The following is a 72,089-nucleotide window of genomic DNA, read 5'->3' as shown; positions in this document are numbered from 1 at the left end:
AGGTTCCAATACTTCACACACCTTGACCACAACTTTGTGTGTACCGAACCACCTTAACTTATGCATATTTTCATTTAAGGTGTGGACAATCAAGCTCCTCTTGCAACTACGCAAGAGGATATTTTCATTTAAGGTGTGGACAATCAAGCTCCTCTTGCAACTATGCAAGTCTCGTAGACCTTTTAGATATTTTTAAAAAAAAAACTAGCATCTCATCCAAATTTGAATCCATTTTAAGGTGTGGACAATCAAGCTCCTCTTGCACTGTGCAACTCTCGCAAACCTTTTAGAGATTTTTAAAAAAAAACTAGCAATCTCATTCAAATTTGAATCCATGTATCTAGCATTTGGACTCTCTTTAACAGCATCAGACACACATTAGTGTGTTCTATGGGCAGCACAATGTTCTATGGGCAGCACAATGAATGGAAGTCATAAATGGACTCCTCTTTCTCATCAAAGTAGCCAAGCCATTAATTGAACCTGTAATTATTGAGACACCATCTGAACTAAAGCTAACTTTAACTTAGAACGATCAAGGCCATATTCATCCAAGAATGCATCAAGAGTACATTTTGCAATCCTTTTGTTGAGCGATTCACAAACGTCAAGTAACCCCAAGAAAGAGGTATGTGAATCGCAATCAAACATATAATTTACATAGACTATCAAATGTTTCACAACTGAAATTTCAATAGATTCATCTACCAATATACAAAAGAAAGGAGACTGCTTCACATTCTAAATCCAATAGATGCTATTTGAGTAGTGCCCATAATGTAAGTAAGTTTGTAGACTTTGTGTGTATTTTTTCAAATAAATATCTCAAATGTCTTCTAAAAATTTGGTTATACCATGCATGCATAAAGAATGCACATTTGGTATGCATGTTAATGAAGTGTGGTACATCAACACCTCTCCAATAGTACGCATAGCCAACGGTAACAATTCTCACATAGTTGATGGAAAGTCTACTACCTCAACCCAAATAGGGCATGCCTAGCACAACATATCTCTATACGCTTCCATAGAGCGCCATGGTACAATATGCACCAACTGTCCATCTAGAAATAACGGGACTTTGTGCATAACCAAATCTCGAACTTCTTTGGATGAGAATAAGACCTCACAGAATCCTTTGGGACCGTCAAAGATCTTCTACACAAAATTACCACACCTAATAAATCATGTAACCAATCTGTAATCCTATTGAAGAATGGAATTCGTCTAGTAAAATCGCATCTCTCTCTCTCTCTCTCTCTCTCTCTCACACACACACACACACACATCACACACAAACATAACACACACGTATGTGTCCACACGTGCACCCTCTCTCTCTCACACACACACACTCATGCTACTCTAGATATAGATGCTTGCACTCATACATTTTATGTGTGTGTGTGTGTGTGTGTGTGTGTGTGTGTGTGTGTGTGTGTGTGTTACACACACGTGGACATGTAAGTGTGTATACGTGTGCATGTGTGTGTCAATTGTGTGTACGCCAACTTTGTGAGAGTGTGTCTTTATGTGTTCGCAGTGTGCGTGCATGTGTGCCTTTATGTGTGTTGATAGTGCGTGTACACGTGACTATGTGAGTGCACAATCAAGTAGTAAAGCCTTAATAAAGGTAGCGCATGCTACCGTCACGCTCAGACTGCGTGTGTCGACTATATGTGTGTCGACAATCACATGTGCAAATGTTCCATTAGTACATAATTGTTAGATCTCTCGTGGTCCAATTGCAATCTTTCATATTGTGTGGAATAATTCAGGGTAGTTTTGGTACTCCAATTAACATTTGAACTTCACATAGCCCTTGTTCAATAGTTGTTCATTGAAGAAATGAACGTCGGTATGATGTGTACATAGTATTGTAGTGATGAATTCATTGCGCCTGTGTGCTGCCTTCAAAACCATACTTCCTCTCAGAAACAAACTGTAGAGAGAGCAAGGCATATCCATATCCAAAAGTTAAGAGATGCATACCTTGCTTCACCCTTTGTGTCTAGGATTTCTCTCATACCAAGTGTAAGAGTCTTTCTACAATCACCCTAAATCACAGGCCAAAGCAAGCTCACCGGCTAAGTCTCCACTCCACAGATCCATGCCACTCAGCTCTAGCATCAGATGCCACCAATGCTTGCCCTCAGGGACCTTAGGCAAGACTATCTGCATCCGCTATGACTACAGCAGGAGTCCATTCACTCTGATCTAGGCATAGACCAACTTTGACGTGCCTAGTATGAGCTCACTTATATAATAAGTTATAATTCATGCTTATATTAGCTTTCAGTGCCAATAATAACTAGTACGCCCATTCTAAGCCTTAGCCGCCCATCTCCATGCCAAACCTTAATCCCAAGGCCCACTAACCTAGGTGTCTAATCCCAAAGCATTATTGATAACAAGTGGACTCAAGCAGGTATGATTCTGGAAGTCTAGTTGTGTTGGCTCCAATGGTGAGCATGTACCTAGCATTGGTAAACCTTGACCCCTCTCCACCACCACTCATGCTAACGCCTTATCATAGTAGGTTGTTATGACAAGTAAATGTGAGTGTTTTTTATGGCCATTCAAGGCTGGTAATTTTTCGGAGATCCTACCCTCGCATGACCCTATACCTCTCCATTTGTCTCTCTCTCTATTAACTCTCTGTTGCATCACCAAAACTCTCTCTCTCTCTTTCTCTTGGGGCGGTCCAGGCGCCCCAAGATGAGAGGCCCATCTCGACACCGGCGGAGACTACAACAGAGGATGAGGACCATAACGGCATGGGAGACGTCCAGTCAGAGTACTCACTATGGAGGACATTGAGGATATCCGCCATCGAGACCGATGAGAGACATCTTTGGATAGTGATGTATATGATGCTTACCTTTGTTGTTTGAGTTTTCCTTCCCATATGTTATCCATTAGGAGCTCCTAGTACCTTACTTTTCCTCATAGTTATTGTTTCAGTTTCAGTTAGTTGTTTAGTTGTTTTAGCTTTTCTTACACAGACATTGTATCAGATCCACCAATTGTTGTAACCTTTTTGGTCTCATAGGTCATTTTGGCCTTTTGAGGATGTTAATATATCATTTCATTTTCTCTCTCTCTATTAACTCTCTATTGCATCACCATATTCCTCTCGCTCTCTCTCTTTCTCTCTCTCTCTCTCTCTCTCTCTCTCTCTCTCTCTCTCTCTCTCTCTCTCATATACCTCTTCTTGCAATTCACTCCATGAGTTAATTTCGGTTGCATCATTGTATCCTTGTGAACACACACTCTCTCTCCCTCTCTTTATCCTTGTATGATAACCACATATTGAATGCATTAAGTCTTTATGTCCAAGTCCAAGTCCCAGATATGAAAGGGATTTCTAGGTATGTTGTAGTGCATGTTAGTGTTCTACTGCCAATCCTTTTTTGATACATCTTCCCACCAAAGATAAGTATATTATTTATGGAGTCAAATATAAATGTAGTTAGAATCCAATAAAATAATCTTCAGATGCCTAAAGTATGGACAATAGATAATGCTACAATTCTTCATGAATCTAACCCTCTCTAAAGCATGGACCATAAATAAGTATATTATTTATGGAGTCAAATATAAATGTAGTTAGAATCCAATAAAATAATCTTCAGATGCCTAAAGTACAGACCATAGATAATGCAACAATTCTTCATGAATCTAACCCTATCCAAAACTTACCTCGGATTATGAGCCATAGATCATGCAACAATTATTTAGGAATCCAACCCTCTGCAAAACATAACTCAAATTATATATAAAGATTTTAGAAAGTCTACGTTTAGGTTTGCATCTCAAAAAATACCAAAAAGAAGGATACATATTTCTCTCCACTCAAAAAAAAATGAAGAGGATGGGGCTTTCACCTCTTTAGTTGGTACTTCAACATTTGATGTTGTAACTCAAAAAAGATGAAGAGGATGGGGCTTCCAACTCTTTAGCCGGCACATCACCCTAGGACTTCGTGAAGATGCCACCAAAGAATCATCCATCTTGGCCAATCAAATGGACATCCCAATCGTGGTCTATGGTAATCCAAAAGGTCGCCTTCACACTAAGAATTGATTCAATCCACCACGCTTTACATCTCCCTCCAAGGCACAACATTTGCCTCCATCCATTTTACTAAAGCGAGGTGCCAGAAGGTCAAAGCAATGCCACAACGTTGGCAGTGTCCAACTGTTCCAAAATTTCACTCCCAAGCCATGGACGCTCTGTTTCCCTTCTTTATGTCGTAGAGCAGTAGTTCAAGCAAGCAGACCGAATAGCCACCAACCTTTCAAAAAGAGGCTTAAGAAGCAGCCGGATCCATTTAGCTATGTTCGACAAGCCACCCATAGTTTGCGGTTTAGCAATGTTCTTGCCAGCCTGGGTGTCCTAAATTCTTTCAGTTCTCATGGACAACCCAACCTACTTCACACTCGCCTTATCTACCAACCTCATTACACATCACCAATTCCCTAAACCATGTGTAAGAGTCGAAAAAAGGAGAATGAAAAGTGTCAAAGAAAGCATAGCGTTGGAGTATTCATCAGAAGAAGCTTCGACATGGGTGCGCCTTCTACCCAATGCCCATGCACGCCACATGCACTATGTCCACGTAGTCTAACATGTAATGTAACGTAGGTAGTGTTCTTTCACAAACCTACATTGAGCCTCATCAATGACAACCATCCAGGTACATCTCTGGATAGGGAAAACCGTGGTGGGTGCAAACTTGGCCCATGGTACGACCCATCACCTCGACCTTTCCCAAATCAATAGGAACCTTTTATGGCCTCATCTTCAACCACACCACCCATTCAATCCATCATGTGCCTCTATCCCAAGTACTCGACAATGCCAAAACTCTCGAGCCACAGAGGTTGGCAGCTATGAACATAGCCTTGCATAAAGTTTGTTGCCCTCCCTGCATCAAACAAAGTACTAATCTTGACTCTCCCAGAAAAGGGATGTCACGTAAATGTCAAAGAAAATAGCAAAGGGAGTCGAAGAAAGCAGTTGAGTTAGAGATGTCTTTGTGTTGGCAAAGTGCACACACCTAAGCATAGCTTTTGCCCATTGCCCATGCACAGCACCTGTATATTTCACTACGGGCATCACAACTTTTTCCTCACTTCTCGCATCTCACGGCAATGGGCGGTTGATCCATGGTATGACCCATTGACTGGAGAAACCTTGACCTTTGCAAGTACCTCCAATGAACTTCAATACATGTAACCTCTTCTTGACTCCAATTCAACATCAACAAAATCTCACTCTGACTAACATATACGCTACAAAGAAGACCAATCTCTAGGCATCACCCTGTCGCATCAAGGTATCTCGGATCACCATCTACCCATGCAAATCATTCCATGGTGGTCCTGGTACTCATTTCATCCATTACAAAGTGTAGACCACTTCTACCAACCACCTTATTAAAGAGCAATAGTGGAGGCCTAGCATAAATAAATTCTACATTACCTATAAGTTTCCATGCCGATAAGTTGTCTACTGCTATCAGGACAACCAAAAGCTTTCCATCACTCTGCCCTACATCTGGCTGTGGAGAATCGACCTTGAACTATACCACTTAATCTCCGCTCCGAACTCCATGGCGTATCATGGACCATCGGTAGTTTCATCACCAACTTGCTTGATACAAGGACTCGGATATGTTAACCATTCCATTGTTTAACATGGTTTCACTCGTCCAACCTACGGTAAGATGCTTCGCCATCTTACTCACGCAAACAGACACCTAACTTTTCCAACACGACGCTGGAGCATATAAAGCAGCTTTACCATGCGCTTAATCAAATAGGGAAAGTCTAGGACTTAGTATACATAGTTGTTAAAGACTAGTAATAGAGGCCGAACATTTTTAAGCTTGGTCGGCCTAATGTGAAAACAGGTCATTTGTTTATAAGTCATTTTTTACAATAAGCAATGGACAATCGTTCCCTTGCAATAGTTTCCTTGTGAGCTCTCCTTCTTCTCTCTTCTTGCTTGCTTGCATGCTATTGGATTCTTACTTACTTGATGAATGCTTGTTTGAATAAGTGTGACTGTAGGCTTCCCTTTTTCACCATTAGCTTCTTTTTTTCCCACATTTTGTGAGAGAGAATTGTTGGAATTAGGGTTGCAGGAATGCACACACAACTTCAAGAAGATGAGGAAGCTTGAGCACAACACAGTAGTGTATTATGAGTGCCAAAAATGAAAGATAACAAGTCCTAGAAGATAATGGGCGTATATACAATGCACGGGGGAAAAAACCTCCTAGTGAGGGAAAAAGTACCCCGGCGGTCCTAAGTGTGTTCACACACATCACTACTATAATATGGTAACAAATTCCCCCTGGAGTGATGCGGTGAACAAGAGCTAGCACTCATGTATAGGGAAGTGTCTAGCTATGTGGACGAATCCACAAAAGGGAGTAAGCCCAAAGCTTTGCGAAAAGCTTCGAACTTCTCACGAGGCAGAGCCTTTGTGAAAAGGTCTGCAAGGTTATCCTGTGTTGGCACATAAGCCAAACTGATCTCTCCTGCAGAGAGTCTCTCCCTGACATAATGGTAGTGCACCTCAATGTGCTTCGTACGAGCATGGAACACTGGGTTCCGCGCAACTGCCAATGCGCTCTGACTGTCAGTGAAGATGGTGGTGGCAGATGGCTGCCCAACACCCAAATCAGCCATAAGGCGTCTGAGCCACACACACTCAACCGTAGCTGTGAAAGCTGCCCTGTACTCAGCTTCACAACTAGAAGTGGCCACAGTAGGCTGCTTCTTGCTCAACCATGATATGCATGAGCTTCCAAGCATGAAGCAAAAACCACTCGTGGACACGCGTGTGTCATAACAACCAGCCCAGTCAGAATCTGAAAAAGCATGTAAATCTGGCGGCAATGATCCCCCCTTGGGATAAAACAACCCAAGATGCCGAGTACCACTCAAATAGCGAAAGATACGCTTCACTGCCTGCCAATGCTTAATGCCTGGGCTATGCATAAATCTGCTCACCTGTGAGACTGCAAACTGAATGTCTGGCCTCGTAATGCATACATAAATGAGGCAACCAACAGCTGTCTGATAGAGTGTGACATCAAAGTGATCTCCAGCATCATGAAGACTCAACTTCAAACCTGTCTCCATTGGAGTAGCAATAGGCTTGCAGTCTTCAAGGCCAAATCTCCGCAACAATGTTTCAATATACTTTGTCTGACACAAAGCAATACCTCCATCACACTGCTTAAATTGTATCCCCAAATAATGATGCAAATGCCCCAAATCTGACATCTCAAAAGAGGCATTCAAATCAGCCTTAAAATCAGCAATATGACTCTCATTTGGTCCTGTGAGCAGCATGTCATCGACATAGAGAGCAATGATTAGATGTACACCATCCACACGTTTAACATACAAAGTGCTTTCTGTTGGACTATTCTGAAACCCATGTGCAGTCAAATATGCATGTATTTTTTCATACCAAGCTCGTGGAGCTTGCTTTAAACCATATAAAGCCTTTTTTAACCTGCACACTTTGTTTTCCTGCCCTCTTTGAACAAAACCACGAGGCTGCGATACATACACCTCCTCATGCAAATCTCCATTTAAGAACGCAGTCTTTATGTCCAGCTGATGTACATTCCAACCATTATGAGCTGCTAATGCACAGATGCTACGAACAGTGGTCATACGACATGTGGGAGCAAAAGTCTCATCAAAATCAATGCCCTTCTCTTGAGCATAACCTTTTGCAACAAGCCTAGCCTTATGGCGATCCACTGTGCCATCAGGCTTACGCTTCAATTTGTATACCCACTTAGTGCCAATGGCCTTCTTGCCAGGGGGCAAGTCACATAAAGACCATGTACCATTCTTCATAATAGCATCGTATTCTGCTTGCATAGCAGCCATCCAATTTTCTGAACTTTGTGCCTCATCAAATGAAACAGGCTCACTTTCATCGCACATACTAGAAACAGCCAATGCATAACAATCTGACGCATAAGAGGCACCATGAGAGCCAGAACGAGTGCGACTAGACAAAGGGGCATCCAACTTGCTGTCACGCAAAGTCTGCACCAGCCATCTAGGCATATTCCTAGAGCCCTCAATCTCTTGTCTCTCATCCTCAAGTGCATCATGCACATCTGCATCAGATATAGGCTGATCTGTGCCATCATTTAAAACCTGCATAGGCTGAAAAACTGCCTCATGAGGTATTGCACTTGACTGTGCACCACTGAAAAGAGGCAACAATGTATCATAGACATCACGTGAGCTGATATCTGTCTCCTTAGTACATGAAACCAAGGGCTGAACTGCATCTTCCACAAATACAACATCACGGCTAACCAAAATGCGCTTTGTCTGTGGATGATACAAACGATAGCCTTTGCTCTCAGCACTATATCCAACAAAAATACATTTGACAGCTTTGTCATCCAATTTTCTGCGATGTTGCACAGGCACTAATGCATATGCCAGGCAACCAAAAACACGTAAATGGCCAACAGATGGCTTGCGGCTATGCCAAGCCTCATATGGAGTGACAACCTGTAATGCTTTGGTGGGACACCTGTTTAGTACATAAGTGGCACACATGACAGCCTCAAGCCAAAAACCATGTGGTAGACTTTGACTCTTAACCATACATCTTGCCATTTCCATGAGAGACCTGTTTTTTCTCTCAGCCACACCATTTTGCTGTGGTGTATACGGCACTGTACATTGGTGTTTTATCCCACGCTCAGCCAGAAATGCATTAAATTCTGAAGACATATACTCCCCCCCTCGATCTGAACGGAGGGTGCCCATCTTACTTTCTGACACATTTTCAGCCATAACCAAAAACTGTTTGAAGCACAAAAACACTTCGGACTTTGCCTTCAAAGGATATACCCATGCATGCCTGGTAAAATCATCAATGAAAGTCACGAAGTAAAGGTAGTTTCCAAATGATGGAGTTTGCATGGGACCACAAACATCACTGTGAACAAGCTGCAATCTGCGTTCAGCTCTCACTGATCCATCTTTGGGAAAGGAAGCACGCTGCATTTTACCCAATATGCAGCCCTCACAAACATGCTTGACAGGTGCCTCAAGCTTAGGCAAAGAAGACACCATTTCAGATTTCTGCAGGCGCAGCAAACTTGCAAAATTCAGATGACCAAAACGTGCATGCCACAGTTTTGCATCTGAAATAGCCTGCGTATCCATAATAGCACATGCTGAATCCTCTACACATTTGCCATTCATATTGAGCTTATACAGCCCTCGACATAGTGAACCAGATGCTACAATGATGTCACCACAAGAGAGATCATGAACAGTACATCTGTCATCCACAAATTTTACAACCAAACCTGTTTTGGCAAATGCGGAGACTGACAGCAGATTCTTTTTGATCCCTGGCACATACAATGCATCAAAAAGTGTAAAGGTGTTGCCATTTGCAACATTCAGCACAATCTGTCCAACTCCTTCAACGGGATAAGAGGAGTTATTGGCACAAGTGACAGTATTCCCTGTGGGAGCAGACTCAAGGAAAGTGAATAAACTTCGCTGCGAGGTGATATGTTTAGTGGCACCACTGTCAAAGTACCATACATCTGAATCTACTGCAGACATACATGTGTCATGCAAAGATGGGTCATAACTGCACTGCGCATTGAATGCCCATTCTGTATCTAGCACAACATTAGCAGATTCATTGTTAGAAGGAGAGGCATCTGCAACAGCCATACCAGCCTCTTTCTTCTTAGCCTCTTTCGCAGCCAGCTTAGGACACGCTTTGATGACATGATCATTTCCCTTACAGTACTTGCAAAACGTCTTCTGTTTGTCACCCTTCTTCTCATCTTTGTCTTCCTTCTTTGGTTGCGCAGCATTTGCAGATTTCTGCTTACTAGAAGAAAAGCCAGCTTTACCTTTCCCGCTTCTCTGACTAGCAACGAAAGCTTGATCTGCGACACGCATAATATTCCTGTTTTGCCTTGACTGGTCTTCTTGCAGCAAAACAGAAACTAACTCCTCAAATGATAAGGCATTGGGATTGCCTTTCATCATCAAGCGAAGAGTGGAAGCAAAACCCTGATAAGAATCTGGTAGACCATTCAAAACAGTCTGCACAAGTGAACTGTCTGACAGGATTTCATCTGCAGAAATGAGCTGCTCTTTGAAATCCTTGATCTTTGTCAAAAAGCTATCCATAGAATCACCTTCGTTCATATGCTCACTCTCCAACTGTTTTCGGAGATAAGCAACACGAGCCTCATTTCTTGCCTGATACAATGTGGCAAGTACATCCCAAGCATCCTTAGAAGTCCTGCAGGAGCGAATATGTGGGATAATGGTACGTTTGACAGACAGCGCAATCAAGGCATGAGCCTGCGCATCTCTACCATCCCAACGAATCTGCTCTGCTGAAAGTGGTGGTTCTCGAACAGCTGCTACAGCACTTGTGCCTGCACCATCATCAACAGTACCTGTTTCTGATGTGTTTGCAGCATTCCCAGCCACAATAGGACGTGCATCAATACCCTGCACAATGTTCCATAACCCCTTTGCTACCAATACATGTCGCATCATATATGCCCACAATGGATAGTTGGTGCCATCCAACTTATCCTCAGCAGCCAACATGCGGAATACATCATTGTTGTCAGCCATGGCCAATGACTGTACTACTAGATGTAAATGCTGTCTGTAAGAGGTAAACCTGTATAAAATCGACCTGTGCTATGTAGCACAGCCCAAAACAGACGAATGGGCACCTGTCCTGCAGATTTTAATCTTGACAGAAAATCTGCACAGTAGGACGATTTTGCCTGCGAAGTACTTGGAATGCAAAAACGGAGGGCGAAATGACTTCAGATCAAAATTCTGAAACGACCGAGCCCTATGGGCTTGCCCACGGCATATACTAACCTGCAGACGCTCGTGAAACCTCGTCGCAATCAGAGGAGATGAAGCGGCAGGTGCCGGTGATGCTGCCCGGGAGGAGGAAGCCTGCTCTGATACCAATTGTTGGAATTAGGGTTGCAGGAATGCACACACAACTTCAAGAAGATGAGGAAGCTTGAGCACAACACAGTAGTGTATTATGAGTGCCAAAAATGAAAGATAACAAGCCCTAGAAGATAATGGGCGTATATACAATGCACGGGGAAAAAAACCTCCTAGTGAGGGAAAAAGTGCCCCGGCGGTCCTAAGTGTGTTCACACACATCACTACTATAATATGGTAACAAGAATCATCGCAAAGGACCATCTGCTCTTGCCTCCATCTAGGCATTAGGAGCTTTCCCTAGGATAAGTTGGATGGCACCAACTATCCATTGTGGGCATATATGATGCGACAATTCCAATGTGACAACGGAGTGAGAGCACGACGGACGAGGTAGCGCACACAATGGTGGGGGGGGTAGAGAGCTTGAGTTCCTTGCACTACCACTCCTCTTTTCTGCTTCTTTGGAAATCAGCAATTTTCCCATAGTTGGAGGCCTCTAGTAGATTGGACTATTATTTGCTAGCGAAGGCACAAAGGACATGCCCCACAAGGACGTCACTAGGTGAACACCGTACACAACTGTTAGAGAACCAACACAGTCGTTAGAGAAGCACACGATGGAGATGTGCCCACTTTAGATAAATATATTTACATAGACAATCAAATAATGAACGAAAAAGAATCAAAACACACAACAATGTAGTCAAGCATCATCCCTTCATACACATGCATGTAAAATTTGATATTCCATAGCACAAATATTCTTCCACAAAAAAAACCTTAACCTTGACATTACTTGACATAACAATAATACTTTAAGTGAAACAAACATCACCACTACGCGTTGATTAATCAACATGATAATCATTATATTAATCACAAGAAACAAAATAATTATATGCTTTTGAAGTATAATTGCTCTATTTCTTCGTACATAGCTCTACGAAATTCTCATCAGCTCAACTTTCTAAATTGAGAGTTCTCTTTTCTAAGAGAGAGAGAGAGAGAGAGAGAGAGAGAGAGAGAGAGAGGTATTAACGTCGGTAGAATGCAACACAAGGGCATATACGACCAACAGTGGGACTTGAACTCGAGAGAGAGGCACATTTCCTAATGATTATTTATTTTGGGGAGGACTATGCCCTCTCTCGCCATACCTTATGTATGGTCTTTTTGTTATCACGTCGTACCAACAGTGCTCAAATGTCACTACATTCTTTTCATACAAGTTTCACTCAAAACGACGCATATTCAGATAAGTAGCTCAACTTACTGTTAATAAATATGCTCAATTTTTATTTCTAACACTTAGTCCAAATATAATTTGCAGTAACAAATTGCTTTGCTCCATCACTTGCAACAAAACCATTATTAGTTGACCTCATGCTAGTCTCAATCCATTCCATATTGTCCTTGTTTGTACGACTACATGAGCGAACTATAAGATAAGAGAGAGATGGTTCAAAGTAGAAGGTAAACACCTCCTGCCTCATTCCCTTTATAAACTTTGCACAAGAAAGAATAGGTCGAGTACATTCTGCAATTAATGCAGAGACTCTCAATACAAGGGAAGCCAAGCTTGAAATGCAGCTTCTTCTATGGCACAATAATTCTCACATGCCCATATGGAGCACAATTGAAACCTTCAAGGCAATCTGCTGGGGATCACAATCACAATACAGGCTAAAGAAAAATCAGGTCATTTTAGTGTTACAACAAGAAGAGGTATCCCATTCTGGCACAATAATTGTGGCTTGCTTGGGATTTGAGCGAGAACACTTATTATACCCATTAACCCATCCAAGAAACTAAACACTTCTCTGGTTTAGTGGCGAGAACTTACATATTATATATGTGCATCTAGCTCACACTTCACGTCATATGATTCGCCTGAATACCCAACGCAACAGCAGCCGATTCCACATGTTGTAGGAGATAATTGTAGATTTTCTTCCTCAACCGAGCCACGGTTTCCACCAACTCAATATCACTTGCCTCTTCTTTCCCAGTACCCACTTGATCTAGCCAGTCATTTACCCTTTTCAACTGTGATAGCATAGCTGCAATTTGAGTTTTATCCTGTTGTGCAGGTTTTGATACAGAGGCATCCACAACACCTTCAATCGCATCGGAAACCTGAAACCCATTGTCTAGTGCCTCCTCTAGAAACCTCAAAAACCAGCTCTGAGATTCTCTTCGGAGCTTATTTGCAAGCTCTGCAGTTTCCTGCAAGCCATTCCCCTTGACACAACCCACGACAAGAGGCACGGGTGGATCCTGAGCATGGGAGTCACGATCAGTTTTGTTTGTGGGTTTTACGCTCAGTATCTTGGATGAAACCCCGTTTGATAATCGACTCAAAGTTGGTGCTGGCGTCTTTGTATTATCAGCAGCTACTTCGCTTGCACTCGTGCTCTTTCTCTCATTTCCAATATGGGGGCTTGATGGCTGCAGCCCATTGTTTTGTGAAGGGATAACCAAAGTAGCCCCTTTTTTTGAAGGCAAAGCACTAAATGTTGCACTGCTTACTTGAGTTCCTGAGGCTCTCTCCAGCACCAACATTGCCCGACTGCCACCAGAGACGTTTCCTTTGGCAAGATCTCTCTTGAAAGTCGTGTTGGTTGCACTGCACGTTTGTCTGCTCATTATTGAGAAGGCAGACATATCAGTTGACAAAGCTGCAGCCACCCACAAGTTTGCCTGTCTTGCTTTCTCCATAGAAATGTTTTGAAATTGCTCCAAATCTATGTGACTGGATTGAGCCCCATCCGCTTGTCCATACAAATTTTCCATACAAGCCAAAGCACCTGCAACAGCTGTGGCATGGACTAACACTTGTTGAAGCTCCAGGAACTCCTCGATGGAAGGCTGTGGATGCTCTACTTTTGCTGCAGAACATAGCTCAGCAAACATGCTACAAAGGGCCAGTCAAAAAACAACTACAGTTAGAAACAGTTGTAAATCTATACAAAACCCCAAACAGTGGGGCAAGCTTGAAACCAAGAAGCAAGCACTCATTAGTTTGTCTACAGCAATACGCGTCCTATAGGCATCTGCAAGACAACCAAAAACCGTGAAGTAATCAACTTTAGGCTTTTTAACATACCAGGCCTCATATGGAGTAATGGTTTTCAATGCTTTTGTACGGCATCTGTTCAAAACATATGTAGCACACATGATTGCCTTCATCTAGAATTTATGAGGTAAACCCTTGCCCTTGACCATACATCTGGCCTTCCATCACGGACTTGTTCTTCCTTTCTATAACACCATTCTATTGGATGTGTATGGCATGGTACACTATGCTAAAATGCCTTTTTCAGCCAAGATGCTTTGAAAGCATCAGACATACAATAACCCCCTCTGTATGTACAGAGTGTTTGCACTTTGCAACCTGTTTCATTTTCAGTCCTTGAAACGTAATGCTGAAAACAACCTCCGATTTTGCTTTCAAAGGGTATACCCAAGAAAATCTGGAGTAATCATCTACAAATGTTACAAAGTACATATTCTTTCCAAGTGATGGTGTCTTCATAGGACCGCATACATCATTGTGTATGAGTTGTAATTTCCGATCAGCTCTCATCGAACCATCCTTTGGGAAAGCATTATGATGCATTTTGCCAAGAATGCATTCCTCACATCCATGTCTTGGAGGTAGTTCAACATGTAGCATGTCATGCACCATTTGTTGCTACTGTAAGAGCATAGACTACCATACTTCACATTCCCAAACCTAGCATGCCACAACTCCACCTTTCTTTTTTTCCTTCCGGGAAAAAGATCCTTCTATTAGTTAATTAAAAACAGCCACGAAGGGCTTGATACAACCTAGCCTCCATGTACGGGGAGGGGAAACAAGTAATCAAGAGGTGCCACAACTCCGCCTCTTGCATGGCAAGAGTAGATGTAATAACCACACAAACATCATGTGCTCTCTTTTCAACACTATTCAAAACTATCAAAAGATAGAGTCCATGGTAGAGTGTTCCAGAAGTGACTATCACATAGTCCTTTTCTCAGTTTCTCACTATGCATCTGCCATCCTCAAAATTGACAACAAACCGTCTTTGAGCAAAAGATGACACTGACAACAAATTCTTCTTAATCCTAGACACGTAAAATATATCTGTCAAGCATGAATCTATATCATCAGCTGCTATGAGTACAATCTCACCAATGCCTTTCACAGGATAAGAATTATAGGCACTGTGAGGACCTTCTAGAGAGAGAGAGAGAGAGAGAGAGAGAGAGAGAGAGGATGAAAAGGGAAGCTTCATGAGCAGTAGAGATAAAATAAGCCACAAAGTCAAGTACAAGCATCATAGTCACCAGAAACGGGAAACGGAAACAGAAACGGCACACCCCTCGGAAACGAAAACGGCAACCGTGGGAAACGAAAACGGCTAGGAAACAGCACATATACTTGATAAATTAAACTATAGAACCAAAACCTAGTAATTACAAACCCAACAGCGAGACTTTCTCAAATTTGCATAAAGGACACCTCAAGATGAAGTCAATTTCTTGTTGAATTAAGAATAGAAAGTACAATGCAAATACATCAACCAAATTTGGAACTCATGAGTAGACTCAAACTTGCGAGAGATGCACATTGTCTAAGCCCAAATCATCATAATCTAGAAAGTCGTTGGAGCCGCTATCCCCTGCTTCGCCCAAAGTAGCTATCGACGTAGGCGGTAAACTGGCATAGCCGACACACAGATCTTCGACATCACTTACTCTTGTTCATGCAGACTTATGTGGTCCTATGAGTACCACGTCTTTGAGTAAGGCGTTGTACATGCTCGTGATGGTGGATGACCTCTCCAAATTTTCTTGGGTTTTCTTTTTGAAGTCCAAGGATGAGGCTTTTCAGCACTTTTGTGATCAGAGGGTTGAGGTGGAAAAAGAGACCGGTTCTTCGGTCAAGGTTCTCAAGATTGATAGAGGGGGTGAGTTTACATCCCAGGAGTTTCTACAATATTGTAAGGATCATGGCATTCGGAGACAGCTTACTACAGCAAATACTCCATCACAGAATGGAGTTGCAGAGAGGAAGAATAGGACTATCATGGATATGGTCCGTGCTATGCTTGAGCACTCTTCTTTACCTCGACGTTTCTGGGCTGAGGCAATTTCTACTGCTGTCTATATTCAGAACAGGTCTCCTACTACTGCTCTTCCAGATAAAACTCCATATGAGGCTTTCCATGGTGGAAAGCCCTCTGTTGTTCATTTGCGAGTATTTGGTTGTTCGGCATATGTACATGTGCCTAAGGAGCATCACTCCAAGTTGGACTCGAAGTCTCAGCGCATGACTTTTCTCGGATATAGTTCTATGTCCAAGACATATCATATGTATGATCAACATGCCAGCAAAGTTGTTGTGAGCCGTGATGTGGTGTTCAACGAGACTCCTGCATCTTCTGAGGGAGGTGGTGAGCTTCTTCTTCCTCCGCCTCCCTTCTCCGCCACCTCCTTCTGTTACACCTCTAGCTGTGGATTCTCAGTCAAATGATGATGACTCTGCTCCTCCAGCGAGTTTGAATAGATCGGTGCCTCGATGGTCTTCTACTCCTCCGCCTGGTTCTCTCAGGCGATCTTCCAGAGTTTCAGGGAAACAAATTCATGAGGGCAACATGTTTGTTAACTATGCTCTTATGTCCTCCATTATTCATGGTCCTTCTTATCCCACTTCCGTGGACGAGGCTCTTCACATGAGACTTGGCGTCGTGCTATGCAGGCAAAGCTCAATGCTATTGAGCAGAATGGCACTTGGATTTTGGTACCTAGGCCACAACAGCGTAAGGTGATTGGTGTGCGGTGGATCTTCAAAACGGAGTATCGAGCTGATGGCAGCTTGGACAAGCAAAGGCGAGGTTGGTTGCCAAGGGCTATGCTCAGCGCCCTAGAGTCGACTTCGATGAGACCTTCGCTCCGACGGCCCGGATGACTACCATTCGTACCGTTCTTGCTCTTGCAGGACATCAGAGATGGCCCATATTCCAGATGGACGTCAAGTCGGCTTTCCTGAATGGAGAGCTTACACAAGAAGTGTATGTTAATCAGCCGCCAGGATTTGAGGTTCCAAGCAGACAGGACCAAGTGTACCGGCTGAAGAAAGCTTTGTATGGTCTGAAGCAGGCTCTGCAAGCTTGGTACCAGCGGATTGATGAGTTCTTTCCAGAAGCTTGGCTTGCGCCGTTCTCATGCAGATTCGAACCTTTATATCCTCCTTGAGAGGATGTTAGTTGTTATCATTGTGGTCTATGTTGATGACCTCATCTTTACAGGTTCTTATTCTGTAAGGATCCGTTCAGTCATGTATGCTTTGGAGACAGAGTTTGAGATGACGGATCTTGGCCTTCTACATTATTTTCTTGGCTTTGAGATTTGGTAAACCCCTAAGGGTATTTTCTTCTCTCAGCAAAAGTACACGTGGAATATTCTTGACAGGTTTCAGATGACTGCATGTAGACCAATATCTTCTCCTATGGATACTAGTGAGAAGCTTTCTCTTCTTGATGCTTCTCCAAGGATTGATGATCAGGGACAATATCAAGTTCTCGTTGGTTGTTTGGTATGGTTGACCTACCCCCGATTGGACATTTGTTTCGCAGTCAACTTACTCTTCATGGATGGTCTAATTCAGATTGGGCTGCAGATCCAGATACTCGGCGTTCAACCACTGGTTGTGTTTTCACTTGGGTCAGGAGCCATTTCATGGAGCAGTAAAAACCAGCATATTGTAGCGCTTTCCTCTACAGAGGCGGAGTGTCTTGCAATTTGTTATGCTGCATGTGAGGCAATTTGGTTGCGGAGATTATTGGGAGAACTTGACTTTCCTCCTACCAGATCTACTCTTCTTTGGTGTGACAATCAAAGTTGCATCGCCATCGCCAAGAACCCTATGTTTCATGCTCATACCAAACACATTGAGATTCAGTATCACTATGTTCGTGAACAGGTTCTTGCTGGAGATTTGCATTTGGAGTATTGTCCTTCAGCAAAGAATGCAGCAAATTTATTGACTAAGCCAATGTCTCAGGCTTCCTTGGCACCTCATCTTCGGCTTCTCGGAGTTTGTACAGCGTCTAGTGCCGAGAGGGGGTGTTAGCATGTTCATCCCCATATTCTGCCCATTATTGTGTCCACATTTGATCCCTTTTATGGCCCTTGGTTGTGGGCTAGCCACCCCTATTTTTCCCTATTTTCTTGGTATTTTTCATAGGTCGGGTGACTCATCTCCAGTCGGTCAGCTCCTGTTTGTCCAATCGGCCACCTCTTTTGTTCCAGTCGGCCTGCCCTCATGACCTATATATAGGTGGGCTAGCCTCTTCACTTTTCAATGGTAATCTTTTGTATCCCTCACTTATGAGACCTTTCATGTCTCTTGCTCGCGATTGCTTTCATTGCAGTATATTCAGCTTTGTTGCTTCATATCTCTCTCTCTCTTGCACATCTCAGATCAACACACTCTAGTGCTTATCTTGCTTCCGCTCTATGCACTCTTTCAGAAGCAGGACGGGTTGAACAACTGGCAGAGAAAGCCAAACGCAAGGCCAAAGAGGAGCAACTACGGATAGAGCTCGAAGCAAAGACGAACCACGAGCAACAGGCCCAAGAAGACTTGAGGGACCAATTCCAACAAACACTGCGGACTCTGGTAACTTCTTAATTGGTGAACAAGTCAACAAATTTCTAAGGCGTAAGATTGCAAGAAGGCTAACATGTTGCAACAAGCAATCCACAAAAAACACCACATCCATGACAGCACCTCAAATGGAGAAAAACAGTTTTTTTTCAACCTAGAAGCCCATCATAGTAGAGGGCCTTTGATATCTTTTGGTGTCCTTTGAAGATTGTGAATACATTTGAGGCCTTTCCTAACATGAATAAGATGTTGGACATGGAAATAAGTAGAAGTACCTATTTGAAGCAAAAGAGTTGGTGCCACAATGCTAGCGTTTTGGTGGTGAAATGCCTTGGTGGTCCCACTTGGTACATGGTTGATAGGGAATGAAACAAAAATTGCACCTAGCAACAAGCACTTTGAAAGGAGCTCCAACCAGTTGATCACCCTCAAGCATATCTCACTCTCACTCTCACTTTCTCATTCACATTCTCAATTGCACTCTCATTCACACTCTCAATTGCACTCTCATTCTCATTCACACTTGAATAATCTCCCCTCTACAAAGGTTTGATTCATAGTCTCCTCCTTAGCCTTACCAAAGCATGTGTCATTAGGTCTTGCCTTTGAGTCACAAATGCAATTTTTTAAAATTTAAAAGTCCCGTACCGGTACCGTTTTTTCATACCTGACAACTATGTTTGGACCCCAGAGTTATAATAGAGCTTTGACTCTTGCACAGACCACCAAATGATGCTCAATGGAGGCAAGCCCAAGACCACTCCAGTCACCCCCAAACCACAATAGCACCAAACGCAGACCACCCAACAAAACCAAGCGTCTACCCAACATTCACATCCAACAACAAAGACCAGCAGAAGAAGGGCCAGAATAGCTCTTCTACTGGGAAGGAGCGACAAGATGGACCCAAGAAGACACCTGAAGAAAAGATCAAGAAGGGCCTTACCAAAGGATTCCTACAGTCAGATGAGAAGGAGCAATACTTCAAAGAGAACCGTTGTTTTTTCTGCCACCACACAGGACATGCAAAGAAGGATTGTTCTAAATGGCAAGCGGCAAGCAACAAGCCTCTATAGTGGCTACCGCCACAGCTATACCACCCCCTCCACTCCCGCCCTCAACCACCAACGCAGTTCACCTCTTGCCCGCTTTGAAGTTTGAATACAATACCCACAGTGGTATTCGATGATAAGCAAGATGGCGGAGTTGAAGAGCGTCAGAAAGGACTTATCAACGCTTATGGCACAATGAAGTAGCAACAATTTATTGTTCTCTTCGACATGGCCAGTTCAGAAGATGCCATCTCTCCATAGTTGGCGACCAAGATGAGATGTGCCCTAGTGCCTTATCATTTGGACGTGGACGGGTTCACTCCCGGCCTGCGTACCCATATCTCCCAAAAAGCTCAACAATTCACCAAGCTAATTGAGTTTTACAATTTCTCAATCATGAAAGGAGATTAAGAAATCATGGAAATCTCATCGATCTTTTTTTGGATGGGAAAGGGTCCAAAGCTCCTGAAAGACAACTTTGGGCATCGCTTGCCCACCTACTTCAACCTTTGCTTCATAATCCGAAGCTCTGGCCACCTATATAGCCAAAGGACTTGAGCAATTCGTTGCGCTCATGCTCCCATTCATGGGCGCCCTTCTGCTTATCTTCGAGTTCCCGACTAATAATTGCTCCAACTGAAGCACTAGGATTTGAAGAACTAGGGGCAGCCACTGGGGTATGTGTGGGAGTTGGGCTCACCACGGAAGCTATGGAGGCAGCGGCGGCGGTCTTTGGAGTCTTCTTAGGACACTCCCGAGAAGTATGTCCTTTTGTTTGACAAAAGAAACATCTACCCTCCTTCTTGTACTGATAAAGCTCCTCAGCACTCAACTTGCCACCTGTATTGCCTGCCATTGCTTTTTGGTCTGGAGTAAGCTTAGACGCATTGTTCGAGTTCTTGGAGCCAAAGGCTCCCGTGCTCTGTCCTGGGGAAGACCCCGTCTGGTTCTGGCCTTTTCCCCCGTGGTTGGCCTAAACATATGCACCTCCCACTGGGTTTGCGTGTCGAGGCTATACAAAAATTGCCCTTTCTTGTCCAAATCAGATAAGCCTGATTGCAAACATAAAGTCGAAATTCTATTGGCAAACTGAAGGACTGGTTGCGCGTTCTGACGCGCTCCCCTGAACTCGTCTTCGAGTCGCTCAAGGTAGTGGGACGGTAGAAACCACTGCTTAAGGTCGCGAACAAACTTGTCCCACACATAAGCTACCGTACCTAATCTGGTGTGGACATGAGCCCACTGAGTCCAACAAGGAATGGCCTCACCTTCCAAGTACCAACTGGCTAAGATCACTCTGTCAGTATCTGTCTTTCTAACTGCGGCAAAGTAAGCTTCAAACTGATGCAACCATGAATAAAGAGTTGTGGGTCGAGTTTACCATTATACTTACTGAAGTTCATTTTCTCGGAAAAATGATTGGAGAGCGCCGCTGGTGTCAATCTGGCGTCCAAAGCAATAAGGTAACGCTCATGTTCCACACGTCGCATGGATTCGTCTTCACATTGTCAGATCTCCAATGCACACATCTGCAAGCAAAGAGCTCGACTGCGATCAGGACCCCGCGAGAGGGTCCCTGTGTCGAGGATCTGGAATCTGGGATACGGAAGGAGAGGGAGGAGGAGATGGAAAATGCGATGCTGGAGAATGGGTACGCTCTTCCAGAGCCAAGATCTGCGTTTTTGCTCTTCCAACTTGGTCGTCTGGTCTGCGATTGCTCGCATCATCTGCTAGAACATATCTGTAACACTCAAGCCTGGTGCCCTAGCTGGGCTACCCGGTGCACTCTGGTCCCAAGGTTCTTGGTCTCTCTCGTCGTCGAAGCTCGCCATGGCAGGAAAACGCACTTCCTTTCCAAACACTATGTGTGTGGGAGACATCCGAAGGCTTCCGAAGACTGAAAACCAACCGTCCTTCAAGGGACAGGAGTCACTTCGAAAGGGGTAGTCCACCAGCGTCTGAAAACCAACCACACGAGCGAGAAAAAATTCTGGTTTCTTTGCTGAATCTTTGCACTTGAAGTAGGCTCTGATACCACTGTTACATGCGGAAGCTTCGGGGGAGATCGGTAACTTCAATGCTCCGAAATCAGCACTCTTTTCGCGATGGAATTAACGCACAAAACCGAATGAAGATGTGCAGAAAAAGAGAGAGAGAGAGGGAGAGAGAAGAGGACATAGTATTGGGTCCCGAATACCCTCTGAAGGGCCCCCACCACGAATGGTGTATTTGCTTTATTAGAATGATGCAAATCTGAGAGAAAATACAGAAAAACTTGACCTTTCTTGGCTGAGATAACTCTGCCCTTGACCTGCAATCCTTCACCCCTTTGCGTTAGCAAATCCTTGGCTGTCCTGGCCCTTTGATTGCCTTAGCTCTTGGTGAATTATGAGATGAAAGAATGGATTGTGGGCCTTGGTATTTATAGTACTCCAGGATGACCAGTCGGCTGCCTTTAATGCAGTCGGCTGTCCCAAAATGGCTCCACAACTGAATATTACAGCATTAAATTATATTAAATGCTGCGCATGACTTAATCCATGGCTGGGCATTTATGCGCATGGGAGATAGGAGCTGGGCACTTAGGCGCCTGCTGTTCTGGAGGCTGGGCAGCCTGTATGGGCTGCCCCATACTTGCCCTACAGCCATCACAAGGCTTGTTGACCTGTCGGCTGCCCCTGGCATGCCCCTAGGGCTGTCCTACAGCCCTCCATGGCCTACCCATGGCTGGTGAGTACAGCCAGGGCCTTCCTGGCCCTCATGGGAGTGCTTTTACACTGTCCCCATGCCCACACAACTACTTGGGGTAGCCCTATGGGCTGGCCCCTTTCCTATAAGCAAACCCTAACTTATCTACAAAATGATCTGGCATCCAGTACCATACCAGATACAGATAATCACTGACATCATTCCAAAGGGAGACTCACAGCGCGGACTGGCACTGCTTCATGTGCAGGACGATGCACACCTGACCTTGGACTCATGTGCAGGACAATGCACACCTGACCTCGAACGACTGGGATGGAACCCTCGCTAACTCGTCCCGGACTGGGCTCACATGGGACTAGTTTACCATCTCAAGTCTTGCACCTTCTGTACAGATATGTCTACGTGGCATGATGCATCCAAGTGCAGGATGCACGTGACATCGACTACTCTTGAAAGTGTGCAAGTCCCAATCGATATCTAGTTGAAACTTGTGAAACCACCGAATTTCCAAAATTATGTCTGCACCTACAAAAGGGGCAACCATAAAATCGCACACAAACTCTATGCCCTGAATGACTAACTTAGCACTCTGCGCTTCAAACTTAATGCTCATCGTCGTGCTTGTGCTAAAACCCTCAACTTTCTTGTCCACTAAAGTCAAACAAAATGGGCTCGCCAAGCAGTCTATTCCGTGACCGCATCCTCCATGCTGTTGCTGTCAAATAAGACGACGACTCTCTGGCCACCTATGTAGCCAAAGGTCTTGAGCAATTCGTTACGCTCATACTCCTGGTCATGGATGCCCTTCTTCTTATCTTCGAGCTCCCAACTAACGATTGCACCAACCGAAGCATTGGGATCCGAGAAACTAGGGGCAACCGCTAGGGTCTGTGTGGAAGCTGGGCTCACCACGGAAGCCGTGGAGACTAGGGTGGTTGTCTATGGAGTGGTAATCTTCTTAGGACACTCCCTAGTGTTAGAAGTCATCTCCTGTCTATACCTATTTACCACGGTCTCTGTTGTGGGTGTGCCCGCCCTTTTAGGTGTTTTCTCATTTTTCCTCACTCCCCATATTTTTCCCCCACTTTTCCTATTTTTTCTGTGGCTTTGGTGGCAGTCCTGTGGTGGCAGGAGGACCTTGATCTTGGCCGATTGCATCTGTGTGTTTGCTGGAGGTGGCCGACTATATGTGACAGGTCATGGACACCTCTAATGCTGGCCGACACCCCCTGCAGCTGGCCAACTGGTGTTTATGCTGGTCGTGGAGATATAGAGCCTGTCAGCTGTCCCATGAGCAAGCCGACTGCAGTATTGGGGCCATATAAAATGGCCCCACAGCCCCTTGTGATTTTGTGTCTTGTATTTCCGGGATTTTGTGTATATAGAGTAGAGTTACACGCCTATCTCTCTCCTCCTCTTGTGATGTCTATTTTCTGCACTGTGCTTGCTCTCGTGTTTCCAGATTTTGTCATCATCTCCGCTGTGTATTCTGACATGGTATCAGAGCCCTAGGCTCTTGATAGTTCTCGGGAGTTGTGTGAGCAAGAGAGGGACTGTTACGTTGCTGATTGGTGGACTGTTCGGGACTGTTCGAGAAGAGGAGAAGCAAGAGGACGGCGAGCTGATTTGCTGGACAGCCACTTGCAAGTGTAAGTTCTTCTTTGTTCCCACCCACCCTCCCTTTTTCAGTTACATGCCCGAAATGGCAGAATTATTAGAGATGGCTGAGAAGCATGTGAAGATCCCAACACTCCCCACATTCCCGATGGACCATCAGTTGGACGGGAACAACTACGGCATATGGAAGGTTATGATGGAATCTGTTCTGGAGTCATACGACCTTGCTGATTTCATCGTTGTTGGGGTTCCACGGCCGGAGGTAGAGGAAGGGGAGTTACCATTGATTTGTAAGGACCGGGAGGCACATGCACAGTTGTGGGATCGTGTCACCGCCAAGGTCCGTTCATTCATCTTCCTCAACTGCACACCGCAGGTAATCAATCATATCAAGCATATGACGCTGGGCAGAGGTATATGGCAGCATTTGGCTTCTCTTTATAACAGGGTATCACCCATGAAGAGGATTTCCTTGGAAGTACAGATGCGGGTTATGAGTCCTACAAAGTCATTGACGATGCGGGAGCACATTAACAAGCTACAGGCTCTTCAGCAGGAAGTTTTTCAGGCTGGGAAGGAGATACCATCGGAGGACATGGCCATAACGTTGCTGTCGCATTTTCCCTCTCATTACTCAGCATTCTACTCGTCTTTGATTACCGGTGGCAGGCTCAGCACAATTACATGGGAGGAGCTTGTGCCCATGGTCTTGGACCAGGAGGAACGATTCACGAACCCTCCTCAGGGTGGAGGTTTGGAGGCCTTAACTACCCAACGGTCAAAAGACCGGGATAACAACAAGGGCAAAGGGAAGGCTTCATGGGAGAAGTCTTCTGAGAAGATGTCCGACTTAGACCGCGAGAAACTAAAGGCAGAGAGAACCTGTAATGATTGTGGCGAGAAAGGCCACTATTGGAGGCAGTGTCCCAAGCGGAACACCGAGAAGGGTGAAGACTCCTCAGCAGCAATCATGAAGACTCCAGCTTTTGTGCACCTGGAGGTGATGGACACCGATGTTTCATTTTCTTCAGGCAGGGAGACTCGCCGCTACGGATACTCGAGATTCTAGACAGTGGTGCTTCCAGGCACATGACTCCTTTCCGTTCAGATTTACAAGATCTCTGCAGGTATTTTGGTCACATTCTTACTGGGGATACATCCACTATCCCAGTTCATAGTGAGGGCAAGTTGGAGATAATTCCCAATGGCAGAGGGGGGAAGCATTCCTCCCAGGTGTTGTATGTTCCGTCACTTGGTTTTCATCTATTGTCAGTGCATCACGTTTGCAAGACTGGCGTACGGGTGGAGTTTGATGAGCATTTTGTTGCTCTCCGGGACAAGGCAACAGACCAAGTAGTTTGGGAAGGCGGAGTGGAGAATGGAGTTTACAAGCTTTCAGCACTCTCTCCCCCAGGTCCTCAGTTTTGTGATGAGTGGCAGTCTGGTAATGGCCACTTAAGTGTGGATACACTGCAGGTGCAGGCTTTCCGGGACCAGATGGTGGATAGCTTGCCAGTTGATGGCAGCAGTAGGCAGGAACTTTCCAGTACAGATGTTGGTAGTTCTTGTATTCGTTAGTCAGAGGAAACTTTACAAGTAACTTATACTCTGATGTCTCATAGTATTCAGGACAAAGAACCTCCTGTTAGCTGAGGCAGTTCTTTCCACAGGGACCTATTGGAAAGCCAGGCAGGTGGCAGTTGATTACTTACAGAAGGAGATGGGTGTTACACATTCTCCAGGCTTTGTGGTTCCGGATTCAGTGGGGTTGGTTACAGGCTTCCGAAGGCCTTGAGTGGTCTTCAGCAGGTTTCCAGGACTTGGCATCCCACCGTAACAGTTGTTGATCCTTGTGAGCAGCATGGTGCCTCTTTGACTCGGAAGCAAAATGGTTCATTGATTTGGTTGATGGATACCAGATTGGACGGGAGCTTCCTGATGAGGCTGTTGAGCTCATGGTTGCAAATGAGTCTTTGGGAGGCAGGATTGCATATCTTGTGGTTTCTGCAGCATGCGAAGGATCTTGGATTCTTTTACACAGGAGAGAGATTGATGGATGGAGTCCGACTCTACGGTTGGAGTGACTCAGATTGGGGAGAAGATCCGAACACGAGGAGATCTACTTCCGGCTCAGGAGCAGTTTTATGGAGCAGTAAGAGGCAATCATCTATTGCCTTGTCGTCGACAGTGGCAGAGTACCGGGCTGCTTGTGGTGCTGCTTGTGAGGTGGTGAGGTTGCAGAGGTTACTTGGCAGGATTGGGTTTCCACTAGTGGAATCCTTGGTCATCCAGAGGCACTTTGTTCGTGAAAAGATCGTTGCTGATGACATCTTGCTAGAGTTCTGTTCGATGGAGGACAGTGCAGTGGACCTCTTCACGCAGTCGCTATCTGAGGCGTTGCTCCGGTGGCACTCCAGCTCCCTGGGGATGGTTCCATAGCCAGGAGCTGAGAGGGGATGTTAGAAGTCATCTCCTGTCTATACCTATTTACCAAGGCCTCTGTTGTGGGTGTGCCCGCCCTTGTAGGTGTTTTCTCATTTTTCCTCACTCCTCGTATTTTTTTCCATTTTTCCTATTTTTTATGTGGCTTGGGTGGCAGTCCTGTGGTGGCAGGAGGACCTTGATCTTGGCCGACTGCATCTGTGTGTTTGCTAGAGGTGGCCGACTGTATGTGACAAGTCATGGACACCTCTGATGCTGGCCGACTCCCCTTGCAGCTAGCCGATTGATGTTTATGCTGGTCGTGGAGATATAGAGCATGTCGGCTGTCCCATGAGCAGGCCGACTGCAGTATTGGGGCCATATAAAATGGCACCACAGTCCCTTGTCATTTTGTGCCTTGTATTTTCGGGATCTTGTGTATATAGAGCAGAGTTACACGCCTATCTCTCTCCTTCTCTTGTGATGTCTATTTTCTGCATTGTGCTTGCTCGTGTTTCCAGATTTTGTAATCATCTCTGCTGCGTATTCTGACACCTAGAAGTGTGTCCTTTTATTTGACAAAAGAAACACCTATCCTCCTTGTATTGAGTTGTCTCCTCAGCACTCAATTTGCTACCGGTCTTGCCTGCCTGAGCTTTCTAGTATGGAGTAAGCTTGGGCACATTGGTCAAGTTCTTGGAGCCACAGGCTTCCATGCTTTGTCCCCGGGAAGACCCCGTCTGGTTTTGGCGTTTTTCCCCCAAGGCAGTTGCCTTGGGAGTGGCAGGCTGAGAAGTCTTGGGCTTTCTGCCATTGTGCTTTATTTCGGCACTCTGCACAAGCAAGAGTGCGTCTGCGAAGGTGGCTAGCCTAAACATACGCACCTCCCACTCGATTTGCGTATCAAGGCCATAAAGGAACTGCCCTTTCTTGTCCTTGTCAGATAAGCCCAACTGCAAACATAAGTTTGAAATTTTAGTGGCAAACTGAAGGACTAGTTGCACGTTTTGACACGCTCCCCTAAACTCGTCTTCAAGTCACTTAAGGTAATGGGGCAGTAAGAAACTACCGCTTCAGGTCAAGAACTGATAAAATTGAGGAGGAAACAAAAGTAATCCATTCATAATGAAAATACACTTGATTGCATTGATACAAATGAGCTTGTACATAGTGCTTATATAGCCATGAGAGGTACACACTATGTGACTTGATACATTTTTCGATGACATCATTGATGAGGTAGCATAATCACAAGTGGCTAGCAAAGGAGGTGATTCTAATATATTTTATCCTATGTGATATAGCTTAGGAGAAATTATTGCATTATTTCTAACACCCCCCTTAAGCCAAATATTTCACTCAATACATGGACTTATACCTAGTAATCTTCCTTGATACAAGAATAAGATAGTCCCCCCTTAATGACATTGGGTGTGTGTACTCTTCTCCATAATACAATCAAGGTCATGTAAGATAAAAGACAAGGTTTTAGAACCCAAAAAGAAAGAGTGAACTAGAAAGCATAGGATTCATCATCAAAATCAGGACCAACAAAATTACTTTCTTCAGCACTGGCAAGATTGACTTTTTCTTTACTCTTCTTGTTTTTGTCTTTAAAATAACATTTGTGTGGTGGATGGTTGTTTTACCACAATGCACACAAGGGTTATTAATAAAGCAATCCTTTGTGAGATGGTTGGTTCTTCCATAAGTAGCACACTTCTTGTTGTTGTTGGTGACAGCATATGCTCCTCCCGAAGTGGATTATTGTTGAAGTTCGGCTTTTTCTCCTCCTCCTGTATTGAATTGATTGTACTCTCCAAGGAAAGAATTGGTTCTTAAAGCTCTTTGAGCACAGTCACAATGTTGTTGTATTCGATAGGCATTGCTTTAAACAAGATGGCTATAGCATCCTTATCAGGCACAAGGACTTTTACATACACAAGTTGAGTGATGATCCTTTTCAACTTGTTTACAAAAGATGCAATAGCTTCATTATACTCTTTATAAAGCCCATATAATTGCATTTTTAGACTTATTTTAGAGTGCTTTGCCCATGCTCCAAAGGTTTTCTCTAGAGTGTCCTAAGCTTTAGATGCAGTGTCACAATCATCAATGTAATGAATATAATTATCATCTAGTGCAGTGATAATGATACCTAGGGCTTGTTCATCCCATGCTTGATTTGTGGCTATGACAGCTCTAGTGGACACACCATCTTCCCCATCTGTTGGTTTAACTAATGCCCAAAGATTTTTTTTCATGAGATGTCCTTTGACTTTGGTCTGCCAAGTGTGAAAACCTTGGCCATTGAATTTGTCGAGAGACTTTGCATTGGTAGCCATGATGTGATATGCAGCGGAAGTCTTTGTATTGGAAGATCCTGTCACACAAATGCTCACACCGTCTTCTGTATCCTGAGTTTCGTGAGTTTAGCAATCCACTTTAATACTTCAAACTTTAAAGAGATATGAGAGAGAGATATGAGAATTGTACACCAGATTGGGTCCCGAATTACCCACTGAAGGGTCCCCTATCCCGATAACGAGATAGTATTTGCTTTATTTCTTTAGAGAGAATGACTGTGGACTGTAGATAAGCCAAACGCAAGATCTCGGAGGATCGGAGCTTGGCTGAACCGTACACGGCTGTAGAAACACCTCGATGAACTGATCTCAAGCCTATGCACTCTTCCCAAGGACATGAGGAAGGGCTGCACACTTGAGGCTAAGAAAAGAAGATGGTGGACTGTTCTAAGCTATGTTAGAATGCTGTAAATGCTTATGAATGCTATGTTACCTTCACCAGAGGGCTGGTGTATGACTGGATGATGCTGATTGGGACTGAAAACGCATGAAAGGGGCTGCTGGAAATCTGCAAACACAGGACTGAATGGCTGTTTTCTGGCGTGGAACTGAGGCTGGACTGAAACGCTTGCTGAATACTGATGCTGGACAGAAAACGCAAGGTGAATACTGGCTTGAATAGATGCTGAAAGCAGGCGGCTGTTCACATGCAGAAAACGCAGGTATCTTATGCTGATTTGGGGCTGATCTGATGCGCTTATGGCTGTAGGGCTGCAGAAGACGCATGCGTTGGAGAACCAAGGTTGGCTGAAGCAAACTCGAGCACTCCAAGGGCTGGATGAGACTAGTCTAGTGCTGAAGGCAAGGGAACTCCTAGGGCTGAGGAGGAAAGCTCTTAGCACACTGAAGACTGAATGAGAAACTAAGCCCTATGCAAGCCTATTTATACTAACTAGAGGTTGGTCAAGTTGGCTGGTCATTTATTTAATAAAGTTTATATTTATAAATAAATGCTAAATAAATACCAAAAAATATGAAAAAAATACCAGATAAATCCTAGTAAATTCCCTAAGGCTTCTGGGATGTTCTAAATGATGCACATGCATATGAATGCATATTATGCAGGATGCAGAGTGCTTTCTGATGCAAACCCTAAGGCTTCTACTGACTCTACATGCATGAATGATTCTCTCCAAGTGGGTTAAGGGACTTGACTAACTGAGTGACCCGCTAAGGCTGAGGAATGACCTACGTAGCTCGTGCCTGACTTATCCTGGACTGAGGATGTACAATGGGGTCACGGCGTACGACAATTATCATCCTATTGGGTTCTAATATTGTACAACTGCTGCACTGCTGATGATGAGCCATCTTGTCACCATACACTTGCAAAGTGCATGTGACATTCCCTCCTGCTTAGCTTGGCGGCAAGTTCATGGCTTCCAAGTAGTCTGCCAACAAGTGGGGGTCCTCCTGGAAGAACTCCTCGTCTAGCCATACGGCTTCATGGGTGCCTCGATCTCGGAATTTTGTATAGAACTGACGTATCCGCCGACCGGAACCATGCTTCCATCGGTGAATAAGGATCTGCTCAGGCTCAATAACTTCTGCTTCGTCTACCACGTCTGGCTGCTGTTCATCTGAAACATCAAACACTTCTGGACCAACATATGGTTTTAGCCAAGAAACATGGAAAACATCATGCATTGTCCAACTGGTAGGCAATTTTAACTTCATGGAGACATCACTTAACTTTTTGACTATTGGAAAAGGGCCAAAACTATGGAATGAAAGCTTGGGACAATGTTTGCCCACTTGTTTCAATCTTTGTTTCATGATGCACTACCCAATCCCCTTCCTTGAAGTGGATATCTCGTCTAAACTTACATGCCTGTCTGTGAAGTTAATGATGGCCAGGCTCAAAATTGAGGGCCAAACTGGGTTGAGTACCAAACTCTGCGGAATCGACATACTGATCTTCTAAGTCTTTTCCAGAGATGTTGAGAATGGTAGACTCCTAATGACTGGTTGGGATGCTGGTCTTTCTACTAAGAACATCTGCTACTACTGGGTTATGCTGACCTGTGTTGGGGTAAAGGCGTTATGCCCACCCTTATAGTGTGTACAAGCCCATAAGTTATAGTACATAGTACACTTAGTACTTTTAATGTACTAAGTGCACTATGTGTACTAGTGCAATATACATGTGTGATAGGGGAGTCACACACTCATGCCTCATGAGTTGACTTATCCCCACAACTCTCTCTCTCTCTCTCTCCCTTGTGCTTCTCTGTGTATGTCTCCCATGAATGAACTCTAACCCTAATTCTGGTTTTCTCCCCACAACTGGTATCAGAGCTAGCAGCAAGTGACTGGCTTGGGAGTGTACACGCAGGCGGAGCAGGTTTCCTGCAGTACAAATAGCCTTGGTGAGAGCCTTAGCGTGTTCATGGCAGCTTGCCACGCTGCTGCAAAGAAGCTGTGCTTTCAGGATGTCCAGTCGGCATGAAGCGCTACAAGGCGTAATACAGCAGTCGAACAGTAGGCGTCAACAGTAGGCGTCAACGGCAGGCTTGGCGAATACGTGTAGTGCTATCCATTAGGTGGCGGGCGTTGCATCACACGCAGGCGAAGGCGCCAGCGCTAAGCGTCGACCTCAGGCGAACAAGGCGCCGGCTGTGCGAACTCAGGCGAACATGGCGAACACACGCGACGTTGCCCCTCTTCCAGCCATGTAGGCGTGTTGCCTTCGCCCAGTTACGTGTGTTCGCCACCTTGAGGCGTTGCAGCCGACTGAGCGTAAGCAGCGAGAAGAAACGCTAGGCGAAGTGCTGGGCGGACAGGCTGACGGGCGGAACAGAACGGACCTGTCCCGTTTTGCAATTGCAGCCCATTCAATGCTGATCGCTGCCCAAACTGCAGCGCTAACCAGCCTGTAGTGCTGCCCAGGCAGCCAGCGTTACCCTAGCTGCTGCCCAACTGGGCTGCCATGCAGCCAGCACAGCCAGAGCAGCAGCGCCCACAGCAGCAGCAGCAGCAGCACTAGGCGCAGCCAGCGCCTGCAAAGCAACGTGCAGCAACAGCCAGGCGCCGCCGTACAGCACAGCAGCAGCAGCAGAATCCGTATTGCAGGCAGTCCAAATACCACGCCCCCCTCCTGCAAAACAGAAATCAATCTGCAAATCTCAGAGAAATTCAGAATATCATAGGTATTTGCCTCTAATTTTTGCGAATTTCTTATCAATTAAATCAATTGAGCAGGTACAGGTGCCCAATTGCTCAATTTTTTGAGCAAAATTGGCAAAATTGGGTGACATTGGTCACAATCAGGATAAATTTGCAGGAAATTTGTCAAATCAGGATCAATTTGCAGGAAATTGCATGTCGAAATTTGGGGCTTTTGATGTAATTGTGCAATTAAGCACTCATACATGCTGTATGATGTGAAAAATCGCACATTTGGGCAAAATTGCAGCAAATTGCAGTGCAAATCAAGGGGCTTTTGTGCCGATTTGGTTGATTTGCATGCAGGCGATCGCATTTGATGCTGTGGATAATGTGCTGATGCCTTACAAGCACTCAATGTGCCTGTAAATCAAGGGGCTTTCATGTATTGGATGTATATGTGGCCAGGGGGAAGCATCGTGAACACTCTGGATGCCTTCATGTGCGTCAATGTACCATGTATGATCAGAAATTGATCTTAAATCAAGGGGCTTTTCAAGTTTGTATGCTTGTTGAGCTTGGCAAAGCAGCAGGCAAGACATTTATGCCTTGAATCCTCAAAAATCAGCTTGCAATCAAGGGGCTTTTGCCCAATTTCTGTTCGGGACTGTTGTATACAGTATACAGGACTGTAAAAGTCTGATTTTCACTCATTTGGACAGCCAGGAGAGCATTTATTGCTACTGTACCTGCTGGTACAGATTTGGCACAGCTTTGTGCATGTTTTGGCATGGCTGTACACTGTTTTGAGTGACCAAAAGGTTCAATTTCAGCTGCTGTACTTGCCGGTACAGGTTTGGTACATTACAGGTGAGCACTTAGTACTGCTGTACAGTACTTTGGAAGGGCAAAAGAGCACATTTAAGGTGCTGTCCAAAATCTGCAGCAACCAGATTTTGGTGTTTTCATCACATAAAGTGGGAGAAAAGTTGCATTCGTGCTTCCGCAGTGGGAGATAAAGCTTGGGAGAACATTTGTGAGCACTTTGTGTGCTTTGGGTGCAGTGTTTGCACATCTTGGGTGCAGTGTTTGCACATTTGCAGGGAGTCAGGCATTAAAGGTTGCATATTGCTATGGCAACCACAGGTGAGAGCTCTTCATTGCTTCACATCAAGAAGCTTGAAGGCTCGCATAATTATGATATTTGGCAAACCCAGTGCTACAATGTGTTGCTCCAGAAAAAGCAGCACAAGCCTATCAAAGAAAGGGGTGTGATGGGGAGAAACCTGAATTAGGGTTAGAGTTCATTCATGGGAGACATACACAGAGAAGCAAGGGAGAGAGAGAGAGAGAGAGTTGTGGGGATAAGTCAACTCATGAAAAAGCATGAGTGTGTGACTCCCCTATCACACATGTATATTGCACTAGTACACATAGTGCACTTAGTACATTAAAAGTACTAAGTGTACTATGTACTATAACTTATGGGCTTGTACACACTATAAGGGTGGGCATAACGCCTTTACCCCAACAACCTCCCACTTAAAGGCAAAGTGCCCTTAAATGAAGGAAAAGAAAAAATCAGCATGTACATGATAATATACAAGGCCATATCAAGGCTGAAACTGGCCTCATCCAATGCCCATCAAGTGTCTGCAATGAGCAAACCGCTCTGGAGGCAAACTCTTCGTCAACAGATCAGCCGGGTTGTCATCCGTATGAATCTTAACAAGCTGAATTTGCTTGTTCTCTATCACCTCTCTGATGAAGTGATACTTCACATCCACATGCTTCGTCTTTGCATGAAAAACAGGGTTCTTTGCCAACTGAATGGCACTCTGACTGTCACAATGCAACAATGGAATATCCCCTGTATAACCCAAATCAACCACTAACCGAGATAGCCATAATGCCTCCTTGCAAGCCTCTGTGGCTGCAATATACTCGGCCTCTGTAGTAGATAAGGCAATGCACTTCTGCATCCTGGATATCCATGACACAGCACCTCCTGTGAATGTAAATACATAACCGGTAGTAGACTTCCGGTTATCTGGATGACCGGCATAATCCGAATCCGTGTAACCATGCACTAATGCATCCTGTTTGCCAAAGCAAATGCACAAATTTTGTGTGCCCTTCAGGTATCTCATGACACCTTTCACTGCTTCCCAATGCTTCTTGTCAGGGTTGGCCATGTATCTAGAAACCACTCCCACTGCAAATGCAATGTCCGGCCTAGTAGCAACCATGGCATACATGAGACTGCCACAAGCTGAAGCATACGGAATCTTGGCCATATCAGCCCTGTCACTATCCGACTGTGGGCTGTCCATAGCACTGAGTTTCACATATGGAGGCAAAGGAGTACTAGCTTTCTTCCCCCCGTCCATATTGAACCTCTGCAAGACTTTGCCAATGTATTCCTTCTGAGACAAATACAACACATGCTGATTTCTGTCCCGAAGTATCCGCATACCCAAGATGTGATTTGCATCACCCAGATCCTTCATATCAAAGGTCTCATGCAGCCTCTGCTTCAAGGCATCCATCTCTTTACGAGATTTCCCGGCAATCAACATATCATCAACATACAAAATGAGAATCAAGAGACTGCCATCCAAAGCTTTCTTGGTGTACAAGCAGTGATCTATGTCACTTCTCCTGAATTTCTGAGATTTCATGAATGTATCAAATTTATGATACCATTCCCTTGGTGCCTGTTTGAGCCCATAAAGACTCTTTTTCAGCTTGCATACAAGCTTCTCCTTTCCACTCACTGCATAACCCTCTGGCTGCTGCATATATTTCTCCTCATGGAGATCACCGTGAAGAAAAGCAGTCTTCACATCCATCTGAATCAAGTCCAGATCATCATGTGCAACCAAAGCTAATACAGCTCTAAGTGTGGTCATTTTGACCACTGGAGAGAAGATCTCCTCAAAGTCCACACCATATTCCTGCTTAAAGCCCTTAGCCACTAACCTGGCTTTGTATCTTGGCTTTGCATCTGGTGCAACTTTGAGCCTGTATACCCACTTGCATGGCAAAACCTTCTTGCCTGCAGGCAAAGGCACCAACTTCCAAGTTCCATTTTTATGCAGAGAATCCATCTCTGACTTCATGGCACGCTCCCATAGAGCCTTGTCTACCCTCTGTAAAGCCTCTTTATAACATGAGGGCTCCCCACAGTCAGTAAGCATCAAGTAGTCAACCCCTGGAACAAACCTGTCAGGGGCTCTGGAGGGTCTTGTGGACCTCCGTACCCAATGACCATCATTTGCAGGTTGCTGTCCAGCCTGCATATCACCCATTGGTGGCTCCTGTTCCATGCCATAAGGCTGAAATATCATGCCAGGTATCTCCTTCAACTGTGGTATATCCATAGGGATATCTTCTGCCATCTCTGGCTGTCCATTTGGACCATTTTCAGCACCATTTAAGGGCTGGTTTTCCTGCTGTAATGGCTGATTTACAACCCTTTGTTGTTGTCCATGATGTCCATCATCATCAAAGATGACTCTGCCAGGCTCCTGTTGCCTTGCAGGCTCCTTATACATGCATGTTTCATCAAAAATGACATCATTGCTGCGTATGATCTTTCTATTCATGGGATCCCAAAGTCTATACCCCATTTCACCTCTGTCACCATATCCTAGGAATATGCATTTATGAGACTTAGGATCAAGTTTGGTGCGCATTTCCCTGCGTATGTGCACGTACGCAACGCAACCAAACACTCTCAAGTGCTTGTATGACGGAGGCTTCCCTGTCCATACTTCTTCTGGCACTTTCCCACCAAGCCTCGTGTTAGGTGACCTGTTTATAAGGTGAACGGCTGTCATAATAGCTTCAGCCCAAAAACCATGAGGTAATGCAGCATGTGACAACATAGAACGGACCTTCTCCTGTATGGTCCTGTTCATCCTCTCTGCTGTCCCGTTTTGTGGAGGATCATAAGGAGTAGAGAGCTCCCTCTTGATGCCTTTAGCATCACAAAAGTCCTGAAACTGTTTCGACATGTACTCTCCACCATTGTCGGAACGCAAAGCCTTCAGTGTTTTGCCAGTTTGATTCTCAACAAGAGCAACAAACTTCTCAAACACTGAGAATGTATCACTCTTCAAACGAAGAGGATAAACCCACACCTTGCGTGTGGCATCATCAATAAAAGACACAAAATATTTTGCCCCTCCCAAAGAAAGCTGAGGCATCTCACATACATCTGTATGCACAAGCTCTAACTGAGCATCTTTCTGTCCAAGAGCTTTCTTGTGGGGGCACTGTAGTTGCCTACCATATATACAATGCTCACAAAATTGAAAACTTGAAAACTTTAGAGAAGGCAAGTAACCCAAACGAGACAATTGCTCCATTCCTTTGACACTCATGTGTCCCAACCGGCTATGCCACATAGAAATTTCCGGCAGCTCGGTTGCATTTACATTAGCATGGTGACAAACACCTGCATGCATAAAATAAAGAGTGTCCACCTTAGAGCCTCTGGCAACAACCAGTGAGCCCTTACTAATCTTCCACTTTCCACTACCAAATGTGGTAACATAATCAGCATCATCAAGCTGTCCAGTAGAAAGCAGATTCTTCTTGATCTCAGGCACATGCCTGACATCATGGAGCATAAGCTGTGAGCCATCTGAAAATACAAGCCTCACATCACCTCTGCCAAGAATTTTGCATGCATGGTTATCACCCAAATAAACCACTCCTTCATTGCCAGTAGTGTACCTGACAAACAAGTCTCTGCAACCTGTGACATGAAAGGAGGCACCTGAATCAATGATGTGACACATTGATTTCTTCAATCTTGACTCCACTTTTGCCCTTTGGCTTTACATCTTTGGCTTCATCCTTCTCTTTGTCTTTGCCTTTTCCCTTTTCTTTTTGATCATTTTTCCATTTGTAGCATTGTTTTTTGATGTGTCCCTTCTTGCCACAATAATGGCATTCCAAATCCTTTTTGGAGCGAGACTTGCTCCTTCCCCTTTCTTGGCTTTTCCCCCTTTGCTGGGATCTCCCACGTGCATTCATTGCATTGGACTTTCCAACAGAGTTGTTTTTCCTGTTCATCTCTTCTTGAAGAAGAGCACCCTCAACATCTGCATATGACAGCATAGCATTCGAATTGCTAGTGGCTGTCCTGAATGTGTCCCAACTCTCTGGCAAAGTGCATAACAAAAAAGTGGCTTTGAACTCATCGTCCATTGCCAACTTTTGATTAATGACTTGGCTGACAATACCATTAAACTCATTGAGATGGGCTGTCATAGAAGCCCCTTCCTTCATTTGAAGACCTATGAGTTTCTTCAACCAATACACTTTGCTTGAGGCACTTTGTTGGGCATACAAGTCCTGCAATCTCTGCCACATTCCCCAAGCTGTCTTCTCTTCACGAATGCTGAAAAGTAATGAGTCTGACACAGACAACATGATAGTAGATCTTGCCAGCTCATCCATATCTTCCCACTCTTCAGCTGTAAGAGAAGCGGGCATCAAACCCCTTTGTTTGATAGGCTTGTGCTACTTTTTCTGGAGCAACACATTGTAGCACTGGGTTTGCCAAATATCATAGTTATGCGAGCCTTCAAGCTTCTTGATGTGAAGCAATGAAGAGCTCTCACCTGTGGTTGCCATAGCAAAATGCAACCTGTAATGCCTGACTCCCTGCAAATGTGCAAACACTGCACCAAAAGATGTGCAAACACTGCACCCAAAGCACACAAAGTGCTTACAAATATTCTCCCAAGCTTTATCTCCCACTGCGGAAGCAAGAATGCAACTTTTCTCCCACTTTTTGTGATGAAAACACCAAAATCTGGTTGCTGCAGATTTTGGACAGCACCTTAAATGTGCTCTTTTGCTCTTCCAAAGTACTGTACAGCAGTACCAAGTGCTCACCAATGATGTACCATACCTGTCCCGGCAAATTCAGCAGCTGAAATTGAACCTTTTGGTCACTCAAAACAGTGTACAGCCATGCCAAAACTTGCACAAAGCTGTGCCAAATCTGTACCAGCAGGTATAGTAGCAATAAATGCACTCCTGGCTGTCCAAATGAGTAAAAATCAGACTTTTACAGTCCCGTACACTGCATACAACAGTCCCGAACAGAAATTGGGCAAAAGCCCCTTGACTGCAAGCTGATTTTTGAGGATTCAAGGCATAAATGTCTTGCCTGCTGCTTTGCCAAGCTCAACAAACATACAAACTTGAAAAGCCCCTTGATTTGAGATCAATTTATGATCATGCATGGTACATTGACGCACATGAAGGCATCCAGAGTGTTCACGATGCTTCCCCCTGGCCACATATACATCAAATACATGAAAGCCCCTTGATTTACAGGCACATTGAGTGCTTGTAAGGCATCAGCACATTATCCACAGCATCAAATGCGATTGCCTGTATGCAAATCAACCAAATCGGCACAAAAGCCCCTTGATTTGCACTGCAATTTGCTGCAATTTTGCCCAAATGTGCGATTTTTCACATCATACAGCATGTATGAGTGCTTAATTGCACAATTACATCAAAAGCCCCAAATTTCGACATCCAATTTCCTGCAAATTGATCCTGATTTGACCAATTTCCTGCAAATTTATCCTGATTGTGACCAATGTCACCCGATTTTGCCAATTTTGCTCAAAAATTGAGCAATTGGGCACCTGTACCTGCTCAATTGTTGATTGTACTTGCTCAATTGCAAATCCCAAAAAAAAATTGAGGCAAATACCTTGTAATTTCTGATTTTTTGTTGCAGGAAAGGAGGGCGTCGATTTTGCTGTTGATGGTGCTGCTCGTCAGGCTTCTTTTCAGGTGGGGGGGGCACTTCTAATGCTGGTGCTTTCTTCTGAGATTGTATTGGTGCCAGTCTAAGCGAGCGTTTTCAGGTGGCCCAAACAGTCTGTGTGTCCCCAGCACAGAGAGAAGCGATTCGTCTTGCCTTAGACATGGTGATCGCTTACCAAGTGGAGTCGGGTGGCTGTCCGCCTTCGCCTGCGTGTGCTGACTCATAGCGTGTGCTGACTCATAGCGTGTGCTCGACTACCTGCGAGCGACTGGTTCATCGCCTGAGTATGGACACCCGCCACCGACGTCGCCTCCAGCTTCGCCTTCGCTTATGATGGCTGTGTAAACAGGCACCAAGAATCAACGCTAGGTGACGAACGGTTGTTGGCTACGCGAGTTGACGGGCGCCGGGGCCTACTAGCCTTCGCTGCCAGTGCTCCACGCTCGACGTTCGCCTATCTTCTTCTCCACCTGCGCCTGCCCTTCAACGCCCGATTGGATTACGTCTATGCCTGGCTATGCGCCGTCGACGGGCTCCCTTCGCTATGCTGCCTTACGTATCTGACACGCCTCACACGCCTTGGTTGCAGTAGGCGCCTGACACGCCTTGTGGCCACCAACTCGCCCAGCCTGCGAATGCTGCCTTGTGCCACGAGCTCGCCCAGCCTGTGAATGCTGCTTCCACCGAATGGCTCTGATACCAGTTGATGGGGAGAAACCTGAATTAGGGTTAGAGTTCATTCATGGGAGACATACACAGAGAAGCAAGGGAGAGAGAGAGAGAGAGAGTTGTGGGGATAAGTCAACTCATGAAAAAGCATGAGTGTGTGACTCCCCTATCACACATGTATATTGCACTAGTACACATAGTGCACTTAGTACATTAAAAGTACTAAGTGTACTATGTACTATAACTTATGGGCTTGTACACACTATAAGGGTGGGCATAACGCCTTTACCCCAACAGGGTGTGATGCCCGCTTCTCTTACTGCTGAAGAGTGGGAAGATATGGATGAGCTGGCAAGATCTACTATCATGTTGTCTGTGTCAGACTCATTACTTTTCAGCATTCGTGAAGAGAAGACAGCTTGGGGAATGTGGCAGAGATTGCAGGACTTGTATGCCCAACAAAGTGCCTCAAGCAAAGTGTATTGGTTGAAGAAACTCATAGGTCTTCAGATGAAGGAAGGGGCGTCTATGACAGCCCATCTCAATGAGTTTAATGGTATTGTCAGCCAAGTTATCAATCAAAAGCTGGCAATGGACGATGAGTTCAAAGCCACTTTTCTGTTATGCACTTTGCCAGAGAGTTGGGACACATTCAGGACAGCCACTAGCAATTCGCATGCTATGCTGTCATATGCAGATGTTGAGGGTGCTCTTCTTCAAGAAGAGATGAATAGGAAAAACAACTCTGTTGGCAAGTCCAATGCAATGAATGCACGTGGGAGATCCCAGCAAAGGGGGAAAACCCAAGAAAGGGGAAGGAGCAAGTCCCGCTCCAAAAAGGACTTGGAATGCTATTATTGTGGCAAGAAGGGACACATTAAAAAGCAATGCTACAAATGGAAAAATGATCAAAAGGAAAAGGGAAAGGGCAAAGACAAAGACAAGGATGAAGCCAAAGATGTAAAGCCAAAGGGCAAAAGTGGAGTCAAGATTGAAGAAATCAATGTGTCACATGCAGGTGGCAGTGAGGATGAGGTCCTCTTTACGTCTTCACTTGATGCCCATTCACTTCTTACAGGTGGTCATGGTATGCACTCATGGATCATTGATTCAGGTGCCTCCTTTCATGTCACAGGTTGCAGAGACTTGTTTGTCAGGTACACTGCTGGCAATGAAGGAGTGGTTTATTTGGGTGATAACCATGCATGCAAGATTCTTGGCAGAGGTGATGTGAGGCTTGTGTTTTCAGATGGCTCACAGCTTATGCTCCATGATGTCAGGCATGTGCCTGAGATCAAGAAGAATCTGCTTTCTACTGGACAGCTTGATGATGCTGATTATGTTACCACATTTGGTAGTGGAAAGTGGAAGATTTGTAAGGGTTCACTGGTTGTTGCCAGAGGCTCTAAGGTGGACACTCTTTACTTTATGCATGCAGGTGTTTGTCACCATGCTAATGTAAATGCAACCGAGCTGCCGGAAATCTCTATGTGGCATAGCCGGTTGGGACACATGAGTGTCAAGGGAATGAAGCAATTGTCTCGTTTGGGTTACTTGCCTTCTCTAAAGTTTTCAAGTTTTCAATTTTGTGAGCATTGTATACATGGTAGGCAACTACAGTGCCCCCACAAGAAAGCTCTTGGACAGAAAGATGCTCAGTTAGAGCTTGTGCATACAGATGTATGTGAGATGCCTCAGCTTTCTTTGGGAGGGGCAAAATACTTTGTGTCTTTTATAGATGATGCCACACGCAAGGTGTGGGTTTATCCTCTTCGTTTGAAGAGTGATACATTCTCAGTGTTTCAGAAGTTTGTTGCTCATGTTGGGAATCAAACTGGCAAAACACTGAAGGCTTTGCGTTCCGACAATGGTGGAGAGTACATGTCCAAACAGTTTCAGGACTTTTGTGATGCTAAAGGCATCAAGAGGGAGCTCTCTACTCCTTATGATCCTCCACAAAACGGGATAGCAGAGAGGATGAACAGGACCATACAGGAGAAGGTCCGTTCTATGTTGTCACATGCTGCATTACCTCATGGTTTTTGGGCTGAAGCTGTTATGACAGCCGCTCACCTTATAAATAGGTCACCTAACACGAGGCTTGGTGGGAAAGTGCCAGAAGAAGTATGGACAGGGAAGCCTCCGTCATACAAGCACTTGAGAGTGTTTGGTTGCGTTGCGTACGTGCACATACGCAGGGAAATGCGCACCAAACTTGATCCTAAGTCTCACAAATGCATATTCCTAGGATATGGTGACAAAGGTGAAATGGGGTATAGACTTTGGGATCCCATGAATAGAAAGATCATACGCAGCAATGATGTCATTTTTGATGAAACATGCATGTATAAGGAGCCTGCAAGGCAACAGGAGCCTGGCAGAGTCATCTTTGATGATGATGGACATCATGGACAACAACAAAGGGCTGTAAATCAGCCATTACAGCAGGAAAACCAGCCCTTAAATGGTGCTGAAAATGGTCCAAATGGACAGCCAGAGATGGCAGAAGATATCCCTATGGATATACCACAGTTAGAGGAGATACCGGGCATGATTTTTCAGCCTTATGGCATGGAACAGGAGCCACCAATGGGTGATATGCAGGCTGGACAGCAACCTGCAAATGATGGTCATTGGGTACGGAGGTCCACAAGACCCTCCAGAGCCCCTGACAGGTTTGTTCCAGGGGTTGACTACTTGATGCTTACTGACTGTGGGGAGCCCTCATGTTACAAGGAGGCTTTACAGAGGGCAGACAAGGCTCTTTGGGAGCGTGCCATGAAGTCAGAGATGGATTCTCTGCATAAAAATGGAACATGGAAGTTGGTGCATTTGCCTGCAGGCAAGAAGGTTTTGCCATGCAAGTGGGTTTACAGGCTCAAAGTTGCACCAGATGCAAAGCCAAGATACAAAGCCAGGTTAGTGGCTAAGGGCTTCAAGCAGGAATATGGTGTGGACTTTGATGAGATCTTCTCTCCAGTGGTCAAAATGACCACACTTAGAGCTGTGTTAGCTTTGGTTGCACATGATGATCTGGACTTAATTCAGATGGATGTGAAGACTGCTTTTCTTCACGGTGATCTCCATGAGGAGATATATATGCAGCAGCCAGAGGGTTATGCAGTGAGTGGAAAGGAGAAGCTTGTATGCAAGCTGAAAAAGAGTCTTTATGGGCTCAAACAGGCACCAAGAGAATGGTATCATAAATTTGATACATTCATGAAATCACAGAAATTCAGGAGAAGTGACATAGATCACTGCTTGTACACCAAGAAAGCTTTGGATGGCAGTCTATTGATCCTCATCTTGTATGTTGATGATATGTTGATTGCCGGGAAATCTCGTAAAGAGATGGATACCTTGAAGCAGAGGCTGCATCAAACCTTTGATATGAAGGATTTGGGTGATGCAAATCACATCTTGGGTATGCGGATACTTCGGGACAGAAATCAGCATGTGTTGTATTTGTCTCAGAAGGAATACATTGGCAAAGTCTTGCAGAGGTTCAATATGGACGGGGGGAAGAAGGCTAGTACTCCTTTGCCTCCATATGTGAAACTCAGTGCTATGGACAGCCCACAGTCAGATAGAGACAGGGCTGATATGGCCAAGATTCCGTATGCTTCAGCTTGTGGCAGTCTCATGTATGCCATGGTTGCTACTAGGCCTGACATTGCATTTGCAGTGGGAGTGGTTTCTAGATACATGGCCAACCCTGGCAAGAAGCATTGGGAAGCAGTGAAAGGTGTCATGAGATACCTGAAGGGCACACAGGATATGTGCATTTGCTTTGGCAAACAGGATGCATTAGTGCATGGTTACACGGATTCGGATTATGCCGGTCATCCAGATAACCGGAAGTCTACTACCGGTTATGTATTTACATTCACAGGAGGTGCTGTGTGGATATCCAGGATGCAGAAGTGCACTGCCTTATCTACTACAGAGGCCGAGTATATTGCAGCCACAGAGGCTTGCAAGGAGGCATTATGGCTATCTCGGTTAGTGGTTGATTTGGGCTATACAGGGGATATTCCATTGTTGCATTGTGACAGTCAGAGTGCCATTCAGTTGGCAAAGAACCCTGTTTTTCATGCAAAGACGAAGCATGTGGATGTGAAGTATCACTTCATCAGAGAGGTGATAGAGAACAAGCAAATTCAGCTTGTTAAGATTCACACGGATGACAACCCGGCTGATCTGTTGACAAAGAGTTTGCCTCCGGAGCGGTTTGCTCATTGCAGACACTTGATGGGCATTGGATGAGGCCAGTTTAAGCCTTGATATGGCCTTGTATATTATCATGTACATGCTGATTTTTTCTTTTCCTTTACTTAAGGGCACTTTGCCTTTAAGTGGGAGGTTGTTGGGGTAAAGGCGTTATGCCCACCCTTATAGTGTGTACAAGCCCATAAGTTATAGTACATAGTACACTTAGTACTTTTAATGTACTAAGTGCACTATGTGTACTAGTGCAATATACATGTGTGATAGGGGAGTCACACACTCATGCCTCATGAGTTGACTTATCCCCACAACTCTCTCTCTCTCTCTCTCCCTTGTGCTTCTCTGTGTATGTCTCCCATGAATGAACTCTAACCCTAATTCTGGTTTTGTTGTTGGGGTAAAGGCGTTATGCCCACCCTTATAGTGTGTACAAGCCCATAAGTTATAGTACATAGTACACTTAGTACTTTTAATGTACTAAGTGCACTATGTGTACTAGTGCAATATACATGTGTGATAGGGGAGTCACACACTCATGCCTCATGAGTTGACTTATCCCCACAACTCTCTCTCTCTCTCTCTCTCCCTTGTGCTTCTCTGTGTATGTCTCCCATGAATGAACTCTAACCCTAATTCTGGTTTTCTCCCCACAACCTGTACTTAATCATTCCTCCAACTTGTTGGAAGAGCTGACCCTATCTAGTGTGTTGAGCACTCCACTGGGCACTTGGCATCGTCGAGAGCCACTTAAGTGCTTGGTGGTCTGTGGTGACTGTGAAAATGTGTCCATAAGGAACATGTTTCAAATGTTTGAGAACTGATTGCTGTTCTAGCTTGCCCTTGAAAGTCTTGGAAAGACAAGAGGGAAACTTGCTAGGAGGTTCTGCTAACTGTGGGATACTGGGTAGGAGATCATCCTTAAAAATGTCTGAATGAGAAAGGAGATCTGCTAACTGAGGGACTGAAGATGATGAGACAACAGTTATTGATGAGATAGTAGCTGTCTGAGCATAAATTAATGCTCCTTCTGCTCCCTTGCACATAGCTCGTCGGGCCTGGAGATGAGAAATCATAGGAACGCCAAGAATGCTCCTATCCTCCCGAATCATGACAGGCTCAGGAAAACCTTTAAAAATAATAAAGGTGTCCTGCCTCCAATTGGGAATAGGTTCATACTGACGAAACCACTGGATTCCTAAGATCATGTCACATCCCAAAAGAGGAGAGACAATGAAATCTCGTTGGAATGAGGCCTTTTGAACTTGAAAAGAAAACTGTTGTGCCTGTTGAGATATGTGGGTGCGGAGACCAAGTGTAAACCCATCTACCTCCAAATGATAGGGCACTAAGGTACAGCTCATGTTGGTAGCCAACTGGGGAGAGATGGCGTCCTCAGAACTGCCCATGTCAAAAAGGATTATGAACTGTCGGCCCTTGGCAGAGCCATAAGCTCGGATCAGGCTTTCTCTGTGGTTGTTGCCTCACCCTCCTGCTTAGCATCAAGTACCATGGATGGCATGGAATGCATAGAAGGTAAGATCTGAACCGCATTGGTGGTAGCAGGCAGGTCTGGAGGAGCGGGGGATACTGCGGCAACTGTGGCAGAAGGCTCTTTGGAGGGTTGCTCCGCTTGTCTTTTTGGACAATCCTTCTTACCATGCCCAATAGTATGACACAAAAAACATTTGTTTTCTGACTAATACTGTCTTTGCTCCTCTGGAGGAAGATAGCCTCCAGTGATGCCTGCTTAAGCCTTTTCCTCAGGGGTCTTCTTAGGCTTGGATTCCTTACCCCCTGAACTAGAGTTAGGACTGTTGTCTGTCTTAGTGTCTTTAGCAGACGAATTACCCTTCCCCTGTTGGGGTTTGGTACTGGACGGAGATGACTGCTTGGGCTTGCCTTCGTTCATCTTCATTTCTTCATTCTGAGCGAGAGTCAGAGCCCGGTCATATGTACTTGGTTCAAAGTTACGAACTGTGAACCGAATGTTAGAGTCCAATCCACGAATGAATTGCTCCATCTTAGCCTGCTTAGATAATCCTAACTGATGTGCTAAAGTAATAACCTTACTGGAAAACTGAAGCACTGGGGATCCGTTCTGTCTGAGTCCATAGAACTCGTCTTTCAGACCGGTCATGTACTGGGGCGGGAGAAATCTGGTCTTCAGGTCATGGACAAAGATGTCCCAGTCAAAGGTTGTGACACTTGTGGCCTGGTCTGTATGAATACTAGACCAATGCTGCCACCAACAAGTGATTGCCTCACCCGTGAGATGGGGAGCCGCTAAGTGGATTTTGTCTTGAGGGTTTGTGATCCTAGCTAATGGAAAATGAGCATTAAACTGATGAATAAATTGATTAACTGATGAATGATCACACTTACCATCATACTTACTGAATTTTGGTTGACTGCGAATGATGGTGTTTGATGCTGCTGCGGACTGCTGGCTGGTGACACTTATGACTAGGGAGACTGAGGAGAGCTGCTGATACCTCAAGTGTATGGCCTCCTTTTCCCATTGGTGCTCGGGTAACATACGTTCTCGATCAAGCTCACATTGGTGTTCTCGAGCGGCGAGTTCAGCCTGACGCAGGTCTTCGTCGATCCTGCGTTGGGCTTCCTCATAGTCCCGTCTTTCAGCTTTTTCTCTTTTCCTTCAGGCCTCATCCTCTCTCCTTTGTTGTTCCATCTGAAAGAAGAGGGAGATGTAGTCGGGTGCTGCTGGAGGTGGAGAAGGACGTGCTGTTGCTGCCTCCAAGCCATGAGCAGCTGGTTCTGAGCTCTAAGAAGAGCTATGGTGTCTGCTGTGGGCGGAAGAACAAGAAAGAATGACTGTGGACTGTAGATAAGCCAAACGCAAGATCTCGGAGGATCGGAGCTTGGCTGAACTGTACACGCTGTAGAAACACCTCGATGAACTAATCTCGAGCCTATGCACTCTTCCCAAGGGCATGAGGAAGGGCTGCACACCTGAGGCCAAGAAAAGAAGATGGTGGACTGTTCTAAGCTATGTTAGAATGCTGTAAATGCTTATGAATGCTATGTTACCTTCACCAGAGGGCTGGTGTATGACTGGATGATGCTGATTACTGATGTAAACTGCAGTGGGACTGAAAACGCATGAAAGGGGCTGCTGGAAATCTGCAAACGCAGGGCTGAATGGCTGTTTTCTGGCGTGGAACTGAGGCTGGACTGAAACGCTTGCTGAATGCTGATGCTGGACAGAAAACGCAAGCTGAATACTGGCCTGAATAGATGCTGAAAGCAGGCGGCTGTTCACATGCAGAAAACGCAGGTATCTTATGCTGATTTGGGACTGATCTGATGCGCTTATGGCTGTAGGGCTGTAGAAGATGCATGCGTTGGAGAACCAAGGTTGGCTGAAGCAAACTCAAGCACTCCAAGGGCTGGATGAGACTAGTCTAGTGCTGAAGGCAAGGGAACTCCTAGGGCTGAGGAGGAAAGCTCTTAGCACACTGAAGACTGAATGAGAAACTAAGCCCTATGCAAGCCTATTTATACTAACTAGAGGTTGGTCAAGTTGGCTGGTCATTTATTTAATAAAGTTTATATTTATAAATGACAATAAATGCTAAATAAATACCAAAAAATATGGAAAAAATACCAGATAAATCCTAGTAAATTCCCTAAGGCTTCTGGGATGTTCTAAATGATGCACAGGCATATAAATGCATATTATGCAGGATGCAAAGTGCTTTCTGATGATGCAAACCCTAAGGCTTCTACTGACTCTACATGCATGAATGATTCTCTCCAAGTGGGTTAAAGGACTTGACTGACTGACTGACCCACTAAGGCTGAGGAATGACCTACGTAGCTTGTGCCTATCCTTCAAGGGATAGGAGTCACACTGGAGAAAAAAAAAATCTTTCTTTTTTTCTAGTTTTTCTAGCTAAATCTTCACACTTGAAGAAGGCTCTGATACCAATGTAACATGCGGAAGCATCGTGGTGGTCGAATCGATAACTTCAATGCTCAGAATTCAACAATCTTTCACGATGAGAATAACGCACAATGTTAAAGACGATGTGCAGAAAATAGAGAGAGAGAGAGAGAGAGAGAGAGAGAGAGAGAGAGAGGACACAATATTGGGTCCGAAATACCCTCTATAGGGGCCCCACCACGAATGGTGTATTTGCTTTATTAGAATGATGAAAATCAGAAAAATAAAGACTGAATCTTGACCTACAATGTTCACCTTGGTTGGAGCACTCCCCTTGGCTGTCCTAGCCCTTGGAATGCGGCAACCCTTTGCGAATACTGAGATGATAAACCTGAATTATGGCCGGGCTTTATATACCTCCTCAAGCTTCTAGCTAACCAGCATACAGAAGTCGGCCTGCTGCAAATCTCCACGACTTGCCAAAAATAGCATTAAATGCTAATAAAACCCATCGTTTCACTTTGAATAAGGCTGGCCATCCAAGCACCCCTGCTGGGCTGCTGGGCAGCCCCTGTGCTGGCTGTGTGGGCTGCCCCACACCTGGCCGACAGGCTGTCCAGGGCCTTGGGCCCTGTCAGCTGCCTGGCCAGAGCCCCTAGGGCTGGCCGACAGCCTGCCCAGCCCATGCCAAGGCTGGTGGGCACAGCATGGGGCCCTTCTGGCCCCTTGGGGTGGCTATAAGCTGCCCCATGCCCTCAGCAAGAGCCTTAGGCTCTGCTTTGGGGTAGCCCTAAGGGCTGGCCCCTTCTCTTCATGCAAACCTACATGCATCTACATATGTCTGGCATCCAATTGCAAACCAGATACACAAATCATCTGACATCACTCCAAAGGGAGACTCACAGTACGGACTCGCACTGCTTCATGTGCAGGACAATGCACACCTGACCTCAGACGCATAGAGTGGAACCCTGGCTGACACATCACAGACTGGGCTCACATGGGACCAGTTTCCACTACATGTCCTACACCTCCTTGTTCAGATATGTCTACATGGCATCCAAGTGCAGGATGCACGTGACATTTTCCTACATTAAATGGCCACTCTCTCACTTTGTTGGCAGATAATGCCAAACTTGATGGCTCCAGCCTCCAACTATCCCATATGGAAGGTGAAGGTTAAGACCCTTCTCATAGCACATGATGTGTGGGATGTTGTAGATGGTACATCAAGAAGACCAACAGGTCCAGATCGTGAACTTCAGAATTGGGGTAGAAGGAATTCCCGGGCTCTTGCTTCCATAATCAATTTGATGCAAAACTCAATCCAGACTAATTGTTGGAAATGACAGTACGATCGAGACCTCTTCATCAACATTGAAGAAGATGTAGAGGAGTCGGCCATGTTATCTACTGCTTTGGTGCAATGGATTGTGGACAGTGGGGCCACAACTCTTATGCGCAACAAGGAGAACTGATTCGACTTCTCCCAAAGACCTGTCACCTGGCAATGTCGTCATCATGGATAGCACAAAAGTTCCAGTCAAAGATAAAGGCAGGATGTCAATCTTTAGCGACAAAGGTGACAAAAGGTACATTAAGGATGAATTATTTGTGCCTGATCTTTGCAAAAATTTGTTATATGTTAGTGTAATTGCTCAAATGGGGACCAAGTTAGAGTTTGATGAAAACTCTTTGGTCGTGAAAGATAAGAACATTGATGAGATCCTTGCATAGGGAGTTCAAGAAGATGGACTCTATAAGTTGACAACCTTTCTTACAGAATCCAAGGATGCAGATAGCTGGTTGTGGCACGAAAGTTTCGGCCATTTGATTTATACAACTCTTGTGAAGGCTCACTCTGACTCTTAGGTTCAGGGACTACCCAAAGTCAGCGTAATTGACGCAGTTTGCTAGGCTTGCATGATGGGCAAGCAACACAAAGAAGCCTTTCCAAAGGAGGCTACCTTAAAGAGCCAAGAAACCCCTAGAGTTGGTGCATTCCGACATTCGTGATCCAACAAAGTCCCTTAGTGGGGCTATTTATTTTCTTTTGTTCATTGATGACTTCTCCAAAAAAAACTTGGGTGTATTTTCTTAAAAGAAAAAGTGATGCTTTAAATGTGTGTAGAGAATGGAAGGCTGAAGTGGAAAATCAATCTGAGTACAAAACCAAAGTTTTAAGGTCTGATAGAGGTGGTGAGTACACCTCAACAGAGTTTGACAAGTTTTGCAAGCAGCATGGTATTCGGAGGTAGTTGATTGCTTCCTACACATACGCACCAAAATGGCATGGTAGAGCGGAAGAACAGGTCTCTTGTGAAGATGGCTAATGTACTCGACCCTGTAAGAGCCTAAAGTCTCTGAATATAATTCTCAACATAAGGATAATTGCAGATAGAGCCTCATGATCACAATTCACAATCAATTTAAACGGAAAAAAAATGTCTCCATGGGGTTGTTCACATGCTATCCCCATCAATGTTACCACATAAGAGCATTCCATTCCTTGACTTAAATGAAAAAAGATACCTCAAACTTCGTATAACACCTTCAGTAGCTGATGCCTCCTTCAAAGCTTCTACAGCAGCTGATGAAGCAGCATCTCTCCTTTGTACAGCAGCCTGGCAAAAAACAAGGTAACGGCTGACTTTCTAATTTAGATTCACCGACCCTATCTGTGCAGTCTTACAGTACATAGCTAACTTGCTTTCACCATAAAAGATGCATGCCTTTCCAAGTGTTGCTACAGTTGATGGGAGGCAATCCCAAGTAGTGCTCCTATGTATTAACCTTCTGTCATCAACAAAAGCCTGGACCAGTTTGTCACTGGTGTTGTAATCCAAAGTTGGCACGCTTTTTGTCTTTGCAGATGTCACAATCAAAGATTTGGTGTTTATCTTCAAAGAAGTTGCTTTAGGAGCCTCTTGCAGATTTTGCAGATTTGGATCACTCAATCTTCTCACTGCTGATGCCTGCCAAGGTAATTGCAGTTTTGAGGTTAAGAGAAGAAAGATGATGTTGCCACATGACATGCATGATTGTGATGTCACCTAGATAACTCTCAACCTCATGCATATGTATGGTATGATACTCAACAGCAGAAATATTGTATAGTAGGTAGTATGAAAGAGAGAGACATAAGACATGACAAAGTGGAGTGGAGAAGGTGAGTCAACACTGTAGAGTGGACCTTACCCTTCATGAACAACAACCAGAGAAAAAAGGGGCACATACTGGGGTAGAAGTTGAAGTCTTGGCACCAGTCTTTGCTACTGACTTAGGACTCAGTTTGTGTTTGAGCTCCTTGATTCCAGCAGCCCCTTCCCAGCTCCTGTGCAGTGTCTTGGCACTGTCTGAGGGCAAGTCCCCTACTCTTGAACCACTGGAAGCAGCCGTGATGATGCGGCCCAAGGAGGTCCGCCTTGTCACATCCATAGTGCTGCTCCTCTGCCTGGAGTTGATAGAAGCTTCAGTGGCCTTGATCGTATCCTTGATACTAGTCGAATGTCCGGCGCTTGTTGAAAGTGCAGTGGACAAGTCCCTGATACTGCTTTTATGTCCGGTGCATCTGGAGGCCTTGGCAGAATGCTCTGACTTGGACGAAAGCTTGGAACTAGCTTTCTTCAATGGAGCTTTTTTCTCCTCTGGAGATGAAATATTGCCATTGATCCCGGCTTTCTCTGTGGCAGAAGCTTTCATAAGTGGTGAGCCTTTGTCTGCAGAACAAGAAAGCACCATAGAGCTTGCAGGCGAACTCGAGATGGAACGTGACAAAGTGGAACCGAACCGAGACTCCTGCAGTACTTTCCCTGTGGCCAGCTGAGGCTTGGTCTTCTTCCGTACAACTCCATCTACCAGTTCCCTCTCGGGATTTTCTGATGGAAAAGAGCGAGATCTCTCGAACACATTAAGACGAGGGCCTGACTTCTCTGATGCAGTTTTGGAAGTCAACGTGTTCTGAGGTAACCCTGGAGTGGAGGCACTCTGAGATAACCTTGGAGTGCAAGCATCGGAGCCGGTGTTTGGAGAAGACAGAGTCGAAGGAATGATGAGCTTTTCAGGCATCTCCGGTGCTGTAGATTGAGTCGAAGGAAGCTTTCCATTAACAGATGGAACGTCAAGCCTTTTGGGTGGATTTTCAGCTGTGTCCAGCAAAGGACTGGACGGAATCTTTTCAGCAGGCTGCGTCTGCAGGGCCTCGGGCGTCCAAAATGTAGAAGGATTCGACAGAACGTTTCCGGCATGCTCCGTCTGCAAGGCCGCCTGCGGCTTAGACAGAGAGGGAGTTGACGGAATTTTTCCCACATGCTCCGTCGAGGGCTCTAGAAGAGCATTTGACGGAATCATCCCGGCATGCTGCACCTCCTGTTGAAATGCGGAAGGATCGGACCGAATATTTTTGGCAAGCTCCGACGGCCAACCAGGGCTACTGGGTTCTATCTGGAGGGCCGGAATGGCGGTAGTGACGAGATCTTCGGGCGAGCCGAGACAGGGGTGCCTACCTGGGAGGGGGCGGACGCCTCGCAAGAGGGGAAGGGGTGAGCCCCGCTCGAGCCTGTCCACATGGACAAACTGTCCGAGCTGTAGTTTGTCACTCAAGATGAGGTCGTGGTCCTGCTCTTCGGCCAGAGAGACGTAGATGGCGTGGGAGGAATCTGATACCCGCAAATAGAAGCCATGGTTGGGCCACAGATCGCCGCCCGCCAGCGCCGGTACTATGCTGATCACCTGCAGAAGCGCCGCCTCAGACCTGCGCTGCTCCCCTCCTTTTGAGTCGGAGTTCATGTGCTGCAGCAGCTTTAGCAGCACCCCCGGCGTCAAGCTCGCCATTGAGGCTGTCTGCTAATCAAAGAAAGTGTGCCCTCTTTTCACTGGCCATGGGCAATCTAAGGGAACGGGACAAGAACGTGGTTTTGCCGTATCCCGTAGCTCCGGCTCCGCCTCTCTCTCCATCTCCTCCGCCATTATCGGCCCACTTCTTAAACACTAGCTTGAACGCCAGCTTTGACACCACCACGTATACACCTTTCTTTTTACAATAATATAAGGTAAACCGGTTCATTAGTCGCACCAAAAAGCATCCGGACCGTCTCCACCTCTACGACGTTGCTTTCACATTTGCCCCTGCATATGGTTTAAAAAGGGGCGGGGCTATCTCTAAGTATGGTTTAAAAGGGTGCCGTGAACATCAAGAGATTAGGGCTAAGCAAAAATTAGGGATTGGGGTTTGCTGGTGCATGTCGCCCACACGGCAATGCTACCTTCCCTATGTGCGAGTCCCCTCTAGGAGACAACTGAAGCATGGGACCTGCATTAACGCTTGCAAAAACTGACAACATGCCCATCATACAATAGACAGTCACACATGATGTCTACATGGAGCCCCTGGCTTTCTGTACTCTGGAACCTCCTACTCATCGCTTGTACACTGACAAGCTTGTAATGGGATCCATTGACAAGAAAACCATGCGCAAGCAATCGCAAATGAACTCTGCAAAACGGCAAGCTCAAATTCTTTGCAAATGTTGCTCCCTCCTCCAAGAAGACATTTTGCTCCCAGATCGACCTTCCCATGGACCACGTCTGCTCAAAGTTCAAGCAAGCTAGTGAATGTGGGGCCTTTCTTGTACTTCATGGGGAGAGTCCCCACATACGATAAGTTCAAGAAATGGTTCACAACAACATTCCAAGGGCAGGTCTTTCTAACAGAAGTTCCATTTCGCCCGATAAGGCCTTCTATCAAGTCATGGTGTACCCTAAGCAGATTCTACAGAACTAGTGCTTGGTATCGGTGCACTTTGTGAATCTTTCCTATTTTCTATGGGGAGAGATTGCTATTGCTAGTGTCCTGGGGAAATTCCTCTACACCCCTCCTCTGAGCAAAATGAGGGGCGTGGCGCGTGACGGGCATGCATCTTGTGGGACAAGTAGAACAACACTCCTGATGAAGTGGAATTATCACCTCAAACGACATTGAATTCGTGATGGCTGGTTAAGTTTGATGCCTTCCTTGATTCTTGCTATAAGTGCAAGGAAACTAGACATTACTATAAGTTTGGTGCCTTCCTTGCCATAAGTGTAAGGAAACCAGACACTTTGCTAAAGAATGCTTCCATGAGCTGGATAGCTCCTCCCCCTCGACATCTCAAGGGAGCAAGAAATCGGAGTCATCCCCTCTCCCATCCAAGGAAGGGGCCAAGTCAAATCCTAAACCCTCCCCCTTTAAAGACGTTACCACATGGACATGGAAGTAGAACACTCACCTCCCACAGAGGAGTCTCGCTCAAGTTATGAAGGTAAGCCCTTTATCTTCAAAACCCCTCTTACTGTCAAAGAAAATTCCGTCTCGAGGAGCTTTGGCTTAAGCAAAGGCTCCCTCAAGAAGGAGGCCAAATCATCCCGAGCCTTGGAAGTTTCAAATCAATGTGCAGTTCTTGAGAATCTTGACCCAAGTGTGGTTAGGATAGTCACCCCTCTGCAGTCCCTTTGTTAGTTTCATGCCTCATCAAACATGCAAAATCCTCTCCTGGAATGTGAGAGGCATCTGCTGGCAACCTAAGAAAAAGGAATGTTATAGGCTGTGGTACAAATATGGCCCAGACTTTCTATGTTTACAGGGATTGAAAACTAGTAATGATACACACAGCTCCATCTCGGGCAAGGGTGGCTTCATTAATGCTCTTCACGCCAGGAGTGGTGGTGCATCCATCTATATCAAAGACAAATGGGAAGTGTAGAATGTGTTCAGACATAGCGATGGTGCCTTCATCTTGGTAGAGGTAAGATCCGATAACATCAGTTTGGCTGTATGTAATTTTTATGCCCCCAATGAGTCCCTAAATAGGGCTATGATATGGTCTAAAATAGCCACCCTGCTCTCAAAGAAGAATGGTATCATGGTGGGGAACTTCACCATGGTTGAAGTCCCCCACCATGATATGCCCCTAATGAGTCCCTAAATAGGGCTATGATATGGTCTAAACTAGCCACCCTGCTCTCAAATAAGAATGGTATCATGGTGGAGGACTCAGCATGGTTGAGGACCTCAGGGACAAAGCTCATGCCAAAATCGACATGTGTGCCGAGGACTATGACTCTTGGCAAACCCCCCGGTTAGGTGGGACCGGTGCATCAGATATGTTGTCAATTTCTATAAAAAGCGGTTGTGGGACCTTTTGTCGGCTTCCTAGGGAGTTGTTATGGTGGATGAGCACAACAGTGCTCTTGGGTAGCGAAAGGCGAGTGTTGTCTTCGTGATAGTCTTATGCTCTAACAGGTGGTCTTCAGGGACTAGCCAACATTGAAGTTTTGGCTAAGTTTTAGTTTTTGTTGGCTTACTGGGCTTCTTGCGATTGGGTTTCAAAGATAGCTGTATGGGGATCGAGAGTTCTGTGTGGCCATCGTAGAACCCCTGAGCTGCAACAAGAAGGTTCTCAAGCACCCACCATTAATTGTCATGATAAAGGTAAGAGGTCGGGGTGCTTGCTGTGTGGGTGGTCGAGGATGTAGAGTTGAGGGGGATTGTCGATGACGACGCTTGATTATCATTGTTGGAGGGTGTTGACAGTGCCCGATCGACCGGCTTTGGTGAGGCATGGGGTGTGGTCACAGGGGAGACTTCCGGTGATGAGGATGGGGCTAGCTGTGGGAGACAGCAAGGCACGTTTCATTACATATTTCTGCCAAAGGGGAAATTTATCCAGACCCTAAGGGTGGTGGTTTCAGGTTGTGGAGCTACACTTACTCTCGGGGTGTTAAGCGAGGAAATAAATTTCTAGGGTTCACGAAGGGTCTGGCCGTTTAAGAGCATGAATTGCGTGTTGAGTTTGTGATCGAGGAGGGTGTCAAGTGTAGCAAGGATTTTCAGCTAGTCATGATCGACTTCGTCACTATTGATAGAAGTGACCGTGCATGGCACCCGCGCATCATCAAGGGCTTGATGGCAAGCATTGCAAACAAAAAGCTTGTTGCTCTTGGCAGGAGACCACAAGGTTCCAATGGGCATTTGGATTTGGAAGGAAAGGAAGGCTAAGAGGCTAGCTAGGTCGTGTTGAGATGAGTAAAAGCTTCTTGAGGTGTGGGGCCTTCATCAGAAGGTGGACCAGCAATTGTATATTGAAGTTCAATTTGGTCCTTATTTGGCACGAGTGGAGGTCGAGATTTTGGTGCCCTAGGAGGGTAAAAGACATCAGAAAATCTTGTGTGGGCACCACGTGAGTCTCTGTTAGACTCAATGTCACTGTTCTCATCGAGTTGTTTGCTGTAAACGCAGGATTTGGGTTTGGCCATTTGTGGAATAGGCACTGGAGGATTAAGAGACGCATGTGGGGCAAAATCTTTGTTTGTCAACATCATGTTGGTGAATGGATCTTCCTCGGCCTTGAGCGTAAGTGGGGCTTTGGCCTTACCTCGTGCGGAAGTTCAAGTTCAATGGGGGATGGCGTGTACTTAGGCACTGGGTCAAAGTTTACAAAAATAGGTGGCAGTTCAAGTTGATCCTGGTATTTCTCTACCAGTGTTTGGGCTCTGTTTGGGCCTCCTGAAGACGTTTCTTCTCAAGGATGGCATTGGGATATGTGGCCATCCGCCGTTTTTCCCGTTTGGTGAGTTTTTGGTGGGCTGCACAGGGGAGTGGCATTGCGGCACGATCATCACTCCCAGAGGAGGAGGATGTGGTCTTGGTTGAGCTAGTGTGGATACTAACCAAATCGTCACCTTGGCCAATGTGCTTAGAGCGTTGTTTCTTTTGGGATGTGGCCTTCTTTAGCTTGTCCTGCAACCATGTGACGACATTCAATGGGATAGTGGATATCTTCCCATGTTGAATACTCTACACGTTGAGGGAGGGTGTGCCTTCGATTGTGGAGTGAGAGATTGATTACAAAGGGCAATTCTTATAGTATCAGTCAATTCCACAGCCATGACATCGTGGTGTCACTGCTGGGAGGCATTTCTTTTGAGGGCATTCAGCCACTCTACGGGTGTACCTATAGTGTGCACAAGTGGTTTAGGGTCCATGTGAGGCACTGGCAAAGGGAGATGTTGTGTTAGGGATGGTAGAGCGCATGGGCTCCGCAAGTGTAGCAATGGACCTAGTTGAAATCTTTCCATGAGCAATAGGGTTTGCCTGGAGAGGTAATGGTTGGAAGGGAAAGATTGGTACTGGGGAGAAGGTCATTGGTGGCACTATGTGTGAGTAGTTAATTTGGGGTGGTGCCACCAGTAAGGCTTGGGACCCGGAAGGAGAGAAAGGTACTGTTACAAATGAGCTTTGGGTTGTCATTGCGCGGTGGCCAATTGCGTGGAATAGCTTTCTCGCATGTTGCCATCGAGAAAGATCCCCCATTTGCAGGGCTGATCAAAGGTGGAGGGGTCCTTAACCAACATGTGGTCGTGTAGCCTTGGATTATGCAAGCCCAAGAGGAAATGGTCCATTAAGTGCTTGTGTCACTCAATTTTTCCCTCTCTTCGCAACGCGAATCAAGGTACATAATATGTGTGATGTAGTCACGTAATGTTTCCTCGGGGAACAGTTGGATGATGGGGCTCCATTTGGGCCGTAGGGTGCAAAGCCAAGTATGAAGGCCTTTTTCACTGCTTTGAAAGTGCCTTTGTGCCGAGGGTCCAAGGATTGGAACCATTGCACTGCCTTGCCTTCAAGGCTGAGTCTAAGGAGATGGACTTTGGTTGCATTGTCGAAAATTTCAAATTCTTGATAGATTTGGTTAAAGACCTCAATGTGGAATATGGGGTCTCCAACTCCGTGGAATTTTGACAAAAATTTGAAAATCTTTGCCCACATAGATTTTATATATGATTTGTGGGTTGTGACACTCCCTTTCCTAGAGCTTATGCTAAACTTGAAATGTCAAGTTGTGGTACAAGGGGAGGTGGTGCAAGGGCGAGGGGTGGGAACAGATTCGTGGATAGAGAAGAAGGTACGTGAGTGTGCTTGGGGCGTCAATTCACATCAAGGTGCATGTATGGAGGGGCCCCACTAGGTGAGGGCTCTTCAAAAGTCGTTTTGCCCCACGACCAAACATGTGTGGCATGGCGACCACATGTGAATGTGCAATCAGGGCCGTGGTGCTGCTAAATGGAATGGGATCATTGGGGGCATGCAACCATGATCGAAAGGCATCCATGGTGTGCGAGAAACCTTAGAAAAGCTTCAACGATGTGCGTGCAGTCGAGTTTTGGCTCTCTTTTGCCTCGCGTGTGAACACGTTCTTAAGGTTAAAAATGGTATTTTGAGGCGTTTTATGCATGTAAAAACAACCCTAGTGAGTCAAGGAGGTAGACCATAAGCACCTCTAAAGATTTGAAAATTTTAATTTTTTTAAAAGGAATGATACATCCGTACGCTTAGGTTAGTACGCCCGTGGCTAAGGTTGGTACGGTCGTACGCTTAGGAAGGTACGACCATGGCAAAAAAAAACTAAAAATATTTTTTGTTATTTTTTTCAGGATGGTACATCTGTACGCTTAGGTTGGTACGCTCATGGTGTGGCTAAGAATGGTACAGTCGTACACTTAGAAAGGTACATCCGTTGGGTAAATATTTTTTAAATTTTTTTTTAAAGATTGGTACACCTGTGGCTAAAGTTGGTACACCCGTACGCTTAGGAAGGTATGACCATGGCAAAAAAAAAGTAATTTTTTTCGGGACGGTACATTCGTACGCTTAGGTTGGTGTACGAGCGTACACTTAGGTTAGTATGCCCGTGGCTAAAGTTGATACGGTCGTATGCTTAGGAAGGTATGTCCGTGGGTAAATATTTTTTTTTGGGAATCGTATATTCGTACGCTTAGGTTGGTACAGGCATACGCTTAGGTGGAATACCTGTGGGCTATGGTTGGTATGGTCATACGCTTAGGAAGGTACGATTTAGAAGCATACGTCCATGGCCTTAGGTGTGAATGGTCGTGGCAAGTTTGAAATTTGAATTTGAATTTGAATTTTAAAATTTAAATTTGAATTTCAAATTTGGAGAGAATTGAGTGGGAGACAACTAAGATCCTCTTATTAATGCAAGGTATGTGGGAAAAGCCAAAGTTAGAGGATACCTCTAAATTAGTGGATTTTGCCTAATTTAGAGGCACTCTAACTTAACTAATGATTAATCTTTCTAATCCCAATGTTAATCACCTTTTAATCCTCTTCTTTGCCCTTTAATTACTCCTAAATGGTGAGGAGTTCAGGGATGGGGATTTGATAGGTGGATTAGTAATGTTTAGGCTAATCCAAGGATGTGATCACCCCTAATTAATCCCTCTAATAGCTCTCTAATTAACCCACTCAAAAGAGAAAAAATTAAGCATATAAAACCTAATTTGTGCTAATTCACTCAAAAGAGAAAAAATTAAGCATATAAAACCTAATTTGTGCTAATTCTTGTTAATTAAGGCCTAATGCTAGTGGACTAAACATGGATTTGAGTCAAGGAAAGTGTTTAGAACACTAATGCCATTCCAATTAGTCTAATTACAAGGAATTAGGCTCAATTATTTTGGTTTTTGCTCTCTTTAAGTCTACTAATCACACTAACCACTAGATTAGAGATAATTAGTAAAAATTAAGAGAGTTTATGTTTTTTTTTTTACATTTTTTGATGGATTAGGGTTCTATTTAACAATGCTAACCTACCTATGTAAAGGAATTAAGCAAAAGAAACAAGATTAAGCTAAAAATTAAGAAAAATAGTATAGGTTTAAGCAAAAACCCTCTTGTGATTAGGCTCTCTAATCACCTAAATCTTAAGTTTTTTCACTCAAACAAGTAGTAATCCTACTCGAAACACAAAGCTATACATGAATCACAATAAAAAAATAAAAAACAACTATGCCAAACATCAAAATATCAAAAAACCATATGCCAAAGAGCTTACTTAGCATCAGGCTATGAAGACTCCATCGGATTTGAATCAAAAAACCACATGCCAAAGAGCTTACTTAGCATCGGGCTATGAAGACTCCATCGGATTTGAATCAAAGATGGCTTTGACAAGTAGTGGATTGATGCTCCTTGGTAGCGGTGCCAAAGATGTTAAGGAAACCCTATGTTAACATGTCGTGGAAAATTGCCTATCCGCCAAGCTCAAGTTAGGCTTAAGAGCTCCATCATAGCCGCTCGTCACCGCCATCCTCCCGCACTCGTTGTTCACACCAAGGCGGTTGCTATAAATCCAATGGTGATGCAACCTCTCTCATGAAGATCGTGTGAAATCTCTATGGAAGACGATCACGTTGGTAGCCTAATCCTCCCGCACTCATTGTTACACCAAGGCGGTTGCTCTAATCCAATGGGTGATGCAACCTCTCTCGTGAAGATCGTGTGAAATCTCTACGGAAGACGATCACATTGGTAGCCTAATCATTCAAGCAAGAGGGAGAGAGGAAGCAAGAGAGAACAAGTGATTAGCACTAATAACTCCCAAATTTGCACTACTAGTCTCTCCTCCTCAAGTCGTTCCAAAGTGAGTAAACATTTAGCTAACTCATTACCCCCAAGATTTTCAGTTACATCCACTCTTAATCTGGGTACCATGAACTCCCAAGGCATCACTTCTTCAAGTCCATAACCCATCTTAAAGGGTGTGCACCTAATTGTAACCTTGTATGCAATGCGATAGGCCCATAAAGCTGTTGTGAGTTTAAGCTCCCAATCATTGCATTGGGCTTCTATTATCTTAGTAAGTATAGATATTAAGACCTTGTTTGTGCTCTCTGCTTGACCACTAGCCTGTGGGTAATAGGCCATTGACTTGCGATGTGAGATCATGAGAGTGTTAGTGAGATATTACATCATTGATAAAATGACTCCCTTGATCACTCACTATCTCAAATGGGCATCCAAAGCATGCTATGATGTTCTCATAAAGAAATTTGGCCATTGCACAGGCATCTACCATTCTCCTTGAAGCTCTTGCTTCGCCCATTTGGTAACGTAATTTGTGCAACAATGATATATCTTGCAAGTATTTCTCATGTAGCATGACAAATTGGTCCAACATAATCTAGACCCCATTTTTCAAAAGGTTGGTCTACTCGAATAGGATGCAAGGGCATCGTATCATTCCTTTGTGGTTTGGCACAGCATTGGCACTCACAACCTTTGAGAAAGAGTAAAGAATCCTTAGAGAGTGTCGGCCACCAATACCCCGATTTGAGTATTTTCTTAGCTGTGATTTTTGCTGCAAAATGTCCACCCACTACCCCTTGGTGTGCTTGTTCCAAGATGTACAAGTATTCATCCTCCTTGGGGTAGTGTCTTAGTATATCATCTTTACCTCTCCTATAAAGGGTTCCAGCACAATCAATTGGTAAGGCTCTACTTCTTTCAGCAATTTCCTTGTTAGATTGTGCCTTAACATTTTTAATGTTAGGAATCCATTAGTGAGAAAGCTAATGATCCTCTCACTCCACTTTGGTGTAACTTCGACCTTGAATAGTGTAGCATCAGGTATAACATCATCAACTCTAATCGGTGCTTCACCATTAGGTACATGTGATAGATGATCTGCCATGACATGTTTTTTTCTAGGCCTCATAACTATGGTGAAATCGAATTCAAGAAGAATTAATAACCACCTTGTGATTCTCCCTATGGAGCATGGTTATTAATTCAAGAAGAATTAATAACCACCTTGTGATTCTCCCTATGGAGCATGGTTTGTTAATAAGGTACAAGAGGGCTTGATGATCTACATTAAAAAACAAATTTATTAGTATAAGAAGGTAATGCCTAGTTTTCTTAACAACATAAACCATTGCTAACCCCTCACGCTCTGTGGTGGTATAATTAGTTTTAGCCTCATCCAATTAACAACTTGTGAAACTAATAGGGTAGTCCAATTTATAGTCACCTGGCTAGACTAGGATGCATCCAATTGCAAAGTTAAAAGCATCAATATACACATGGAAGATAACATCCCAATATTTGGTACTTGTAGTATGGGAGTGCTAGCTAAAGCTTGCTTTGACGTGTCTTGGCATTCTTCTGTCCACTCAAATATAATGAGAAGCTTGTACAAAGGTCTAGCTATCTCAACATAGAATAATATAAACCGTCGATAGTAGCCAACATGACCCATAAATCTTTGAACTCCCTTGTAGTTTGTGGGTAGTGGTAGTCCAACATAACTTTGATTTTGCCCTCACCTATAGAAATACCATTTTTGGACACTATATGTCCCAAGATCACTCCATACTTGACCCAAAAAATTGGCATTTGAAAGGGTTCAATGATATGCGATAAAGCCTACAACTTTCAAAGGTCTTTCTTAAGCATGTTAGATGCTCTTTCCAAGATGAATGAACACATAAATTGTTTAAGAAGACTTCAACCAACTCTGTTGAGAAGTCCAAGTAGTGTTCATCAGGCTTTGGAATATGGCTAGTGCATTGGTTAGGCCAAATAGCATAACACGATAAGCATACACCCCACCTTTTGTAAAAAATATTGTGTTAGCTTAGTCCTCAAGTGCAATGAAAATTTGATTATAGCCTGAGTATCCATCTAAAAATCTATAAGCTTCCTTATCTACAACTCGCTCTAGCACATGTTGAGAATAAGGCAAGGGGTAGCAATCCCTTCTAGGTGGTAGGGATCACTATCCCTTCCAGGTGGTAGGGATCACTAACCCTTGCATTCACCTTCTTGAGATCGACACACACTTTAAGTTTTCCATTTTTTTTTGATCTCATAAATGAATCCGAATTCAATAAGCTTGTAAATTTCTTCCTTCACAATTTTAGCATATTTAGGACTCATTTGATAGGGTTGTTTGCTGGACTGGTCTAACATTTGGTACCATTGGGATGGTATGATGTACAACACTAGCATGCACTCCCTTCATGTCATGATAAGTCCACGCAAAGCGGACCCTATACTCATTGAGGAGAGCTATAAGCTCAACCCATATTATTATGAAAAGGAGATGTTTGCAATCACACAAATCAAGTCTGTGTCATTCACAAGGCTAAAGGGTGCATAGAGCTGAGAGCTCAACATCTTTAGGCTTAAAGGGGTGTTTGAAGAGACTCAAGCGAGCTTGAATATTGGGGCCTCCTAGTTTATCCACTTACGTGTGAACACCAAACCATTGTGAGCTTCCCATATGATAGAGATAATTGAAGCTCTAATCCAATGCCCATCCCAAGACTAGAGAAGGATTGATTCTCTTTGTGTCTCCCAGAAGGGTATTCTTCCATTGAAAAGTGCCTTGAGTGTCAACTTGTTGAAGCCAGCGGGCCACTTCTCACCATAATCTTCAGGCCAGGGGTTGAATAGATGGAGTAGAAGGGGGAGACATTTTTTCATTTACACCACTTGTGTGAGGTAGGGAGATTTTGGAACAGTTTTTCATTTACATAGCCTCTCTTGGGTAGTGAGGTTTTGGAACAGTGTCTGCCCATAGCAATAGATTGAGTGCATGAACTTTGGTTGCCTTCCAGACTTCCTTGACTCTCTGGGTCCAAGCTTTGGAGTGATCTTGAGTGTGCCATTTAATGGTTGTCTTCTCAGTCCAAGGGGGTCTACTCTTGCTCAGGAAAACCTCATGTGATTTGAGCTTAACGAGGGCCTTACCAATTGTCAGTTGGAAAGCCTTAGCACAATGAAAGGCTTCTCTGGCATTCAAGTGGTAGCCATTGGCTATCTCTGCTATGTCTTTCCATTTGGCTCTCCTTAGGTCTTCCTACATATGGATCCCCTTGTTGTGGATCTTTTTAGAGGCATTGAGTTTTCCCATATTGTTTTGTGAAGCTTTTTAGAGGCATTAGGTCTTCCCACATATGGATCCCCTTGTTGTGGAGTTTTTTAGAGGTAGAGGGGCTTTGCTTCATGAGGGTCTCATCAAGTTATAATATTGCTTTAGTCCAAGATTGACTCCGCCAATGAGACGTCTCTCGTATAAGTGCTCTCCTTCCCACCCAATGTAGATCTTTGAAGACTTCCTTCCCACACTCCACAAGGCCTTGAGCAAAGGCTGAACCATGTGTGTAGCAGTGAAGGGGGATAATGAGGTGATCCCACCAAGAGAGGCCTTCCAATTTCCCAAGAGTCCCTCCCCTTTTCATGATATGGCACTAGGGTTAGTGCACATCTAGTCTGTGTGGGATATTAGGCTCTTCATGATTTAGCACCAAGGCTAGTTCCTGTCTATGGAAAGGAGAAGTTTAGCAACCAGGCCTTCCGCTTTGAGGGAGAGGAGGATTACTCCAAGACTCATCCTCCCTAATCTCTTGGTGAACAAACTTGAGGCCAAGAGAGAGCATGCCATTTCTTGTGTGAGAAGATGACCATAGAAAGATCCTGAATAGTTTTTCCACTCTGTCCCACACTGATTTGCTGAAAGTGCATACTGAGGAAACAAACACAATGGATGAGGATAGCACATGATTGATAATTGTGATCTTCCCCATTAGAGACAATTGAGTTGCAGTATGTCATTTTGGCCTATATCTTCTGAGGCTGATTATCTAAAAGTGCATACTGAGGCAACAAACATAATGGATAAGGATAGCACATGATTGATAATTGTGATCTTCCTCCCCATTAGATACAATTGAGTTGTAGTATGTCATTTTGGCCTATAGAGGGGGGCCAATATCATCTCAAAGAACCAATCAAACCTCTCCTTAACGATGAGCTCTGCTCTAATAAGGCATCCCAACAGTCGGAGTACACATCCATGGTGGTTGATCCATTTAAAGTTATACTTAACTGACCATGGCTCATGTTTCCTAGGGGAGAGTACCAATGTTTTTGCCTTGGATAAGCTATTCATAGACCCTGAAAGCTCACAGAACGTGTCCACAACCTATAGAAAGGCATCCACGTTGTTCTCAATATACTTAAGAGTGTTACTATTATCATCAGCAAAAAATTGAGTGAGCATTTGCCTAGTGGTGTCCAGGAGGCTAAGGCCATTCGTGAGGCCCCATTCTTGATAATATCACACATTAGCTACCAGGGGTTTAGTCACCATAGCAAACAAGAGTGGGGCACATGGGCAACCCTTTCTGACTAATCTGTGTGTAGCTTAAGGGAGCTAGCTACGATTCCATTTACCAATACAATTGCTTGGGCATTGGCCATAAGGCTTCAAACCAAGTTGCAAAATTTGGTTTCGAACCCAGTTTTTCAATGGATAGCAGCCAGTATGAAGTCCCACCTCACTCTATCTTTGCTTTATTAAGATCCAAGTTTAGGAGCATGTAGGGTCTAGTTCATGGTCAATGCCACATTGTACGTTCAGAATGGCCTCATGAATTTTCCTACCTTGTATATGGACAACTGCTGTGGGGAGGATGTAATTGATCATGAGTGCCAGTGCTTTGGCAAAAGTCTTGTGCAAGGTGTTGAGCATAGTAAGGGGCCTCTAGTCTCCTAAGTGGAGTCTGTTATGAGCTTGTTCACGTCACCTCAGAGGCCCCCATTGGGAAGGGAAAGCCTTAATCATGTCACATAGATCGTACTTGATAAGATCCAAAAATTACAATAAAAGGCCATCAGGTCTAGGAGATTTCTCCTTTCCCATTTTGTTGGATGCATAATTTAACTCATCTACAGACTCACCAACTATGTATATACGCTCTCGAGGTAGCATCTATTTGTTGATTCTCGAGAGGAACTCTTCCACGCATGTCTGGTACCCCTCCTGCACGGGGGGCGACCACAGATGGTAGAGAGATCACGGACAAAGGATGTTGCTATGTCACTAGGGGTCTCTAGGGGTCTCTAGGGGTGTTAACCACATATTGGTTACCACATTCCTATGACAACTATGTCCGCACACTTATGTAATGGGAGCTGACACTATATATTGTAAATCCTATCATTTAATGGTCCTCTCACTGAGGAAGCATTATGTGCTGCCATGATAAGAAAGCTAAAAAGAATGGGTTGCTCAAAAGAAAATTCAAGCTTAAGAGGAAGCTCGAGCTAGACAAATCAAACTTCGGCAGCAATGTGAAGACAACTTGAAAACTACACAAGCTTATGTAGGAGAGGTTGTTGGATAAACAAAAGATCACATTGCACCTCTTAAAATGCAAGTTGAATTACCTAGCCCTTAGGTAAAGTGCTCTACAATGCATTGCTTGATACTAGAGCAAGTAACAATTTACTCTCTTTTAATGTATGGAACCAATTTGGAAAGCCTTAGTTGGTAACTTATCCTTTGAGAGTAAAAGGTATCAATAACAAGAATACCAAAGTGCTAGGCATTCTAAAAACTATCATCTATGGTGCAACAAGGCCCTGGGTGTGTGATGTTTTAGTCATGCCTACCAGGACAATGAAGGAACAAATCATTCTTGGCTGAGTAGGGATGAAAACTGCTTAATGCACTATAGACTGAGCCATAGGGAGTGTCTCCACTAACTCTACACCCTTACACTCCATGCACATTTCAACTATGCTACAACACTTAGCACTAGAATGTCGTAAAGGATGAAGTGTCAACATCGGCTCAACCGAAGGCTACTTTCTCCATACCAACCTCAATGTCATTACCAACCACGTCTTTAGCTTCCAACTCTGCATCCCCATCTTTCCCAAAGAGGGACCAATGCCCAATAAGGAAACAAACCAAGAAGCTTCCACCTACCTTCAAATGGGTTCCCAAGGCTAGTCAACCTACTCCACGCCAACAACAAATGGCCCAAAGGCCTAGGAAAAGTCCTCTCTCAAAGAAAGCCAACCCTAAGGTTTCTTCAAGGTGGGTTCCCACTTGTCTTCTTCAAGCTCAAGGATTCTATGAAGATAACAACTAGATTTGGGTTCCAAATCACACCCTGGGCATCCCAAGAGAAGTTAATATGCAAGCCTCACTGCAGCTCGTAAACCCATCCACCCAAAATCAGGCAAAGGAAAGAAGGTCATGATTGAACCCTTACCATCCTTCCCTCAAAAAGTCTGGATTCCCAAACACATTTAAACATTGGAATCTACCTTAGGAAGGGGGGAAGCAAAGGATGCTTCTACTTTAGCAACTTGCGCTTCACTAAGAGAGGCTTCACATGTAGCTTCTTCATCAAGCTTACCCTTATCTCAACAGGTTTTGTACAATGAAACTACTATAATGGAGATGCTTAATGTACTGCACGAACTTCAACTATCCACATCTTCTCCAAAAGAAGAACCCATAGGCTTGATTAGGTCTTATGAGAGTCCTTTGTCACACCATTACAACTAGATGTCAACATTACTATGGTGCCAAAGTGTTCCTTATCAGACCTACATCATTCTCAAGGAAAATGGACAAATTGGCTTCAAAAGGCTTACAACACCCTTCGAGAAGTCTATGGATGATGAGAAGTAGGAAGGGGGATGTACAACCACCTTCTATATTTGTACCTCCAAATAAAATATTTCTCACTAGCAAGTTACATTCATGCAAAGCGGTAGCCTATTGGAAAACATAACTCCCACAAGTATATTCAATATTAAAGCCATACCAAAACATATAACACATACCACATATTTCACCAAAAAAAATAAAAAATAAAAAAAGATGAAGAGCTAAGCACACAACAATACAAAGAGAATGTAATACATGGTTTTCATAACTCCTTTGGCTAATATACATGCCTCACGCAATGGATTTCACTTGGCATGACACCAACTCACCAATTTTGGATCCGGTTTGTCAAGAATGGGAGTGTTGAGCATATCACCTTTCCAAACACACTCGTATTACTTTTATGCATCCTTTAGGAGCGACTTGTTGTGGAGGTAATCGATTTATTTTTACCACAATTCCATCCCATGGCTCCATGCCATACATGTAAACAACGTATGCTTCTTGCCACATCCCACCCTTGTTGGTATTGTGGAACGTATTTTCGACGTTATGGGACAACGTTACTTCAATCCATGGTAGGAGTAACACCATAAAGGCATGATCACCTAAGTGTTCTTTATGTGACCAGTGGACCTAACCAAGTAAGAACACCCCAAGAGGAGGCAATGGAGCAATGCAGGCAAGAGTGTTACCTTGAGCTCACCCCACCCATTCATGAAATGCTCTTACCCACACCATGTCTGTTTTGGGTAGCAGTAGACAAGTTTATAGATGATTTCCAGGGCATGAGATACGTGACCAACTTACATGTAGTACCTATGCCCTTTCATAGCCAAGATGCATAGAGACCATTGCTTTCCCATCTAGCCAAAGATCATGTTTTAGGAAACCCAAGTGAGGGGGAAGATCAACCAAATGATGTCGAATCGGAGCATGCTTACGAGCTATGGTTATCTAACGATGAGCTTCCTAGATGAGATTGATTTACAAGTTGTTGAGGTGCAGTCATGCAGACCAGATCTAGATTTATAACTTGCAGTGGACATGCAACCTTGATATGGACTGGATTTTTCCACTTGCTCAAGTGTATCCTAACTCACTCTCAACTTTGAAATTGTACTTGCATATTATTACATGCATTCATAGAACTAAAAAAGACCTTAGATTGGGTAAAAATTTCTTTTCAATTGTCACTTAGAGGAACTTTAAGGCCATAATGTTTCTTAGACTTAGTAATGTCCCTACCTATCCACCATGACTTGCCTTAAATATGCCGACGGAGTATGCCAAGTACTCCCACTTCGCTTTTAGTGACCTTTAGTTTAGTTGTAGGTGAGAAAATAAAATTTTTTAGAAAAGAGAAAGAGATAGATAGATAGATAGATAGATAGATAGATAGAGAGAGAGAGAGAGAGAGAGAGAGAGAGAGAGAGAGAGAGAGAGAGAGAGAGAGTTTTGGGGTAGGACCTTGTGTCATGAGAATAAACTAAATAACGAGAGGCTAAGCCATCATCGTATTAGGAGATTCTTGGAGGTTCTTAGATACTCTTGGCAGAGGTCTCTTGACCATTGTGTTGGTCTCTGGGATGGTGCCTTATAACTTATCATTATTGTTACTTAAAAAAACACCTTCACACTTAGCTCTAAATCCACTAAAGTCTATGTATCTTGAGACTGAACCATAACTGTAGGCATATGACTAAGACTAGTTAGATAGGCTTATTACTAACATGTAAGTTAAATTGGCCTTGCCTTTCCTCTTTGTAGCATAACTTGAAGTTTACCTAGTCATAACAAAAATAATGTATGCATAACCATGTTTCATCTTATTATTACAAGGAACTCTTTATACTAGTTGATTTATTTTTCATGCAAGTATCACAACACTTGGCCTCAGTCAACTATCATCATCTTCTTATTGATGGCATTGACTCATCTTCACCAACATATTATGAGGATAGAATTTGCATCGAGAGTTGGGGGATTTTAACCCTCATTTGACAGCTTTGCAACGTTGAATTTGGCCATTGGTTTTAGAAATGCTAATATTGTATATTTTACGTGTGCGATCATCGCTTGTATATGAAAGGCGTACCACAGGATTAATTATTGAGATTTCATGCTTAGATTAAGTGTTTGCACAAGCCTAGGCAACCTTGGATAGCCAGGGACCTATCTTTTAAGTATGGCAGGCCAAGTGTTATGGGCTACCATACCTCCAAGAGGGAACTCTACACATTCACCTAATGGATGAGCAATAGATCATAACTGTCGCAGGGTACTTACCAATGCTTTGATCCTGAGTCCCTTGAGGCCTCCAAGCTCGCTCATTAAGCTCCAAACTCCAAGCTCCACCTCCACGCTATCACCATGGAGTCGATTACACCTTTGCATAGGACAATCACTCTCTCTCACTCTCTCACACATGCATGAATCATACAAGCATAAAAGAGGCACAATCACTCTCTCTCACTCTCTCACACACGCATGAATCATACAAGCATAAAAGAGGCACAATGCTAGAATGCTCTCACTCCTTCAATCTCTCTCAAGACACAAAGGGAGACCTCTCAATAGCACAAAGGGGATTGTGTCTCTTCATTATGAGAAAATGCCTTATATACAATTGGCCCTTATTCACACTTGGGCACCCAAAACTTACTTACGAGGCCAATATCTCATAATGTACAACTTTTATAGTGCCGTTTCATGACACTTATTAATGTCCTCAATTGAGGATCATGTTTGTACAACTTTTATAGTGCCGTTTCATGACACTTATTAATGTCCTCAATTGAGGATCATGTTTGTTAATCCAAAATAGAATTAACATCCCCCCTTCTCGATGTAGGTTCTATCCTCAGAACCTGTTACCTAGGTCGAAAGACCTGGTCACCGAACTCATGTCGACAAAATCTCTTCTGGATTGGAGCTTTTTAAAAGTGTTCATCTCTAAAGGCTGAATGGGATCTCCAAAATCCAGTATCCACCATATCTTCAAATGTGATGTGCATGTAGCCTAGAAGACAACGAAGACGTTGGTAATAAAGCATGATACCTCTATCTGATGGGCCTTAGTTCATGTCGAACCTCAAGTTATCTGCTTTTTGAGACCATCATAATGTTCCTTTGGTTGGTCTATGAGGACCACCACTAGCTTCAAAAATCTGACACTGGCTATAATGGTGGGGTCGAGAATGCTGCGCCATGCCCTGATCCATGTCAATATTTGTTGTCTTTGTTCCTCTATGTGGCCGAAAGTTGCTGGTACAAAGATTGGATAATTGTAGCACACATGAGAATCACGTCTTTTGGCATCATGAAACTCTAGCGGGGAGTTCATCTTCTTTTGATAGGCATGTACAATGGATCGACCCGCAATGTGGGTGGTGCAGTCATGTACACCCGGCTGTATTCTGGAATCATGAGGTACTCCTCCATACAGGTTGAAGTCCAAAATCCTCTAGGTGGGGGTGCTCTTCAGTAGTGGTGATGGTAGCGTAGCCGCCTCTGGTGTGTACAGGGTTTGCTTTTCGGAAGAGTAGCTAATCATAAAAGCGACTATTCGGATCTCCAGCAGTAAGTCCGCTAATTGTGGGTTGGCGAGCTTTGTGTGTTTGGCCACATTTGCCCATAAAGTACCCTCTCCCGCCAATGGAAGCAGTTCCTCAAGATTAGGTCGTGGTGCCTGGAGAGGGTATGGTACATTATGTTGCCTTATTGGAGTGACCTCTGAGTATGTCTCTGGCATGATCCGTCGGGTAGGCTCAAAAGGAATAATCTGCATTAGTGCTTTGAACATCAGTTTGGGCTTTAAAAGCGAATTGTCTGCCCCTGATAAGTCCCTTGTATTCTTCAGCTGTCAAATCATCCAAGACTATGTCATCAGTAAATGATTGAAGATTATCTTTTGGTGCAGTATGTCTTACCTCTTGAGCGTGCCGTGGTGGAGATGTGGTAATTGCCCGTACCTCCTTGGGGGAGAGAGTGTTAGTGGGAAAATCAATCTCAGGAGGATAAAAAGATGAGAAGATGCATTCGGCTGAGAGGTGTTAGTAGGTTATGAGATAGGATAGGGGTTAAGCATAGACAAGGTAAGTGGATTTTAAAAATGAAGAGGTTTCTTCTTGACCCTGTTCTGTGCTAGGTGGTGGGTGACTATGTGAGACCCCTCTGCCCCCTCCGCGCACCGGATTCCCGGTTGCTAGCACAGCGGAAGTAGCTTCTTCTTGCGCGGGGCAGGGTTTCCCACTCGGGGCCTCACCCTCGAATGTCCGGACACGAGACTAATCTGGTGGTCATTTCGAAACCGAAACCGAGAAAATTTTCCTTGCCTGAAAAACGGGGACGATTCCACCTTTTTGATTTTCTTAACGAATTTTCTAACGGGGTCAAGAGACTAAACTATCCTTCACCTGATTAAACCAGATAGAAGGAAAACTATCACTGACTTAGTTTGAAGAATTCAACGCTTTTTTCTTAACCGAAATCAGGCACACAGCCGTTGATCTAATCATTTTGAGAAAATCAACACTTTTTTCCTAACCGAAGTTAGGCACAGCAATTGATCTACTCATTTGAGAAATTCTTCAAGTTTTTATTTAACTACTCGAATTCTAAGCGTATTCCTATTATTTCAAGTCTACCCCATCCGGCCCATGGGTTAGCCACCACCCAACCACTAGAATCGGTAGAACCAGACAATTACTCACCCACCCTTAATTGAATGCCTTTCTTAACTTTTGATTTCGAATACATATACGCACACACTCCTCTTTAAAAATTTAACTTATAAAATAATCCATTGACAAACAATTATTGGTTACAGATATCATAACTCAAAAATTCCATCCAGTCCCTTGTTTCTCAAAAAAACAGTATCACTCTAGACTCTCCGTTGGGACCAACTGTTCAACAATGAGATCCAATATCAAATTACAATAATCATTTCGTCCATTATACATATCTTCCATGACATACTCATGGGTGTCCTAGGCACCACGAGCGCGTGCATCGCCTGGTCAGAACCCTCCAGGATCTTCATTAGGTGTCCTGGCACTTCACTCATCAGGGACCGTTTCATCGGTGCTCGTCTATATCATACCGGAAGCGCACCATTTTTCAACCACACCGAGGCTGGTCAAGACCTGTGGGCAGGCTTTGGCATGTGAGCTGTCCTTTGAACACTCCCAGCTGTTGCAACCGAACTCCCCTTAGAAAAACATA

General features: G+C 44.5%; 1 protein-coding gene across 1 annotated transcript; it reads right to left on the bottom strand.

Annotated features, from left to right (window-relative positions):
• Positions 1 to 12,475: 12,475 nt before the first annotated feature.
• On the bottom strand, positions 12,476 to 52,671 carry LOC147623395 (protein CORTICAL MICROTUBULE DISORDERING 2-like). Its single transcript, XM_086821539.1, has 4 exons — positions 50,788 to 52,671; positions 50,283 to 50,525; positions 50,083 to 50,174; positions 12,476 to 13,932 (listed from the first exon to the last, which is right to left on the bottom strand). Exons 1-4 carry the CDS (start codon positions 52,381 to 52,383, stop codon positions 12,891 to 12,893), a joined length of 2,973 nt encoding a protein of 990 aa, XP_086677665.1. The 5' UTR covers positions 52,384 to 52,671; the 3' UTR covers positions 12,476 to 12,890.
• Between the last annotated feature and the right edge of the window lie 19,418 nt (positions 52,672 to 72,089).

The sequence above is a fragment of the Cibotium barometz genome, chromosome 27 (assembly GCF_041138505.1).
Source record: "Cibotium barometz isolate CiBa-2024 chromosome 27, ASM4113850v1, whole genome shotgun sequence".
NCBI classification, from domain to species: domain Eukaryota; kingdom Viridiplantae; phylum Streptophyta; class Polypodiopsida; order Cyatheales; family Cibotiaceae; genus Cibotium; species Cibotium barometz.
The sequence above is the reverse complement of the archived record's forward strand: the minus strand, read 5'-3'. Positions and strand labels throughout refer to the sequence as shown.

Bases quoted from the DNA above. Each gene is read 5' to 3' on its own strand.
- LOC147623395 (XM_086821539.1), bottom strand. From the start codon at position 52,383: ATGGCGAGCTTGACGCCGGGGGTGCTGCTAAAGCTGCTGCAGCACATG. The intron at 50,175-50,282 runs GCATGCATCTTT...GTTTTTTGCCAG, and splicing joins CTGTAGCAACACTTGGAAAG to GCTGCTGTACAAAGGAGAGA. The intron at 13,933-50,082 runs GTATCTTTTTTC...GGCCCTTTGTAG, and splicing joins GGTGTTATACGAAGTTTGAG to CATGTTTGCTGAGCTATGTT.